The sequence below is a fragment of the Xenopus laevis genome, chromosome 8S (genome assembly GCF_017654675.1).
Source record: "Xenopus laevis strain J_2021 chromosome 8S, Xenopus_laevis_v10.1, whole genome shotgun sequence".
Lineage (NCBI taxonomy): Eukaryota > Metazoa > Chordata > Amphibia > Anura > Pipidae > Xenopus > Xenopus laevis.
Genome location: NC_054386.1, coordinates 84,533,034 through 84,605,122, shown reverse-complemented (window position 1 = coordinate 84,605,122; position 72,089 = coordinate 84,533,034). Strand labels below are relative to the sequence as shown.

Here is a 72,089-nt window from a genome sequence, read left to right as displayed (position 1 = left end):
CAATGTTTTTTTTCCAGACTAGTGTTATCGGCCGTCAGAATCACAGTTTGAATATTTTAGCTGGGCCAAACAGGTTATACGGCTAGAAACAAGTGAACACAACATATGCAGAGCTGAAAATTCAATAAAAGTGGCTAAAAATGCACCAAAATTGCAATATAATCACCGAAATAACATACAAAAGGTATTGCACAGTACGGTTAGCGAATACGCTATTCGTAATGGCAATAAAACATTTTTTTCAGCCAAAAAGACGATGCGATAAGAAAAAAAAAAAAAAAAAAAGCCACAATGCCATGTATGTGCGTGTGCACAAATGGTAAATTACATGTTATGTGCGCGTGTGTGCGTGTGCACGTGTGTGTAAGTGCAGTGAGTGTAAGTGCAGTGAGTGTAAGTGCAGTGAGTGTAAGTGCAGTGAGTGTAAGTGACCCCCCCAATCCCCAAAAATGTATGTGTAAGTGTGTATCTAAGTGTGTATTACTGTAATAAGTGTGTGTTGGTGTGTTTGTGTGTGTAATTGTTGCACTAACCTGAAAAAGTCGCTGGAGACTGTTGCAGACGATCAGGAAGAGCCCCTGGAAGAGATCTGCGACGTGGTTCCTGTCTCTGTGCTGTGGGGGCGGAGATCGACGGCGCAGTGTAGGCTGCAGCAGCAGGACGTGCCTGCTGCTGCTTTTGGGCCCCTGGGCGATCGCGCCCCAGGGGCCACTCGATCCCCTGCTCTGCTCGTTGCCTAGGGGCAGGGGATCGAGGAGGAACGGAGCGAGCGGCTCTAACAGCCGCTCCTCCGCTCGAGAACCAGGAAGTGCTGCAGAACGTAGAATCTACGTTCTGTGGCATTTCAAGTACCTTTGCCACAGAACGTAGATTCTACAATCTGTGGCATTTAAAAGGTTAAAGGAGAAGGAAAGCTACCAAAGTAGTTTATTGCCAATAGATAAGCCACAATAGTGCAAGCTATAACACCATTTATTCTGCAGAATGCTTTACCATACCTGAACAAACAGGTCTAGAAGCCCTGTCTCTTTAGGATAACAGCTGCCATATTAGCTTGGTGTGACATCACTTCCTGCCCGAGTCTCTCCCTGTTAACTCGTAGCTCTGGACTAAGATTAGAGCAAGGAGGGGAGACTGGATCAAATTACAGCAGGGAGGGGAGCAAACCGAACATGCTCAAGCCCTAGCCCTGAAGATTTAAGATGAAAGAAGGACGTCTGTTAAAGAAGCCCATGTGTACACAATAGAAGGAAAGAAATGTGGACTCAAACCAGAAAACACTCAAAGTAATGCTGCTCTATTTATCTAGATCTTTCTGATAAAGCTTACTTAATTTTAACATTTCCTTCTCCTTTAAGACCAACTAAGGTACTGCATGGAGACTGAAAAGGTATAAATAAAACACAGGGAATATATAACTTTATATGCTTTACAGCTAAGGGGTATCCCATTCTGAAATAACTAATGAGCACAGAGACAAAAGCCAAACATTGAATTTTATTTTAATTGTACTGTGTGTGAGAATCTATAGACTGCAACATACTGTTCACAGCAGCCAGGAGCTGTGTAAAATACACCATTATTCGCAATGGTTAGTGAAGTCATTCTCCACTTTTGTATATGTATGACCTTTTTTAGAAATTGATCATTTCATATGTATTAATATGAACAGTAACACCAGAAATTGTATTTTTTTATCAAAATCTCTCGTTTCAATGTGTTTTCAAGATCAGAACAGCATGAGCAAATTGGGCAATCTGGTGTAATCCAGTTTGTGGAGGTCTTGGTGAATGCGCTCGTTCTCGGTTGTGCACTTTGGTTCAAGCCAGACATCAGTTCATGCTCATTTTCAAGTACAGATCTTCAGCGTCTGCTTAACTAGCTGGTATTTAGTTTTGGTGGGTAGCAGAGCTTACTTCAGCAGTGTGAGCAGTGTCAGGTGATCTATACAGAGTGGAGCACTGGCTGAACATGGAGCATGCTACAATATATTGAGGTGTATGGCTGTATGTGCACAAATAGAATATTTTCTAATGCTTCAAGAGTAGGTATGTTAGGTTGGAGAAACCAAGGATTATAATTAGGGATGCGCCAAATCCACTATTTTGAATTCGGCCGAATACTGACCCGAATGCAGATGCAAATTAGGGAAGGGTAAAAATTTTTTTTTTATATTCTTGTTTTGTAACAAAGTCACTCAATTTTCCTTCCTGCCCCTAATTTGCTTCTGCAAATTAGGATTCGGTTTGGCCAGGCAGAAGGATTCGGTCTAATCCATATCCAGATGAAAAAGGCAGAATCCCGAAACGAATCCTAGAATCAGTGCATCGCTAATTATAATAGATCATAATATGGGATTGGATGGCACTCTGGTTTTATTGCAGCAGACTGCGAATAGGATTATAATATGGCTGACAAAATTAAGAGGCCATTCAGGAAAAAACAAATCTTCTGCGCACCTCCACAATAAAAAGCAGCATACAACAAATATGCAAGCACACAGGGTATGTTAACTTTACAGGCAGAGGGACTTGGAAGGGTGTTTTTGTTATACATTATGGGGCAGATTTACATAGGGTCGAATATCGAGGGTTAATTAACCCTCGATATTCGACCGCCGAATGTAAATCCTTCTACTTCGAATATTGAAAATACCGCAAATATGACGATCGAACGAAAAATCGTTCGAACGATTAAATTGTTCGATTCGAAGGTTTTTAATCCATCGATCTAACGATTTTTCTTCGACCTAAAAATTTATAGAAACCCTATGGGGACCTAACATGGCACCTCGGTAGGTTTTAGGTGGCGAAGTAGGGGGTCGAAGTTTTTTTTAAAGAGACAGTACTTCGACTATCGAATGGTCGAATAGTCTAGCAATTTTTAGTTCGAATCATTCGATTCCAAGTTGTAGTAGCCAAAAAAAAAATCATTCGAAATTCGAATTTTTTTTTTTTTTTTTATTCTATTCCTTCACTCGAGCTAAGTAAATGGGCCCCTATTAGTCTGCCACTAAGGTGCCAATATAAATCCACGCCCCTTAAGGCAAACAATTTTGCATAAATAGTGTCAGATATTCATGGCTTAAAGAAAACAAATACAGTAGAAAAAAAAAAACAAAACAACCCCACACTAACCATTGGCTTGTCATAGAAGGGAAACCCCTGCATAGACCTCAGAGCGTTGGTGGCACTGCTTGTTTCTTTAAATATAACAAAAGCCTGTCCTCTCATCTTCAGGTTGCGAGACACCAAGATATCTAGAATCTGACCAAACTGCGAGAATATGGCATAGAGGGACTTCTTTAGTTCTAAAGAAATGGAAACAAAAAAGAATGAATTTATTTTTCCAGGGCAAATGACTGCTCAATAACACGGAATTTCTCAGAAATGCACCAAGCCGAGAATGTATAGATACCGGTAAATGTGTACAGAGCTACAGTATGTGCACCAGTGATTGCTAGTCAGCCTTAACTCACCATCTTTTTTGATTTTCTCATTGAGGTTGTTGATGTAGATTGTGTTATTTGGCCTAACTTCTTGAATAGACATGTTTCCTTAAATCCTTTATCTGAAGAGAGAAAAAAAAAAAGTATAATAATAAGTCACTTGCAGCTTCAACAGAACATTGCCCTAGTACATTCACTATTAATTAAAAGGATACGGTCATGGGAATTTTTTTGTTTTTCAAAACGCATCAGTTAATAGTGCTGCTCCAGCAGAATTCTGTACTGAAATCCGTTTCTCAAAAGAGCAAACTGATTTTTTTTTTTTTTTAAATCTGACATGGGGCTAGACATATTTTCAGTTTCCCAGCTGCCCCCAGTCATGTGACTTGTGCTCTGATAAACTTCAGCCACTCTTTAGGGCAGAGGCACACGCTCAGATTCGGGGAGATAAGTTGAAGACAAATCTCTTCAAGTGACTAATCTCCCCAAACCGCCTTCCTGCTAGAATGTAAATTGCTGGCGGGGTGGCACTCTGAGCGCTTCGTTTTCCAAAGTTGCCTCACGAGGAAATATCAGGCGACTTCGGAAAGCGAATTCGCTCCAAGGGCCATCCTGCCGGCGATTTACATTATAGCCGGCAGTAAGGCAGTTCGGGGAGATTAGTCGCCAGGCGACTAAATCGCCCTGACTCTGAGCACATGTATCTGCCCTTACTGCAAATTGGAGTGATAGCACCTCTCCCCTTCCCCCCAGCAGCCTAACAACAGAACAATGGGAAGGTAAACAGATAGCAGCTCCCTAACACAAGATAACAGGTTCCTGGTAGATCTAAGAACAGCACTCAATAGTAAAATCCAGGTCCCACTGAGACACATTCAGTTACATTGAGTAGGAGAAACAACAGCCTGCCAGAAAGCAGTTCCATCCTAAAGTGCTGGCTCTTTCTTAAATCACATGACCAGGCAAAATGACCTGAGATGCACCTACACACCAATATTACAACTAAAAAATACACTTGTTGGTTCAGGAATGAAATGTTATATTGTAGAGTGAATTATTTGCAGTGTAATTTAGAAATAAAAACTACAAAATAAAAATCATAACAAAATTCCTTTAAAGGTGTAGGACTAGTCCATCACTAGAGCACAATCACTGTAACACCCATACACACAACATCAGAGTTATACAAAGAAAACACATTAAAAGTGAAATATTACAAGGCGGGTGAGCTTTGCATTCTCTGACCTACAGCAGGAGACAACAAAGGCCCCAAAGAGCAAAAGCCTAAAGAAACAAATAAGGAGAGATGCCACAGTCCCGCCAGGAACATACCAGTCCGGCAGTGTCCTCCACTTAACTCGGTCAGGCAGTCGAGCCGGGAACAGAATAGAAGATGCCCGTAGATGTAGCGGCGCCGTTAGAAAGCGGGAATATAACACAAGGAACAAGAAGATACTCACCCTTACACAGCAAATGATTCAATCCAAAGGACCGCCTAACAAAACGCCGGGCGTGCTTCAATATGGCGCTCGTGAAAGGAAATAACTTTACCGGATGTGACGCAATTTAACAAGAAGTACTTAAAAATCAATGCACAGCACCTACTATAACGCGATAAAGTGCAGCCCCGTTTCCCTAAGTTTCTTCTAGGCCTGAATTTCGCCTACTTCGAACCACGTTACTACAGCAACTTTCATCGCCTTACCGATTTATATTGTTAGCAACCCATCCACAGATTCATTCATTGGTCGCCAGCCAATCCCACCTTTCACCCCTGAAATGTATGATTGAAGGCTGTTTCATCCTATAGCGACAGCCCAAAGCAATTCACGTGGCCAATCCGAGATCGAGGCGTAGAACGCGGTGCAACTGCTAAATCATTCCTCCCGGAAGCCGGAAAGTTTTACTACTCCTGCAGCAAACGTGACGGTATTGTTTCACTATTGTTGTAGGTGGCCGTGTTCCTAAATATGAATTGCGTGGACTTTATTGCTCAGCTGATGTTTTGGAAAAGGCTATCGATGGCAGATTATTAAATACACTTGTACTGTTCTGCAAAGGGATATATAACTTATATTGCCCCAACTGTGAGTTCTGGCAAATGCCAAAGAGGCTCCTGTAAGATGCCTTAGTGGTATATTTATCAAAGAGTGAAGTTAGAGATCGCTCACAGTCCTCTAGAGTGAAATTCTGTTACTCTCAATTCATTTCTATGGGATTTTAAAAGAGTATTTATCAATGTGTAGGGTATCCACCTGGCTGGTATTTTAGTGGCCTAGCCAGTAGGGTTGCCACCTGGCCAGGCTGGTAACATACCTCCCAACTGTCCCTTTTTCGGAGGGACAGTCCCTCTTTTGACAGCTCAACTCGCAGTCCCTCATTTGTACTGGAAAGTCCCTCTTTTCTCAGAACAGCCAGAAAAAGAAACAAAGTTTCTCACTTAATTGGCTTTTAGCAGAGAGCCCAAAACAGCTGACAGGTGCAAATAAGATACTTTGTAACAATTTTGAGACTCAAAAACACAGTTTAGATAAGGAGAAATATTTTCAAACTTTCATAACCTGCCAAATTTTGTAAAACGAACATGGTCATTAGGGGGTGTGGCCATATAAAGGGGGGTGGTCAAAAAATTTGCTGCGCTACGTGCGGAAAAATTTTTTTTGTCCCTCTTTTTACTTCCAAAATGTTGGGAGGTATGTAAAAATGCTGCTTGGTGACAATGTTGTTAATAGGGAAAAACCACAAAAATATAGGATGGGCGGTATTTTTTTTCCAGAAAAGGTGGCAACCCTTCTAGCCGGTAAAACACCTGGCCGGGGCCGGTATTACAAATTTATTGCCAATGTAGTTGCCCTTTAAAAAAAGCCCTTGGTTCACCAACAGAAAAGGGACAAAAAGATTTGCCGCGCTCTGCACAGGGAATTTTTTTGACCGCCTATTTTTGTGGCCACACCATGTCCATTTTTTTTTTTTCCACACATGTTTTTATTTGTTTTTCCAGAATACAAATAAAACGAGTAATAACAAAATCGTAACCAATAAAGTAGATTAGATAACAATATTATTGTCAAGTGTAGAACAAAGTATTAGAAGGCAGAATTGATAATAAGCAATTTACGTTTTTGCCAAGTGACCATAAGAAAAAGGACCGGGTAGATACATCTCTAACCATATGTGTTAAGGACGACCCATCTTTTCACTATCTGTGGACAGTAGGGAGAACCAGTAAAAGTTTTATACTCACGTTAGGGAGCTCGTTAGTATTTGATTAAGGGAGTGGCTCCTGGGGGGTCCCGTTGAAATTGGTTGTTGTAGATTTCCCCCATTCACCATGTCTATTTTACAAAATTTGACAGGTTATGAAAGTTCAAACATATTTCTGTGGTTTTTATGTTTTATTACAGTTTTGCTAATGAAGGTGAATTGCTCTTTAAGATGCGAGTCATCGTTCTTATCATATCTAAAACGGTTACAAAAGTATCTTAAGTATCTATTCTGGGCTCTCTGCCAAGAGCCAGTTAAGTTAGAAACTTTGTATCTTTTTCTGGCTGTTCAGTGTAGCAGATCAGAGAGAAACTTGGGACATTTCAGTACAAATCCGGGACTGCGGGTTGAGCTGCCAAAAATGGGAATGTCCCGCTCAAAACGGGACAGTTGGGAGGTATGAGGCAACCCTAGCAATGGGTGAAAGTGAAAGTTCATCCTTTGATAAATACGCCTTTCAAAATTACATAGAAATGAATGGAGATTGGCAGAATTTCACTCTAGAGGGCTGTGGCGACCTCTAACTTCACTCTTTGATCAATATACCCCATAGAGTTTGATTCCCAGTCCAGATCTGCTTATATCTATACATTATAAAGAGGTGAAGACAAGTCAGACACTTTTTTTCCAACACTCTACTGCTATCAGCTTGTGCAGCATTCATTTAAATATAACCAGTCCATCCTAGTAACTTGAATAACTTGTGTCTCTGATTTTTGATCTGATAATAGCATATTCGTTAGGACTCCCCTGGGGTCTCTTTACCCCAGATTTTCCAGAGAAGTCAATTATAGACAATTGATAAAATAGACTTTTGAGGAAACTTTGGGTGATTTTGGAAAGCCAGAGCAACACATGTGTTACCTCTGTAACTTTATCGCAGATGGGAAAGCATTTGCAGAAGAATAGTTGCCCGCAGAAGAAGAGATTTGGTGAAAGGCCACTAAACTCCTTGTCTGCCATTGCCCTTAGCTATAGAAAGATGACACCTACAGTTGTGGGTATGATTTCAGAATTTAGGAAGCTTTTTAATGAAGTTAAAGACAAAGAAATGCTTGCTTGGTATCTAACTGCAGTTAAGTTTCAGGAGAGTCAAAGCATGCACAAAGGTTTTAGAAGAACAATTTGCAGGGACACACTTTGCCACGATAACTATGGCAGAACCACATAGATAGACATCCCCCAAATAGGAAAGCATGCACAATGCTTGCTGCGAATTGTATTGTATTTTAATCTTTTATGTGTGAAATGTTTCTGCAGGACCCATGCCAAATACCAATGAAGATTCCACTGCTGCAGAGGCAAAGGTCATTCTGGTTCCACCACCTCCATTGCCTCCACCTCCACAGCTTCCTCTGCTGCCGCCAACTGTGACGAGGCACAAGTTCTTTAAAAAAGTAGCTGAAAATAGTGACCCATCGGTTGGAGGCTGTGAAGAGTTAAAAAAGATGATCAAAAATAGACAGAGCCGGTAAGCAACTTAGTAAATCATGACAAGCTACACATCCTAATGCAACAAAGAGAGTTGTGACTAGGGTTGCCACCTGGCCGGTATTTTACTGGCCTGGCCGGTAAAAATTATGGTTGATGCCAATGTTATTAATAGGGAAAAAAGATAAATATATAGGAAGGCTGGTATTTTTTTCCAGAAAAGGTGGCAACCCTAGTTGTGACCAAAGTGTATTCCCAGCATTTGACTATGACTTGCCAGACACAGCAACCTATTAGATTATGGTAAAGTGGGTTAAAGGTTGCCATAAATCCTCCATATAAATTATAGTACAACGAATATTAAAGAGGATGTTCACTGAAATACAGTGAAAGGAAATCCTGTTCTAAGCAACATCCCAAACCAAATGAATTTAAAATTTACAATGGCTATTTGTAAATGTAGTTGCTGCTGAAAGCATTATGTGTCGTGCTGTTTATATTCTCTGCATGTATGCATCTGGCATTTAAAATAAAGTAGCGGAAACCTATTAGGATGGTGCCTAACATTTATCATTCACTCACAGTCACTTAAAGTGATACTGTCATGGGAATTCTGCACTGAAATCATTCTCCAAAGAGCAAACAGATTTTTTTATAATTAATTTTGAAATCTGACATGGGGCTAGACATATTGTCAGTTTCCCAGCTGCCCCTGTTCATGTGACTTGTGCTCTGATCAACTTCAGTCACTTTTTACTGCTGTACTGTAAATTGGAGTGATATCACCCCTCCCACCAGCAGCCTAACAACAGAACAATGGGAAGGTAACCAGATAGCAGCTCCCTAACACAAGATAACAGCTCCCTGGTAGATCTAATAACAGCACTCAATATTAAAATCCAAGTCCCACTGAGACACATTCAATTACAGTGAGTAGGAGAAACAACAGCCTGCCAGTAGGCAGTTCCATCCTAAAGTGCTGGCTATTTCTGAAAGCACATGACCAGGCAAAATGACCTGAGATGGCGTCTACACACCAATATTACAACAAAAAAATACACTTGCTGGTTCAGGAATGAAATTTTATATTGTAGAGTGAATTATTTGCAGTGTAAATAGTGTCATTTAGAAATTTAAATAACAATCTTGACAGAATCCCTTTAAGCTTTCCTGCTTCTTACTAATAACATTATGCCTTCCTAAAGTTATTTAGTTTTAAAGACCTGTTAATAGGTACCAGTAAGCAGCTGGTTGAAACAAAGCTGCAGTTAAAATTTACCAATTGTAATGACATGTTTCTGGGGTCAGCACATTTTGTGACAGTTAATATTGTGTGTTTCTCTCACAGATTCAGTGGGGAACTGAAATGGCTGCTTTATAACCAATATGTGCCATCCCTGATACAAGAAGGACCACAGTAAGTGGATACAGACAACACTGTGCTTTTGTGTTTTATTCCATGTATTGATATAACCGCTACATGCTGCCTTTTCTGTCCACAACAGGTGTGGCTTGGTGGCTCTGTGGATGGCAGGGAGACTACTAAACATGGCACATGAAGTACCACTGCATTCTATTGTAGAGGCAGCTGTTTCTAGAGGGTTCACAGTTCAGGGGGAGATGTTCTCGGGTGAGTGAGGTCAATGAAGAGTTGCTTGGTATTGAAGTTATTGATACGGCGCTGCAAATATGCTGGCACTATATAAATAAATGTTAAAGGGATACTGTCACTGGAAAAAATTTTTTTTTCAAAACGAATCAGTTAATAGTGCTGATCCAGCAGAATTCTGCACTGAAATCCATTTCTCAAAAGAGCAAACAGATTTTTTTATATTCAATTTTGAAATCCAACATGGGGCTAGACATATTGTCAATTTCCAGCTGCCCCAAGTCATGTGACTTGTGCTCTGATAAACTTCAATCACTCTTTACTGCTGTACTGCAAGTTGGAGTGATATCACCCCCTCCCTTTTCCCCCCAGCAGCCAAACAAAAGAACAATGTTAAGGTAACCAGATAGCAGCTCCCTAACACAAGATAACAGCTGCCTGGTAGATGTAAGAACAACACTCAATAGTAAAAACCCATGTCCCACTGAGACACATTCAGTTACATTGAGAAGGAAAATCAGCAGCCTGCCAGAAAGCATTTCTCTCCTAAAGTGCAGGCACAAGTCACATGACCAGGGGCAGCTGGGTAATTGACAAAATGTCTAGCCCCATGTCAGATTTCAAAATTGAAAAAAAAAAAATCTGTTTGCTCTTTTGAGAAATGGATTTCAGTGCAGAATTCTGCTGGAGTAGCACTATTAACTTATGCGTTTTGAAAAAAACATGTTTTCCGATGACAGGATCCCTTTAATAATAATAATGGCTCACTTACCAACATCCTCTGTGTTCTAAGGCTGCACCAAGATCCTACTTTTTGCAGTTGGTAATGTCATGGATTCACCTTCATATTAATGTAAATATCTGTAACTGTGTTTCCCATAGCTGCTAACATGGCTGTTCTAGCAAAGGAAGTGTTTGGCTGTCGGTCTGAGCTATGTACAGGTGGAATGGATGGAGAGAATAAAGGCAGACTATTGCAGCAGCTGACTTCAGGCCTGCCTGTGCTCATCCCGTATCCTTCAGCTGTAACAATAGATAGAGCTGTGCTGTGTCTGGCAGAATTATTGGCCTGTACCAGGCATAGTTTGTGTAAAATATGCTGTATGTGTCACCCACCACCACAAAGTACCCTTCAGATGTGGGGGGAAAACAAGGTGATTTGAATGTCTGTCCACACTATGCTGAAAATGTAGCAAAGCCCTAGAGCTAAGGTTACCAGATAATGTGAAAAATCAGGAGATGTATAGGAGACCCAGCCAGAAGATTAACAACTTGCATTTAGTAGGTGTCTCTGATCTTTGTGTTACAGAGTAATATTTCTTTAATAAACACCAGGTGGCATCATATCACTTACCATTTTTTATATGTTTATGTAACATTAACATATATAAGAGCTTGGCTGTAAAACTGACTTTTCTTCATTAAAAAAAGCTATCGCTTGCACAAACTTAACTGCCTGGACAGATATGATGAAGACTTTAACCATGAGCCGTGCCAGAGAGGGGGTCACCGGGCCCATTGGGCAGTTATCTCAGGTGATTAAGATAATGAACTCACTTCCTCTGTAATGCTTCAGCAGCATTGTATTTGCTAGCATTTAAAGGAAAACTATACCCCCCAAGCAATGTAGGTCTCTATAAAAAGATATTGCATAAAACAGCTCATGTGTAAAACCCTGCTTCATGTTAACCTTAAAAATAAGTGAATTTAAAATGAATGAGGGTGATATTCTGAGAACTTTTGCCATTTACATTTATTATTTATTTTGTTTTTATTCCAAGATATGAAGGGATACATGTACTGTTAATATGAATACGTTTTGTTACAACAGCGCCACCTGCTGGTCAGTTTACAACCAGTCTGATCACCAAGTAGTCAAGGAAGTTGTCAGGTGAAAGAAAGAGGCTGCTCTGATGTTCTTCTGCTTAGGAAAAAAAAATTAGAAACCTTTCTCGCATCTTTCCTAAGCAGAAAAACATGAGAGCAGCCTCTTTCTTTCACCTGACAACATCCTTGACTACTTGGTGGTCAGACTGGTGGGAAACTGACCAGCAGGTGGCGCTGTTGTAACAAAATTCATTCATATTAACAGTACATGTATCCCTTAATATCTTGGAATAAAAACAAAATAAATAATGTACATTGCAAATTTCTTAGAAAAGCACCCTCATAAATTTTAAATTCACTTATTTTAAAGGTTTACTTATCCTTTAATAAACCATTTTCATAATAATATACTTTTTTAGTAGTATGTGCCATTGGGTAATCATACATAGAAAACTGCCATTTTAAAAAATAAGGGCCGCCCCCTGGGATCCTAGGAGTCACGGTGCACACAAATAAACCAAACATGTTAGGTCACATGAGCCAATTAACAGACCGAGTTCTGTCTTTTGCTTCCACACTTCTTCCTGCTGCCCTAGGCCCGGGCCTTTGTGGCAGGGGCGCTCCACCAATGAGGCGAGTTGAGACGCTCGCCTCAGGCGGCAGCGCCCCCCTCGTTACCAGGGGCGGCAAAAATGCCGCTCCTGGTAACTAATAGCCGAATTTCCGGTTTTCAACCCGGAAATTCGGCTCTTCTAGTGCAGAGAGCGCAATTGCGCTCTCTGCACTAGCGTCGTGCAGCGCCCCGACCCCCTCCTGCGCAGAAAATGTGAGCGCCGTGAGGAGGGGTCGGGGCGGCAATGGAAGGCCGCCTCGGCGCTGCTTTGTGGTTTTGCCACAGATCCAGGCCTGAATAAATGCATTACTGATTACAGACCTCAGTCGGACAAATCACGCAGCCTTTCCTCCCCTGTTCGCAACACTATCTTGTAAGCGGAGCAATGCCGTTCTAAACTTCCGCTCCGATTCGAAGATAGTGTTGCGAACAGGGAAGGAGAGGCTGTGTGTTTTGTCTGACTGAAGTCTGTACTCATAAATGTAATCATTTGTGCTTAACCAACGATTTTGCAAGCATGGGGAAATCAGTTTTATGGGGAAGTGATGTAGAGACTTTAGAACATGGTGCCGGCTAAGTTAGTGAAGTGTAGGCAAGTTTGGAATGTGAGCAGCGCTTCTAAAAGACACAGAGAGAAAATCGAACCCAGCGTTTCAGGACAGGGGGTAATTGGCAACATATTGGGACTGTTTTGTAATCACGCCTTTCCTTCTCCTTTAAGGCTTTGGCTATAATATTGGATATATTTTTCCTTTCAGGTGTTTTATTTGGAATAAAGTGTGGTTCCTTTAATCCTGACCCCGATATTCCTGGTCTATATTATCCTTCTTCTGATTCTCCTTCCCTAGAGGACCTTAACATTCAGGAAACCTACCTTGTGGCCAAGCAGGGAAAGAGTCTGCGATACCAGCTGTGGGAGTATGACTGTATCAGCAGGAGTAATGGGCAGCTCCTACATATCGACCCCAAGAGATCAAGTGATGGAAATGTATACGTAGTTCCTTCAGGAGGTGTGAAAGCTGGGTTGTGCGGGCAGATTGTCCTACTTCAACCAATGGACATTTAACAACCTATGCAGTTAGCTAAACATTCTTATAGAGGATGTTTGAAAATGGTCCTTGTCCCCCCATCCTAAAGCCCCACTTTATCTGGTTTGCTTCCCTTTATCTCCACTGGCCTCACTAAAGCTGTCCATTTACATACCGATTTTATCATGCAAGATTATTGGTAGGTATGTGGCGCCCAGGGGCGTAACTACCGGGGGAGCAGGGGGTGCAAATGGGCCAGGGCCCGCACCCCCGCAGGGCCCCCCCCGGAAGATCGTGCGCGCTGCAGCCGGCTGGAGTCGGCTGCAGCGGCAGAGAAAAATCACGCAGATGAGGGTGGGGGCGGGCCCATCTGCACGGCCCGCACCAGGGCCCGCCCCCACCAAGTTACGTTACTGGTGGCGCCACACCAAGCCTGGCCAATATCCATATGCACTGGATATCAGTTAGTTCTGGAAATAGGTCAGTTCATTTTATCTGCCTGTGTACCGTGATGGTGAGCACATGGAGCCTTGGCAGATAAAGAAGCGAATAGTTGTCTCGATTCCTCTTCACTGATTCTGTTTCAATTGTTCCTATAGAATTATAGGAAGACAGCCATACCTTGTGTGGCCCCTTGTATGCCCTCTGTCAGTTTGCCCATTGGGTAAAGAAGAAACATGGTCGGCCCATGTATGGCCACCCTAAGGGGCAGATTTATCAAAGGTCGAAGGGGTAAATTCAAATTTCAAGTACTTCGACTAGGGAATAGAAATCCAAAAATTTGAATATTGAAATGTATCATGTACTGTCTCTTTAAAAAATCGACTTTGACCATTCAACATCTAATACCTGCCTAACTGCTGTTTTAGCCTATGGGGGATCTCCTAGAAACTATTTGGAGACAATTGGTGGACTTTGAAAGATCAAAGTTTTATTTTATTTTTTTTAAAAAAGTTAGATTCGAATTCGATCGAATACAGACTATTCACCTGGAAAAAAAAACGATAAATACATTTCGGTTATGGGAGTTCAAAAAAACTCGCATTATTTTGAAATTTGACCCTTGATGAATCTGCCCCTAAGTGTATAGCCTTAAAGGAGAACTAAAGCTTAACGAAAGAAGTAGCTAGAAATGTTGTACATTATGTTTTGGGCTTCTGTACCGGCCCAAGGCAACCACAGCCCTTTAGCAGTAAAGATCTGTGTCTCCAAAGATGCCCCAGTAGCTCCCCCTCTTCTTTTCTGCTGATTCACTGCACATGCTCTGTGCTGCTGTCACTTACTGAGCTTAGGGACCCACTCACAATATACAGTACACATAGAATAGAAATGTCACAATATAAAGGCTGATTAGTAATTAATACAGATAATTACTACATGGCAGCACAGAAACCAGTGCAATTAGCATCAGAATTTAATAATCAGCCCTGTAGCATCAGCTTATATTACAGACCGACCTCATTTTCTGCTGGATAATTAGTGACGACCCCTAAGCTTAGCTTCTCAACAGCTGCTCAGAGCCCACTGAGCATGTGAGTGTCACAGACACTTTCCAAGATGCTGCTATTGACAAACTGAAACTTTAGGCTGGTGCAATAAATTCAGTATATAAAATAAAATTTTTAGTCGTATTTATTTTTAGGCTTTAGCATACCTCCCAACTGTCCCTTTTTCGGAGGGACAGTCCCTCTTTTGACAGCTCAACCCGCAGTCCCTCATTTGTACTGGAAAGTCCCTCTTTTCTCTGCACTGAACAGCCAGAAAAAGAAACAAAGTTTCTCACTTAATTGGCTTTTAGCAGAGAGCCCAGAACAGCTAACAGGTGCAAATAAGATACTTTGTAACAATTTTGAGACACAAAAACACAGTTTAGATAAGGAGAAATATTTTCAAACTTTCATAACCTGCCAAATTTTGTAAAACAAACATGGTAATTAGGGGGTGTTGCCACAGAAAGGGGTGTGGTCAAAAAATTGCTGCGCTACGTGCGGAAATTTTTTTTTTGTCCCTCTTTTTACTTCCAAAATGTTGGGAGGTATGGCTTTAGTTCTCCTTTAACATCAGGCTCGGGAGCAGTTCTAGGATCAAACAGGCTGTAGATACTGTTTACATTTGTACACCATTCTACTGGATGCTTGCACTGTACTGATCTCGGCCTCATGTTAATGCAAGAAGTTTAGTGAAGCAGTTGCAGGAGAAAGAACAGGATTGTTGCAGCAGTAGATACTGGGGGGCTTGAGGGCAAACAAAGACTGTGTTACAGTAATACGGGGGATTTTAATAGTCAGGGGATGCGCAAAAAAAAATCTGATATGTCTGCACATGCAAAACACAGAAGTAAAGCAGTTTTATAATGAATGGTTGCAATTGCTGTCACATTTTGTGAATTATTGGCTCTGTTCTGACATGATTGATTTTCCAGCTAATAATCATTTTCTTGTTTACAAGTTGGTTTTTTTCTTAAAGGGATCCTGTCATCGGAAAATATGTTTTTTTCAAAACACATCAGTTAATAGTGCTACTCCAGCAGGATTCTGCACTGAAATCCATTTCTCAAAAGAGCAAACAGATTTTTTTATATTTAATTTTGAAATCTGACATGGGGCTAGACATATTGTCAATTTCCCAGCTGCCCCTGGTCATGTGACTTGTGCCTGCACTTTAGGAGAGAAATGCTTTCTGGCAGGCTGCTGTTTTTCCTTCTCAATGTAACTGAATGTGTCTCAGTGAGACATGGGTTTTTACTATTGAGTGTTGTTCTTAGATCTACCAGGCAGCTGTTATCTTGTGTTAGGAACTGTTATCTGGTTACCTTCCCTTTGTTCTTTTGTTTGGCTGCTGGGGGGAAAAGGGAGGGGGGTGATATCACTCCAACTTGCAGTACAGCAGTAAAGAGTGATTGAAGTTTATCAGAGCACAAGTCACATGACTTGGGGCAGCTGGGAAATTGACAATATGTCTTCCCATGACAGTACCCCTTTAAAGTGGGGATGCAGAGCTCTTAATATGTGGATTTCACTTTGTTTAATTACAGGCCCGGCTGTTGACCCTGCATATTTGAACTGAGGTGCTTTGATAGTACTATTACATCAAGGGGCAGATTTATCAAAGTGTGAAATTAGCGCTCACCACCGTTACGGTGCCCATATACAGGCAGATTTAGGGTGGTGGCAGAAGGAACGACTCGTTTTCCGAAGTCGTCCAAAGTTTCCATGTGACAGACATAATTCTGCCTTTTGCTTCCACACTTCTTGTTACAGTTGGGGGCATATTTATCAAGGGTCGAATTCTGAAGTGCAAAAAACTTCGAAATTCGACCATCGAATAGGTTACTTTGACATTCGAAGTATTTTTAACATTATGCGATCGTACTACGATCGTACCTTGAATCGAACAATTTGAACGACTTCGACTTCTAAAAACGTAGCCAAATGTTGGGTATATGTTCTAGGAGGTCCCCATAGGCTAACATAGCAATTCAGCAGGTTTAAGGTGGCGAAGTGTCGAAGTCGAAGTTTTTTTAAAGAGACAGTACTTAGATTATCGAATAGTCTAAGTATTTTCACTTTGAGTCGAAGTCGAATTTAGGCCTATTCGATGGTCGAAGTACCCAAAAAATAGCTTGAAATTCGAAGTTTTTAACTTTGAAAATTCACTTTGACCCCTTAGTAAATCTGCCCCTTAGAGTTGCAGTATTTCTGGTCAGGTGATCTCTGAGGCAGCACACAGACCATCACGAAATGGTGGTTCAAGGCAAGATATGTAAACGGGCAATATTTAAATATTTATACCATTTTGGTGAGATTCTTTAATATGCCACTTAATATGATGCAAACTATCTGTTGCTTAAGTATTCATTTTGGGGGTAAAGTTTTCCTTTAATAACAATTTCCAGGAAGGTAATGCACCACACGAGAACTGCTGTTTTATATATATACATATATATATATATATATATATATATATATATCTATATATATATATATAATAAACTGTTTTTGGGGATAAAGTTTTCCTTAAAACAACAAAGGGAGAGTCCAGCACTGTTCTGAATAACTCTGAATGTGTAAAGGTTACACCACTTCAGCCAGAAATAATAAAAAATCTCATGGCTCCTTACTGCGACGTCTGTCTGAGTTCCATGTTTAAGCTATAGCACAGACTGTATCCATTTACGTCTGCCTGGAACAGACTTTCACATACCTCCCAACATTTTGGAAATAAAAAGAGGGACAAAAAAGTTGACCATGCCCATTTTTGTGGCCACACCCACTAATTACCATGTTTGTTTTACAAAAATTGGCAGGTTATGAAAGTTTGAACATATTTCTGGTTTTTTTTTCCAGTTATTACAGTTTTGCTAATGAAGGTGAATTGCCCTTTAAGCTGTGAGTCGAACTTCTCCCAAGGGACCTGTTATCTTATATTGTTACACTCATTTGCTTATCTCAAAATTGTTACAAAAGTATCTTATCTGCAGCTGTGGCTGTTCTGGGTTCTCTGCCAAAAGCCAATTAAGTTAGAAACTTTATTTCTTTTTCTGCCTGTTCAGTGCAGAGAAATCTGGACTTCCAAGTACAAACGAGGGACTGCGGGTTGAGCTGTCAAAAGAGGGACTGTCCCTCTATAAACAGGACAGTTGGGAGGAATGCTTTTACAGCGTCACCATTTTATTTCCTCAAATCTATCACATCAGTTCAAATTTTATCCAAATTTTTAAAAATGATTTCCTTTTTGGCTGTAATAATAAAACAGTACCTGGTACTTGATCCCAACTAAGAAATAATCCTTAAAGGAGAATTCAACCCTAAAGTTAAAAAACCCTACCCCCTACCCTTCAACCTAGCTACTACCCCTAGCAAATGCCCCGAACTGTTAACCCCTCAGTGCAGATTCTGTCCAGCGGAGTTCACGGCAGCCATCTTTCAGCTTTTCGCTAATCTTTGGAATGGGAGGGGCACTTGTGCAATTTTCGTGACTTTCGACGCATGCGCAGTTGTCGCAAAACAGAAAATTGCTCCAAATGCGCATGCGCCAATATGGCACTTACTTCCCGAACATTACCGAAGAGTAAATTCACAAATAAGGTGGTATTTCAAAATGAATTGTATTTGCACAATGGTACAACAATATTATATCACATCGGTAAACCCATTAGGCAATTTATATCATACAATAAGCGAATTTCAAATGGTTTTTTTTGGCTACTTCGACCATCAAATGGGCTACTTCGACCTACGACTTTGAATCGAATGATTCAAACTAAAAATCATTCGACCATTCGATAGTCGAAGTACTGTCTCTTTAAAAAAAAACTTCGACCCCCTAGTTCGCCACCTAAAACCTACCGAAGTCAATGTTAGCCTATGGGGAAGGTCCCCATAGGATTTGCAATCTTTTTTTGGTCGAAAAATTGTTCGATCTATGGATTAAAATCCTTCGAATCGAACGATCCGAAGGATTTAATAATTTTTCGTACGAATTTCGGTAAATCCTTCGACTTCGAAGGATTTACATTCGCCAGTCAAATATCGAGGGTTAATTAACCCTCGATATTCGACCATAAATAAATCTGCCCCCTAAACTTAAAAAACATTTTTTTGAGTGAAATATTGAAGTGCCAGTCATATGACTGTCAAAAAAAAAAAAATATACACAGCAGGTCCAGTTGATTTGACTTATTACTATAGAGATATACCATGACGTGGATGAATGAGAACCTTCATAGACAACCTTGTCTGATAGCTGAAGTATTCAGACACAAGTGCTTTGTAAGCAGGACCGCCATCAGAAATTGCAGGGCCCCATAAAGCAAAATTTCCTGGGCCCCCTGGGCTGCACCCACCACAAGCCCCACCTACAGGTCCGCCTTCCCCACCACACAGTAGAAAAACAAAAAAAAATATAGGAGGCTAGGGTTCCCACATGTTAATAAAAAGATATTGGTGGTCAGGGCCCCCCATAAAAAACATTTGTGGCCAGGGCCCCCCCCATAAAAAATATTGGTGGCTAGGACCCCACATGAGAAAAAAAAATTGATGGCCAAAATTGGTGGCCAGCCCCCCCACATTATAAGAAAATTGTTGGCCAGGACCCCTTAAACGTCCATGCCCTCCCGAAGTCATTAGCTCTCAGAAAGATGGGGGCCCCGGCTAATCAAGTAAGTGTGGTGTGGTCAGGGCCCCCTGCAACTCTCCCCCCTGTCGGCTGCCCTGTTTGTAAGAGACCACTAGGGCCAATGTCACACACGTGTCTCCACCAGGATGAAAACCTCAATCCGTTGCCATCGGACTCATATTCCAGAATCTCAGTAAGGCACAGCATCTGCCTCTCCGCATCCAGGGGGAATGTCAGGCCAAGAATGCACAGTTGCACATTTTCAGATGTCAGTAGATTCATGTTATCATCATGTTTCTAAGAGTTGCAATTATTCATCACTTTGTTCTCTAGCATTTGCTTCCATGGATTTCTGAACTGAGGCTGACTTTATTCACACCACAATACAGCTAGGGTTGCCTCCTGGCCAGTATTTCAGTAGCCTAGCCAGTAAAATACCAGCCAAGGCCGCTGCAAGTATAACAAATTTGCCGTCAATGTATTAGCCAATAAATTTGTAATCCATATTGTTCTACCCCTGGCCCATCTAAAATCTGCCCCATGTCTGCCCCTCTCTGCTCCTCTACTCACCTAATCCAATCATTGCAGTCCCTTCCTGGCCAAACCAGTACCGAAATCTAGTGACTCCGAAACATCACAACTCCGCCTCTGAAACGTCACAACCCCACCCCTTTCTGGCCCGCCCCCTCCCGCTACATCATCAGCAGGTAGGGCCAGAACTAAAAGGGGGCAACCCTAAATACAGCACATGCTGATGCCCCCTTAGACCCCATCCCAAACATGATCCCCAGGATGAGAGACAAATATTTGTGATCCCCCCCCGCCATTAAACTTTAAAGACCATCTGTTCAGAGCGACCTACAAGTCAAGTATGTTCTTTTTACTATATATTGTATATACTGTATGCTCTTTTTACTATATATTATATATATATATATATACTCCTTTTCCTACAGTATATAATGTATATATTTGCTCCTTTTCCTACAGTATATATCGTATATATATATATATATATATATATATATTTGCTCCTTTTCCTATATATTGTATATTTGCCCCTTTTACTATATATTTTATATATGCTCCATTTCCTACAGTATATATTGTATATATTTGCTCCTTTTCCTATATATTGTATATATGCTCCTTTTCCTACAGTATATATTGTATATATATATATATATATATATATATATATATATATATATATATATATATATATATATATAAATATATGCTCCTTTTCCTATATAGTGTATATATACTGTATGCTCCTTTTCCTACAGTATATATTGTATATATGCTCCTTTTCGTACAATGCCAGGTACAGATCAGAAAGTAACCTGTACATAATCCCCATTTCAACCCAAGTGGAGGAGTCATTTAATGCCGAAAAGAAACACATGGTATAATGTAATTTGCAAACAAATTAAGGCACCAAGGCAGAGAGCAGACTGCTGTTTTTGTGGATTTTATTCAGTGAAATCAGTAAGTTCCATTTGTACTGCACAATAATCCATCTGGCACTATGTACTGGCATGGGAACCAGACAGCTGTGAGCAATACAGATATATTGAGATGTCTTTCCTGTTATTTCTAAGCTGGTTCTGAATTCCAACACCCTTGCATCTCCCCTGCATCTTGAGAGCCACCCCACACTAGCTATACAGGTATGGGACCGGTTATCCAGAATGATCAGGACCCGTGGTTTTCCGGATAACGGATCTTTCCGTAATTTGGATCTTTATGCCTTAAGTCTACTAGAAAATCATATAAACATTAAATAAACCCAAGAGGCTGGTTTTGCTTCCAATAAGGATTAATTATATCTTAGTTGGGATCAAGTACAAGCTACTGTTTTATTATTACAGAGAAAAAGGAAATCATTTGTAAAAAAAATCTGGATTATTTGGATAAAATGGAGTCTATGGGAGACAGCCTTTCCATAATTCGGAACTTTCTGGATAATGGGTTTCCGGTTAATGGGTCCCATACCTGTATATCTTTATGAATGAAAAAGGATTCTACCATTTCATTAAAGGGATTCTGTCATGATTTTTATGATGTGGTTTTTATTTCTTAAATTACACTGTTTACACTGCAAATAATTCACTCTACAATATAAAATGTCATTCCTGTGTATTTTTTAGTTGTAATATTGGTGTGTAGGCGACATCTCAGGTCATTTTGCCTGGTCATGTACTTTCAGAAAGATCCAGCACTTTAGGATGGAACTGCTTTCTGGCAGGCTGTTGTTTCTCCTTCTCAATGTAACTGAATGTGTCACAGTGGGACCTGGATTTTACTATTGAGTGCTGTTCTTAGATCTACCAGGCAGCTTTTTTCTTGTGTTAGGGAGCTGCTATCTGGTTACCTTCCCATTATTCCATGTTTAGGCTGCTGGGGGGAAAGGGAGGGGGTGATAACCCTCCAACTTGCAGTACAGCAGTAAAGTGTTACTGAAGTTTTATCAGAGCACAAGTCACATGACTGGAGGCAGCTGGGAAACTAACAATATGTCTAGCCCATGTCAGATTTTTAGATTAAATATAAAAAATCTGTTTGCTCTTTTGAGAAAACGGATTTCAGTGCAGAATTCTGCTGAAGCAGCACTATTAACTGATGCAGTTTGAAAAAAACATTTTTTCACATGACAGTATCCCTTTAAGGCTTGATCTCACACACACACACTATAGGGCAGATTTATCAAAGGTCGAGCTGAATTTTCGAATGAAAACAAATTCTAATTTCTAGTTATTTTTTGTGTACTTCGACTAGGGAATAGTACCAAATTTGATTTGAATTGAAACAAATTCAAAAATTCGAATATCAAAAATTACCATGTCATTCGCCATTCACCATCTAAAACCTGACAAATTGCTGTTTTAGCCTATAGGGGACCTCCTAGAACCTATTTGGAATCAATTGGTGGACTCTGAAAAAATGTAAGGTTTTTTTTTGGGAAAAATTTGAATCGAATTCGATCAAATGCACTATTCCTTCGATTCAAATTCGGCTGAATGCAGACCTATTCAATCGAAAACGTACCAATTAGACAAAAAAAAAACTGACTTAATTTTGGTTGGTCTTTTTCAATTCGAAATTTGACCCTTGATAAATATGCCCCTATCAGTCCACCATACGAGTTGTTTACATTATCCAACACGGCAGAGCGTTTACTGCTGTCCACCTGTAATTTGTATGGTCTCTTTGGTTAAGCATGAAAACAAATGTGATTTTTTTAAAAAAAAACAATAAAAACTCTGCTTCCACTGTACATTGTTAAATAAAAAATAAAAAACAAGTCCATGCCACCCTTCCTCCCAATTATAAAGTTGAACCATTAAAAACATAATAAAATACGGCATAAATCAGAGTTTCGTATTTGGTTTGCGGTAATAAAAAATATACACAAAAATTCTCGGAATCCTTGTTCCACAAATAGCTTTAAAGCTGTACTGTGGGTACAATCTATCCAGTGTTGTGTTCTCTTGAGAATATACAGGCATAAATAGAACGTTATAAAACACCTACAAATCCATTCCCCAAAAATCTTGTCCTTGCTTGAGATTCGGAAATCCACGTGACTTGCCTGCCAGCAGCCTCTCTAGAAGAATATTGGGAAGACTTCAGTCCGTATTCTGACAACAGTCGCAGGTTATGGTCCGTGGATCACTTCCAGTAGAAGAACGCAAGATTTAAACGTCTATTCCTCCACCATTTCAGTAAAAATGTTGATCAGGTTGTCTAACCCCCATAAGTATCCATCTTCACGATTCCCCTCCACCCAGGGGGTACGATGGTTTAACACCTGTGTACACGGGAGTCGAACAGTCTTCCCAAAGTCAATCATCCAGACCTTTGCTTGCTTGGAGGAATCGTGGACAAACAGAAGAGAGCTTCCGACAACCTGGGGAAAGGACATAATGAGCACAATCTCTGCTGTGATTAACAATAATAATTATGCAGAATTAAAGGGATTCTGTTGTGATTTTTAGGATGTAGTTTTTATTTCTAAATTACACTGTTTACACTGCAAATAATTCACTCTACACTATTAAATTTCATTCCTGAACCAGCAAGTGTATTTTTTAGTTGTAATATGTAATATTGGTGTGTAGGCGCCATCTCAGGTCATTTTGCCTCGTCATGTGCTTTCAGAAAGAGCCAGCACTTTAGGATGGAACTGCTTTCTGGCAGGCTGTTGTTTCTCCTACTCAATGTAACTGAATGTGTCACAATGGGACCTGGATTTTACTATTGAGTGCTGTTCTTAGATCTGCCAGGCAGCTGTTATCTTGTGTTAAGGTGGCCATACACTATAAGATCTGCAAGTTTGGCAAGGTCGCCAAACGAGCGGATCTTAACCTGATAAGCTCACAAACGTTTGGATGATATAGGATGAATCAGAACGTTTGGCCCTGGGGCCGATCGGATTACAATTCTACGAATTGCCTCAGACAGGTCACAGGGCCGCATTAACTAGCCGATGCAGTCCTGGATCGTACAAAAAAAACTTGACCGATCGATATCTGCCCAATTTTTGGACTGATATCGATCAGGAGGACCCGTTGGGAGCCCCCACACATGGGCAGATAAACTGTTGAATGAGTCTAAAGGACCGATATCGGCAGCTTTAATCTGCCCGTGTATGGCCACACTTAAGCCGGCCATAGATGTTGAGATTTTTAAAAGATCCGATCATCATCGTGAGACCACGATTATTTCGGAACGATCGTACAAATTATCCATCAACTAAAAAGACCAATTTGCCAGGAAAACAAAGGGGAGCTGCCTGCTTGGCCCTGCAAACATAGATACATTGCACTGGGACCGATAAAGATTTTTTAACCTGGCCGATCAATTTCCTGACAGATGTCGGCCAAAAAATCATAAGATGTTCGATCGTTTGAATCCCACTAACCGCTAAAAGGATTGGTCGGATTTCGCTAAAATCGGTCATTCGGCAAGAGAAATCTTTGCATCTATGGGGACCTTTAGGGAGCTGCTATCTGGTTACCTTCCCATTGTTCTTTTGTTAGTCTGCTGGGGGGAAAGGGGAGGAGGTGATATCACTCCAACTTGCAGTACAGCAGTAAAGAGTGATTGTAGTTTATCAGAGCACAAGTCACATGACTGGGGCAGCTGGGAAACTGACAATATGTCTAGCCCCATGTCAGATTTCAACATTAAATATGAAAAAAAATGCTTTCTCTTTTGAGAAATGGATTTCAGTGCAGAATTCTGCAGGAGCAGCACTATTAAATGATGCGTTTTGAAAAAAAAAAACACGTTTTCCCATGACAGTATCCAGGAATCAGAGCAGCATTACTTTGAGGGTTTACTGGCGTATTTATATAGACCTTTCTGATAAAGCTTACTTAATTCAAAGATAGGAAAAGCAGGAATTGCATCAGTACAAACCTCATGTGATTTAAAAAACTCAGATTTTTCCAGCGCCGTTCTAAGCTCTTTTAATCGCACCAGATATTTTCTCTGTGAATGAAAGAAATAAGCATCAAGTAAGGTGCTACAATGAGCTCTGTCACAGTGCAAAGAAATACTTTGAACACCTAAGGTGGCCATACATACAGAGATCTGCTGGTTTGGTGACCTCGGGCAATATCTGGCTGATCTGATCCTGGACCATAGGGCCCAATGAGCGCCGATTTACATCTGGCGATTTATGGCTAGATATCGATTGGGGAAGCCCATTGGAGGGTCCTATACACTGTCCAATAAGCTCTCTGTAGCTCATATTGGCCCGTGTATTGGGACCTTTAGAAGTGAAACTAATGATTTAAACAGATGGCATGAGCTTGCCTAAGCAGTAGCTTAGATATCTGGAAACACACCAGTCACACCACCACACACCAGTTCTTAATGCCTTGTGTTTAAACTTTGGGTCCCCAGATGTTACTTGACTACAACCACCAGCATCATCTAAAGGTGGCCACACACGGGCAGATTAAAGCTGCCGATACCGGTCCTTTAGACCAATTCAGCAGTTTATCTGCCAGTGTAAGGGGGCTTCCAACGGATCTCTGCCCGTTGGCGCCGGGTCTCTTCGTTGTAATCCGATCATACGACCCTAGGGCCAAACATTCGGCTTAACCTCTGTTGGTGGTGATATCGGGGAAAAATCCGCTCATTTGGCGACCTCTCCAAACGAGCAGATATTATAGTGTATGGCCCCCTTTAGTTGAACACATGCTGGGAGGTTAAAGGGATTCTGTCATGATCTTTATTTCTAATTTACACTATTTACACTGCAAATAATTCACTCTACAATATAAAATTTCATTCCTGAACCAGCAAGTGTATTTTTTTTAGTTGTAATATTGGTGTGTAGGAGCCATCTCAGGTCATTTTGCCTGGTCATGTGCTTTCAGAAAGAGCCAGCACGTTAGGATGGAACTGCTTTCTGGCAGGCTGTTGTTTCTCCTACTCAATGTAACTGAATGTGTCACAGTGGGACCTGGATTTTTCTATTGAGTGTTGTTCTTATATCTACCAGGCAGCTGTTATCTTGTGTTAGGGAGCTGCTATCTAGTTACCTTCCCATTGTTCTGTTGTTAGGCTGATGGGGGGGGGGGGATATCACTCTAACTTGCAGTACAGCAGTAAAGAGTGACTGAACACAGAACACAGAACACAAGTAACATGACTGGGGGCAGCTGGGAAACTGACAATATATCTTGTCCCCATGTCAGATTTAAAAATTAAATATAAAAAAATGTGTTAACTCTTTTGAAAACTGGATTTCAGTGCAGAATTCTGCTGAAGCAGCACTATTAACTGATGCATTTTGAAAAAAACATGGTTTCCCATGAGAAACAAGATCTTAATGTTTATATTATATATCTATATATCTATATATATATCTATCTATATATCTATATCTATCTATATATCTATATCTATATCTATATCTATATCTATATCTATATCTATATCTATATCTATATCTATATATATATATATATATATATATATATATATATATATATATATATATATATATAAAAAGAACAAAAAACCAGCACCAGGGGTCTTTGCAGTGAAGAAAACTTGTATTGTTACATTATTATATGATAAAGGTCCCAAGAGGGACCGAAACGTCGGTTATACATACTAATGTAACAATACAATTTTTCTTCACTGCAAAGACCCCTGGTGCTGGTTTTTTGTTCTTTTTGTATCTGCATTCTACTCTGGGCACAGGGGCAGCTACAAGGTAGCTTTAATTGAAGGTGGGAGCTGTCCTGTTCTACATGTATATATATATATATATATATAAAATTCTAAGTGACCCTACCTAAACAAGAGAACCATGTAAATGATTTACACGCATTATGTACTAACCATGTCAGGGTATTGCATATTTTGCTGAACTTTAATTTCAAGGATACTGGTAGCATAGGTGAGCAGTAGCCATGAGTTTCAGACCCAGAGAGAGCTATTTAATAAAATTGTTAGATGCCCCTTCAGCAACTAAAATGGGCCAATCCTCTGAAATCTGTGTGCTATGGAGCTATCCATGTGTAGGTAAAACCTTTGCAACACCTGGCAGCTTGATCCCATGTATTAAAAGAGGCAATGTGCTTTCAAACCAGCTTTTGCAGGTAGAAACCTAGTGACCATTTGTAGCCAACTTTTCAAAATACTTACTAAAATATTCTTGTTTCCATCCACAAAGTCTCTCATTGCACTGATCACTTGCTCTTTGCACCTTGTTTTCTTAAAGTTTGTGTCGCACGATCCATCTGCTCTCTGGTGGACAGAAAATGGAAAAATATTTTATTTACACTCAAAGGAACGTTCATATGTAATATGAAATACGTTGTAATATGATGTTGGGGGGTGTGGGGAAGGGCAGCACTTATTTGCTATGTTGGATAATCCCATATGTTCCTAGACCTCTAACCTTTTAATAAAAAAGACTGAACTGCCATTATAACACTAGAGTCGAAGATTAATGCTACTCCTTAATGTATAATTTATTACATCAAATAAAGATTTCTGCAGCCACCAGAAATAATAGCACATGTGATGCAACAAAATATTTTTATAAAAACATAAGTAGGTCTATGGCACACATTTGTATCACTTCTTAGGGCAGAGACACACGCTCAGATTCGGGGAGATTAGTTGCTCGCGATAAATCGCCTCTTCTTCGGGATGATTAATCTCCCCGAACTGCCTCCCGCCAGCTAGAATCGAAATCACTCAGATTCGGGGAGATTAGTCGCCCTGCGATAAATCGACTCTTCTTCGAGGCAACTAATCTCCCCAACTGCCTCCTGCCAGCTAGAATCTAAATTGTTTACATTTGGGGAGATTAGTCGCCCGGCGATAAATCGACTCTTCTTTGGCGCGACTAATCTCCCAAACTGCCTCCCACTGGCTAGAATATAAATCGACGGCGGGGTGGCACTCGGAGCGATTTGTTTTCCAAAGTCGCCCGAAGTTTTCTCGTGAAGCCAGGGGTGATGTTGGTAATTTTGCCGCCTGAGGCAACCTTCCTTTTGCTGCCCCACCCCTCTCCACGGCACTCACCTCTTCAGTGCCCGAGGGGGTCGGTCCACGTTGCACCGGAGGGGTCGGGGGTGGTCCACGTCGCTAGTGCAGAGAACACAATTGCGCTCTCTGGACTAGAAGAGCCGAATTTCCGGGTTGAAAAGGGGGGCCTGCCGCCTGAGGCGAGTGCCTCAACTCGCCTCATTGGTGGAGCGCCCCTGCGCGAAGCACACCGATTGGCATCCCGCCGGCGATTTACATTCTAGCCAGTAGGAGGCAGTTTGGGGAGATTAGTTGCCCCGAAGAAGAGATTTGTTGCTGGGTGATTAATCTCCCTGAATCTGAGTGTGTCTCTGCCCTTAAAGTGATAACCATTTTCCTCTAGACAAAATGGGGTGGGGGCTGGTATATATCATTGTGACAAACAAGACTAAGTTTCAAATATACAGCTTTAATATTTGGCCCCTTACTAACCTTGATGCCTTCTATTCGAAAGCCCATGGTAGCAGTAGAGCTAAGGGTCTCTCTCCACTGCATGTACCGTGGCTTTAAAATGGCCTTCTGTCTGTGTTCCTCTTCAGTGGGCGCGTTGGGATCAACAGCAATCATCTTCTCATACATGTCTTTTCTCAGTTTGGGCTTTTCCTGAGCCTTAACCAGCTCCTCTTCCAAATATGTCCTAAAGAATGAAGCATAAATCAAAGGCACCAAAGAAGACAGATAGGGAGATGAACAGTAAAAAGAGAAGTTAGGAAGAAAGAAATAAAGAACTGTATGATATCAAAACATCCTTCCAGATGAGGCCACCAGAGGAAAATATAACCATCATATAACAGATGCACCAGTTGACTTGCTACAAAGAAGATTCCCCTCTAGGATAGGGGTTAAAAGGCAAGATTCAGGTTGAGGTTTATCAACATGGTGACCATGGGAATTATCCTGCTGTGTCTTACCTGACACCCATTTTGCAGTCCATAATAGATGGGGAGTCAAACTCAGACAAAAGGTCTTCCATCTGGTTGTAGTTCTCGCCTTCTTTCTCCACCACCCCATAATAACCAGGAACAAACGGCCGCAGAATATCCCGGTTCAGTCCCACCAGACACTGTTGCTCGCTCTCACAGAATTTTTTCAATATTTTCCCATATTCACCGGCCTTAAAATTACCTGCAAGGCAACAACATCAGATGTAAACTTCCTAAATCTACAACTACCATAGCTCAATCACCCCAGTATTTGCCTACTATTTACCGACTGGTCTCACTAAAGCAAGAATAGTATGGCAGATTTGTGAAACATCAGAATGGAAATTCAGAAATATTTCTAGCAATTCTATATTCAGTGGGTTGTTGGAGCTCTACACAAACTCTGGGCTCGAACACCTACATAAACTGTTAATCGTTGATACAAATAGCATGGGGGGAGGGGGATTCACAATTGGGACAAATGTTTTTGGGGGTTTTTTTTTGAGATTTTTTTTTGCTTCCAGTTGAAGCTTTCTCGAGGATATCCATAAAATGTAATTAATGTATTGCAAGCTCCACAAGGTGCATGGACTACTGTGAATGCTAAACAACAATGGGGTTTTCTGGATCATAATTGGATCTTCATACCTTAAGTCTATTAGAAAATCATGTAAACATTAAATAATCCCAATAAGCTATTTATAATAATTATATTTTAGTTGGGATCAAGTACAAGCTACTGTTTTATTATTACACAGAAAAAGGAAATTCATTTTAAAAATTTGGATTGTTTTATGATAATGGAGTCTATGGAAGACTAGCTTTCTGGACAACGGATAACAGATCCCATAGCTGTACAAAGAACAATAGAATAATAATAATAATAACAACTCAATTGCACTGATCCTGTGCACTAAACCTGAACAGAAAGCATTCAACTGCACAACAGCATTTTCTCCAGCAAAAGGACAGACGAGGCGGAGCATTTTAGTGCAAAAAGGTTTTGCTTTAAGTAGGGATCCAAGATTTGGTTCGGTATTCGGCCTTTTTCAGCAGGATTCGGACGAATCCTTCTTCCTGACGAACTGAATCCGAATTTGCATATGCAAATTAGGGGCGGGAGGGAAATCGCGTAACTATTTGTCACAAAACAAGGACGTCTAAGATGTTTTTCGCTTCCAACCCCTAATTTGCATATGCAAATTAGGATTAGGATTCGGTTTGGGATTCGGCCAAATCTTTCAAGAAGGATTCCGGGGTTCGGCCTAATCCAAAATAGTGGATTTGGTGCATCCCTAGCTTTAAGTTAATATTGCAGGCCCATATAACTGTATAACAGTTTAAAGGAGAAGGAAAGTCTGTTTGCACTTGGGGGTGCCAAATGTTAGGCACCCCCAAGTGATTGTATTGACTTACCTGAAACCCCGTGCTCCTACCAGCAGAAAACTGCACCGGCCCGGAGTTATTCCAGTGAGCACCACGGAGCGATCTTCTTCAGGCTTCTTCTTTCTTCTTTTCCCCGTGGCAAACGCATGCGCAGTAGAACGAAATAGCCGACTTTTTAGTTGAAGTTCAGCTTTTTGTTCTACTGTGCATGCGCTGCTGCTCGAAGAAAGAGGAAGCAGGAAGAAGATCTCTCCGTGGTGCTCACTGGTATAACCCCAGGCCGGTGCAGTTTTCTGCTGATAGGAGCACCAGCCCGGGGTTTCAGGTAAGTCAATACAATCACTTGGGGGTGCCTAACATTTGGCACCCCCAAGTGCAAACAGACTTTCCTTCTCCTTTAATATATGTGTGCTGCATGCGATCTACATTGGCTACAGGAGGAGAGCTCTTGCTAAGAACTACAAGGAAGAATAAAATCCATATTACAGAATAGGGAAATAAAGAAGCTGCAGAATATTTATTTCCTGCACAACATTTACTGAACTTATTTACTCACCCGCATGTCCAGCCAGTTGGATCCATGGGTACTGCTTCTTGAAGGACACCACAAACGGTGACCAATAGACCATGTTCTTCAGTTTCTTCCAGGACTTGCTCTATAAATGAAGAATATTGAATTATAGTCTCAATGAAGCCAAGCCCTTTTAAAGCACAGTATAGGGCTTGCACATGTGAAAGCAAGGGGGTACCTGCCCTTGGTTGTCAGTTTTAGAGGTAACTGCTCAGTTTTTTACCCCCCTTTTTAAGCATCAGCTGAATAAATAGGGCTTGTGTCAAACAACTTTTTCTCTATTGGTTTTTGCTACTTTTTTTTAGCTAAACAGGAAAAACAGGAAGATTGAAGCTGTTCATGTTTTCCCCTGCAGGATTGACTCCTGCTAACAAAACAGTCACAACAAAGGGGAAAGGCAGTGGGGGTTGTACACTGGTCATCTAATTACCCACCTCGCAAGGGGCAAACAAGGAATAGCTTCAATTTCCCTGTTTGCCCTATTATTATTATTATTACTATTATTAATTATTATTAATACATATTTATAAAGCACCAACTTATTCTGTACAGCACTGTACAATAAATGGGGCTATTCATTTGACATACAGATTACATACAAAAACAGCCGATAACTGAGATTACAAACTAAAAATTAGCTCAAGAAATAACAAAACACATAGGGGGTTATGTAACAAAGGCACTAAGTTTGCCCAGGGGCAGTAACCCATAGCAACCAATCAGCAGGTTGCATTTACTGGTCACCTGTTTAAAAAGCATACATCTTATTGGTTGCCATGGGTTGCTGCTCATGGACAAACTTAGTGCCTTTTATTACATATGGGGGATAGAGTAAACAACAGGTAAAATGTATGTTCAGTACAAGTCATTGAAATCATGTTGACCCACGGCCCGTCCCTTTTCAGAATAAACTAAGCAAGAACACAGTGTTCAAAAACGACAAAATATATATATATATATATATTTTTAAATACTTTTAAGACATACAAAATGCAGGAAGTATGTTGCGCTCAGCACTTGCAATAGCCAAAGCCAGTCTACATGGCACATACTTTCTAATCCTATACATACTATCACACTGTTCAGCAAACCCCTGACATTACTATTAATGATATCTTATCATTGTAGAAAGCTTGGATTATTTTGAAAAAAAAAACTGCTAAACTGACTCATAAAGGAGAACTTAACCCCCACCTTTGTTTTTCACAAAGGCTCCTGCACGGGACCCTCTCTCCAAAGGCTTCGCTGTCACTAGATAAGAGCAATGGCACAATTTTATAACCTTTCGTCACCCAAGCAATTTCCAAGTTCTACATCAGCTAGCACTAAAAGGGTTAAATTATTTAGTTATTTTTTTATTTCTTCTGCAGGCATTCCATATCCTAAATGGGCAATAAGCGACTGACGAGCTTAACAATTGGTGCCCATGAGCTAGATGATGATACAATGCGGAATTTGGCATATTTAATTAATTTGAGACTTAGGTCTATATGTCCTTGGGTTGTTATTTTGCTGCATATTCTCGTAAATATATTAATGAACTGCTGAAACTGCTCCAAGGTGAAATGGAAACAGGTGATGTTTGGCTACACCCTGAGGGCTGCTGGAAAGAAATATTACTCGACTTGAAAACACGGGAACAATGGCTGACACATTTTTGCGGTTTCTACTGAAGGCATTCTTGTTTTGCAGACAGTGATCTGTTCATTCAGCCAGGGCATCCCTAAGGGCAGAGACACACTCAGATTCGGGGAGATTAGTTGCCAAGCAACAAATCTCCTCTTCTTCGGGAAGACTAATCTCCCCGAACTGCCTCCCGCCCGCTAGGATGTAAATCGGATGGTGCGCTTCGTTTTCCGGAGTCGCCCAAAGTTGCCTCACGAGGAAACTTCGGACGACTTCGAAAAACGAAGCGCTCAGAGTAACATCCTGCCGGTGATTTAGATTCTAGACGGCGGGAGGCAGTTCAGGGAGATTAGTCGCCCCGAAGTAGAGGCAACTTATCGCTGGGTGACTAAATCTCCCCGAATATTCGCGTCTGCCCTTAACCCAAGGAGATAGCACAAATAATCTCCTCTAAAACAAAACGTCAACAAACAAGAAAATGGCCTCTCTACTGTTTCCCATGTATTCATTTTGGGGACATAGTTTTCCTTTAAATATGCTAGGGGGATAGACAAAGTGTCACACAGACCTAAATGAGCCTTGCTCATTTCTACTACTGGCCTATGGGGACTGGACATCAAAGAGATGGATTTTTGCAGCCAATAACAACGATGATGCTTATTTCAAGTCAACAAGCTCAACAATACTCAGCTTCTGATGCTAAAGTCCCTGGAGGATCAGCTCAGTGTGAGGAAAACAAGTTGTATAGCTATTTCCCTGTGAGTTACCAGTCATTGCTCCAGAAAGCCTCAATGAAGTTTCTTGAAGGGCAAAGTCACACAGAACTGATTACTGAGTAGCTAAGGGCTGTGAGGAAATAAACCTGAGAAGTGTACTACTAGTGGTGATTAAAGGGGTGGTTCACCTTTAAGTTAACTTTTAGTATGTTATAGAATGGCCAAGTCTAAGCCACTTTTCAATTGGCCTTCCTTATTCATATGTTATAGTATTTTAATTATTTGCCTTTTTCTGTGGACTCTTTCCAGCTTTCAAATGGAGGTCACTGACCCCTTCTAAAAACAAATGCTCAGTAAGGCTGCACAATTATTGTTATTGCTACTTTTTATCACTTATGTTCTTATTCAGGCCTCTCCTATTCATATTCCAGTCTCTTAGTCAAATCAATGCATTGTTGCAAAGGGAATTTGGACCCTAGCAACCAGATTGCAGAAACTACAAACTGGGGCGCTGCTGAATAAAAAGCTAAATAACTCAAAAATTGCAAGTAATAAAAAATGAAGACCAATTGCAAATTGTCTCAGAATAACCCTCTCCATAACATACTAAACTTTAACACAGTGAACAACCCCTTTAACACTGCACTCTCACAGGCTACAACAGCAACGCACAGGCATTTCTGGGGCTCGTCCCAAAGGCACACACTCCAAAGCACATACAGCTGGATCAGCCTTCAGGTTCTCAGCAGACATTCTCTGGTGTGGTCACATGCTGCCCACAGCCATAAGGAACCCCTGGCAAACAATTCCAGCAACTTTTTCCACAGTGTTGCATATATCTCTAGAATGTTACTACTAATCATGTCCATATACATTCAATCCCCCCTCACAAGTAAGTTGGAAAAGAAACGTCCAGCATCCTTTAAACGGATACTGTCATGGGAAAAAAGTTTTTTTCAAAACGCATCAGTTAATAGTGCTGCTCCAGCATCTGCACTGAAATCCATTTCTGAAAAGAGCAAACAGATTTTTTTTATATTTAATTTTGAAATCTGACATTAGGCTAGACATATTGTCAGTTTCCCAGCTGCCCCAGGCATGTGACTTGTGCTCTGATAAACTTCAGTCACTCTTTACTGCCGTACTGCAAGTTGGAGTGATATCACCCCCTCCCTTTCCCCCCCAGCAGCCAAACAACAGAACAATGGGAAGGTAACCAGATAGCAGCTCCCTAATACAAGATAACAGCTGCCTGGTAGATCTAAGAACGACACTCAATAGTAAAATCCAGGTCCCACTGTGACACATTCAGTTACATTGAGTAGGAGAAACAACAGCCTGCCAGAAAGCAGTTCCATCCTAAAGTGCTGACTCTTTCTGAAAGCACATGATCAGGCAAAATTACCTGAGATGGCGCCCACACACCAATATTATAACTAAAAAAAACACACTTGCTGGTTCAGGAATTAAATTTTATATTGTAGAGTGATTTTTTTTTTGCAATGTAAACAGTGTAAATTAGAGATAAAAAAGACATCATAAAAATCATGACAGAATCCCTTTAAGTTCTAGTTCAGCAAAAGCTAAATAGTCAAGGGATTCCATAATAGGGTTACTGCATGTACAGACTAGGGTTGCCACCATTTCCTCCAGTGGAGACTGGGCAGGGGGCGGGGCCGTGACGTAGCGGGGCCAGTGCCATATAGGGGCGTGTCCATGCCACTGAGGGGAGATTGGCCGATCACTGTGTCAATCATAGGGAATCCTGCCCAGTTTTCCTTATTTGAAAAACCGGGCAGGAAGTTTTGACCCGGGAAGCCCTTCAAAATACAGTCTGTCCGGGTCAAAACCAGACAGGTGGCAACCCTAATACAGACACATGAGTCTATTATAATAAAGTATCCCTCCTGTATGTAGTGACATTTACAGACAATCAGTGTTTAGTGATACATAACTCCCAAGCTGTCTGAGCACATGGGGCTTATCTCACTGGGGTAAAAGGGGGATGAGGAGCATAGGGTAAGGAAGATAACACAAGCAAAGAGCACAAATAACTGCCATGATGAAACTGTATTCTGGGGGTAACTTTTTAAGCAGGGGGGGTTGGGTAGATGTCAGGCCAGTCAAATAATCAATAATCCCGGCACAAACACAGTTACAGAAGCCTACCTCATCCATGGGCTATTCCAGTCACATTACACAGAAAAGGAAGGATCCTTCTTGGTGTCAGCAGTGCCTAAAGAGTTCCAGAGTCGCCATTAGAAGGACACATCCAGAGTATGGCTACATGAAAGAAGTTTTACACCAATACCTGTTCAAAGCAGGAATTCTATGAGTGTAAAACACACTTTGTACAAAGGTTGGCCAAAGTCCTAAATCCACGTTCTTGTCCACGTGAAAGCAAGTGGGGGTGGGAGAGTTTCCAGGCAGTTAATTCCATAGAAAGGGATAATGCAGATTCGTTAGCTGCAATATCAAAACCCCCTCGTCCAGATACAATTTAAAGGAGAACTAAAGCTTAACTAAAGAAGTAGCTAGAAATTTTGTACATAATGTTTTGGGCTTCTGTACCAGCCCAAGTCAACCACAGCCCTTTAGCAGTAAAGATCTGTGTCTCCAAAGATGCCCCAGTAGCTCCCCATCTTCTTTTCTGCTGATTCACTGCACATGCTCTGTGCTGCTGTCACTTACTGAGTTTAGGGACCCACTCACAATATACAGTACACATAGAATAGAAATGTCACAATATAAGGCGGATTAGTAATTAATACAGATAATTACTACATGGCCACACAGAAACCAGTGCAATTAACATCAAAATTTAATAATCAGCCCTGTAGTATCATCTTATATTACAGGACAACCTCATTTTCTGCTGGATAATTTGCGACGACTCCTAAACTTAGCTTCTCAACAGCTGCTCAGAGCCCACTGAGCATGTGAGAGTCACAGACACTTTCCAAGATGGTGACCCCCTGTGACAAGTTTGAAGTCCTGGATCATTGTTGCTATTGAGAAGCTGAACCTTTAGGCTGGTGCAATAAGTTCAGTATATAAAATATGGCATTTTTAGCCATACAAATTTTTAGGGTTTAGTTCTTCTTTAACACACAGGGGAACCCTCAGCTCATTCAATTGCGTTGGATTACTACAACTGTCACACAATAACTATGACTTTTTCGTATTGTCGCACAAAGCCGGCACCAAAAACACCCGAAAACCTCAAATCATAGAAAGATTTTCCAGTGACTTTTACAGGTTTTTGACAGCTGTAGTATTTTCTTATTCAGAATTGTAGCAGTTTTGGCACATAAAAATCCCCAAAAAGTTGCAACATTTTTGGATTTTTGACATCAAAAAGCCTGATCCGAAAAAGTTTAATAAATCGGGCCCTATGTTCTGGGTATCATGCAAAGTAAGCTGTATAAAAACAGTCCACTTTGACGTTAAAACAGCATTTGCAACCCTTGTAAATTTCTGGTAACTTTTAGTTACCGGAAGAGCAAAATCGCAATTACTGGTAGTGGTTGACTGTTCCCACTGATGTCAAGGGAAGGAAGGTTTTAGGTGCTTCTCTACCAGATGTATAATTCCAATGGAGAAAACTATGCATGTCCCGTCAGCCATAGGGCTCTTACACACGGCCGTTCCGACCTGCGCTCCCCTGCGTTCCGTTTTTTGGCGTTCAGCCGCAGGGGAGCGCAGGAATAGACGCAAGTAATGATTTGAAATGGGGCTGTACTCACGAAGGCGCGTGTAGGCGCCGAACGCAGGTTCAGACGCAACATGCTGCTTACATAAGGCATTTTATATATTAAAAGGAAGTTGCTACTTTGAAAGCTCAGCCAATGATAAACAAAAATCCAAAGAATTAACAGGGGTTCCCAAACTTTTTCATATGACTGTATATATAAATAATTGTCTGTTGTATTTCTATAGGGGATAACAAAAAATAAATACTCAGCTTAAATATCCAGCTTATATATTGCAATATATGGACAAACAATCCCTGCTTTGTTTAAAGGGTAAGGCATTTTTAGTATCTTAAAATGTTTCAATGTCCTTAATATAGTGATATTGATACTGGGTTGAGTGCAGAGTACCGCTTGTATTTGTCTATATATATATATATATATATATATATAATTGTGTGTTGTTTTTCTATAGGGGATAACAAAGAATAAATATTCTATACAATATGAAAAAAATAAATACACAAAGTAAATAAAGGACATGGCCAATGATTGCAAGAATAGTTGGCCAACAAAAACATGATCACAATGAAAGTTGGTGCTCATGAACGTCCCATTAACATACCTGGAGATAATTGTCCATTGAGAAAGGCTAACATAATCTAGTCCAGTCCATTTCCAGTCTCAGCAATGAGTTGCTATCAGAATGTTGAGTGAGTGTGACCAGCAGCGATACTACAAAGTTTACACACAAAATCCCAGAGTCTACAAAACGTAAGCACCCAGTCAGTGTGTTTGTTCTTTATTAAGCAGTGACAAGGTACTTGACCCAACAAGGAGAAGCCATTGTTTGAAAGTCCGCACCTTTTATGAGGGTCAAAGCAGACACTTAATCATAAGGAGTTCTAATAGAGCTGCAGCAGTCATTTCTCTTATGTGTTGCCAACATAACATACTGTATGCTGGGATTCATACTAATCCACATCATTATAAGGAAAAAATGATTATCTTTGCTTATGATTATTGATCCAGAGGGAGGAAAAACGTTATTTAAAGCTATCTGAGGAAAATATGAAGATAAATCCTAACTGGAAATTCATCCGAAGGCCTACACTGCATCAATGATATATATATATATATATATATATATATATATATATATATATATATATATATATATATATATATATATATATATATATATATATATATATACAGCAGAGATAGCAGACCCAGTGTCTGCTGGACGAACTAGGAGCACAGAGCCCCGACTGATCCACAGCTTAAATGTAGATGAGGGATGAGAGGTGCCATTGTGCTTCCCAACAACAGGAAAGGATTGGCAACAAATCCCTCAGCTTTGTTGCTGTCATGAATTCCCCACAATAAAATTCCACTACCCATTTGCCTAAAGCATTGACTGTTATGAAAAATTACTACAGGTATGGGATCCGTTATCTGGAAACCCGTTATCCAGAAAGATCCGAACTATGGAAAGGCCATATCCCATAGACCAGGGGTCCTCAACCGACAGGCCGCGGACAGTCCTGAACTGGGGCACCGAGCAATTAAAGTGGCGTGCCCAAATTGGATGCAATTTCCCTCCCGCCCCTAATTTCCATATGCAAATTAGAATTTGGTTCAGCCTGGCAGAAGGATTCGAGCGAAACCGAATCCTGCTGAAAAAGGCCGAATCCTGCCCAAATCCCGAACCAAATCCTGGATTCGTTGCATCCCTAGTAATAATAAAACAGTAGCTTGTACCTGATCCAAACCAAGATATAATTAATCCTTATTGGAAGCAAAACCAGCCTATTGGGTTTATTTAATGTTTACATGATTTTCTAGTAGACTTAAGGTATGAAGATCCAAATTTCACAAAGATCCGTTATCCGGAAAACCCCAGGTCTCAAGCATTCTGGATAACAGGTCACATATGTGTACTGCATTTCAGATTATATAGCAGCTTAATTTGATGGAATGCAGCATGTTTCCGTTCAACGCCCGATGAAGGCTTGCTTTGGATCAAACATGGGCCTAACTCAATAAATACTTGCGAGTAGTATGCTAATGACCAAATTCTTAATATCTCACCTATTACTGCATGAACTCACAGGGTGCCATCTGATACACTGGCTTTTATTGTAGATGACTGCAATATCCACTCGTAGGGCAAAGTGCAACTTTGGGCGTTATCTTTGCCTTATGTCGGAAAACCGGTACACAAAAGAAAAAAGTAATAAAAAAAAATGAAGCCTTACTATTAATCAAGTAAATGAATGCTTAGATCATGTAGTGCCTTTCCCACTTCACTTGCATTGAATAAATCAGCCGTAGGTGCTCACAGCTACAGGTATGGGATCCGTTATCCAGAAACCCGTTATCCAGAAAGTTCCGAATTACGGAAAGGCCGTCTCCTACAGACTCCATTATAATAAAAGAATTCAAATATATAAAATGAACTTCTTTTTCTCTATAGAAATAAAACAGTAGCTGATCCCAACTAAGTTATAATTAATCCTTATTGGAAGCCAAACCCGCCTATTGGGTTTATTTAATGTTTACATGATTTTCTAGTAGTCTTAAAGTGTGAAGATCCAAATTACGGAAAGACCCATTATCCAGAAAGCCCCAAGTCCCGAGCATTCTGAATGCACCGAAGAAAGTCTCCGGTGCTATTGTTCAAGCAGACAGGGTTATTTATACTTGTTCTTAGAATTATTAGCCTACCTCCCATTAAGTGATCCAGCGCAGATAATAACTTTTTTCCACTGTGGCTGCTTGCGGTTTGGATGTTATAGAAGTAGCTATTCTGGGCTCTAAGGAAGATATCTCTATGCAAACACTTGTATATCGCATGCATGTATGCAGCTGACCTGGGGTTATGTGTATTGCATAATAAACTGGACAAACACAATAAATATGGGTGTGCGTTTGCTATGTAATTGTGTTGTAGGACTGTCAGCAAAATGGGACAATATCAGGTGTGTTGCAAAATGAAAATAATATTTTGTAACAGTAACATCAGTTTAGGAGGAAATTCGTTCCTTCTAAAGCAACTCTGGGAGGGGGGGTCGTCGACCCCGTAAACTGTTCTAAATCAATACATTTAGTTGATACATTTCTTATCTTTGTCCCTGCTGAGCAGAATCCCTGAGTTTCATTACAGGCAGCTGTTAGAATTGATACAATAGTTGCTAATACTCCAGAGATGCTGCTGAGAAATGGATCAACTAAATGTTGCAAAATTATAACAGTTTAAAATCTGTGCCTGGATCACTGAGCTGCCAGACTCAAACACTAGAGACAGGGACATTCAACTTTAAACTTGGATTTTGGAAAAACAGTAAAAAATAAATGATGGAAAGTAATTGAAAAAAAGTCTTTATTTCTGGGAAACAATCTGAAAACAACTGAACTGAAAAAAAGTGTTTGGAAGGTGAACAACCCCTTTAAAGGGATTTGGTCGCGATTTGTATGGTGTCATTTTCATTTCTAAATTACACTCTTTACACTGCAAATAATTCACTACCTACTGAAGTTTATCAGAGCACAAGTCACATGACTAGGGGCAGCTGGGAAACTGACAATATGTCTAGCCCCATGTCAGATTTTAAAATTAAATATATAAAAAAAAAATCAGTTTGCTCTGCTGTGTCTCCAAAGATGCCCCAGTAGCTCCCCATCTTCTTTTCTGCTGATTCACTGCACATGCTCTGTGCTGCTGTCACTTACTGAGCTTAGGGACCCACTCACAATATACAGTACACATAGAATAGAAATGTCACAATATAAGACTGATTAGTAATTAATACAGATAATTACACGGCAGCACAGAAACCAGTGCAATTAGCATCAGAATTTAATAATCAGCCCTGTAGCATCAGCTTATATTACAGACCAACCTCATTTTCTGCTGGATAATTAGTGACGAGCCCTAAGCTTAGCTTCTCAACAGCTGCTCAGAGCCCACTGAGCATGTGAGTGTCACAGACACTTTCCAAGATGGTGACCCCCTGTGACAAGTTTAAAGTCCTGGATCATTGCTGCTATTGACAAGCTGAAACTTTAGGCTGGTGCAATAAGTACAGTATATAAAATATGGCATTTTAACCATATTTTAGGGGTTAGTTCTCCTTTAAGCACCCTCACAGAGCTAGAGAAATAAAGAAATATATAGTTAGCATGTAAAGGAAAAAAGGTTTGCTAGAATTTAGACCCCCAAAGCTTCAACCAATAAACCGGAACCATGATAGAAATAGATAATACAAATTGCAAATGCATCTGCTGCAACTTTTTTCATTTTGAATTATAGGTAGGTGTAATGTGGCATAACTATGGGGATGAAATCACGGGTCACCCACAACATAACTAAAAAAAATTGTGACCTCCAAGCCCCCTAAAGCCACAGAGTCTGCCTCCTCTGTAGTGGCAACACTGTAGGTATATGACCTCCTAAAACAGTGGTTCCCAAACTTTTGAGGGGGGGGGGGGTCACCCTAAGTCAGCATGGAGAAAAACAGCCTGAAGGACAGGTTGGGGAAGATTTACAGAAAATACTCTCCAATAAAAACCAGGGCTTGGATTAACCCAATATCACCCTACTGTTGGTGAGCATATTGGGGAAAGACCTGCTCATTTGGTGACCTCACCAGACGCTCCCCACGGGTCCAACCAACATTTATCTTCGGTGTTAGTAAACATGCTCACTAGTGGTGCTTTATATGCCAGAGCCTATTTTCAGTTCCAGTCCAGTTCATGTCCAGGGGGGAACAAGAAATAAACACAAACACAAGTAGCTGGGTAGGAGAAGTGAGGAGTTGACAGGAGTGGGAGGGGGTAGAGCAGTAATGCTGACGTTGAAAAGTTGCTCAGTAACTTCTAACCCAGGAGGATTTTTCCATGACACAGGAGTAAAATTTGTTTCAGTGTGTGTTTGTGTATGTATGAGTGTGACGGGTTAACCCCTGACCTTCTCATTATGAAGGACCAGCTGACAGCGCTGAACATTTTGCTTATGTGAGAATAAAGTGGAGGTCAGGATGTTAAAGGGATACTGTCATGGGGAAAAAAATTTTTTTCAAAACGCATCAGTTAATAGTGCTACTCCAGCAGAATTCTGCACTGAAATCCATTTCTCAAAAGAGCAAACAGATTTTTTTATATTCAATTTTGAAATCTGACATGGGGCTAGACATATTGTCAATTTCCCAGCTGCCCCAAGTCATGTGACTTGTGCTCTGATAAACTCTTTACTGCTGTACTGCAAATTGGAATGATATCACCCCCTCCCTCCCCCCCCCCCCAGCAGCCAAACAAAAGAACAATGGGAAGGTAACCAGATAACAGCATCCTAATACACGATAACAGCTGCCTGGTAGATCTAAGAACAACACTCAATAGTAAAAACCCATGTCCCACTGAGACACATTCAGTTACATTGAGAAGGAAAAACAGCAGCCTGCCAGAAAGCATTTCTCTCCTAAAGTGCAGGCACAAGTCACATGACCAGGGGCAGCTGGGAAATTGACAAAATGTCTAGCCCCATGTCAGATTTCAAAACTGAATATAAAAAAATCAGTTTGCTCTTTTGAGAAATGGATTTCAGTGCAGAATTCTGCTGGTGTAGCACTATTAACTGAGGTGTTTTGAAAAAAACATGTTTTCCGATGACAGGATCCCTTTAAAGGTGAATATTTTACATTACACACAAGTCGAAAATTAAATGTAGTTAAGCTAGTGGCACACTGGTTATTGCGTCTTCTAAGCAGGCCAATGTGCTCCCATCCGCTCCTTCTTACAAGCCTGTGTGCGGACACATGGAGCACATGGACACATTTTGGCTTGAAAATGCTCATGACGCGTCAGTCAGTGCACCTGTAAATAGGAGCAGTTGGAAGGCCTTGGCATTTCCCTGTGTAAGTAATGGAGGTGGAGAAAACCCCAGTGTGCCACTAGCACAGGGAAGTCACACAAAGCTGCTAGTAGCAGCTACAAAATGCTAAAAAAAAAACCACAGACAATACAGAGAATTGCCTCAGCTAAAATACATAGGGGCATATTCACTGAAGGCTGAAGTGGCCGGCGCTAGCGTCAATTCATCAGAAAACCCATCCGCATGGACATGGGCAATTCACTAACAGGCGTAGAGGAAAATTCGCTAGCGAATGAGACTGTTGCTAGCATTCGTTCCCACTCTATTGCCTTTTCTGCTCTGATGAACGGTAGTTACTCAGCAAATTCAGTAAAGTGCGTTACCTCTTTCGCCAGAGTTTACTTCGCCACCTCAGACCGGGTGAACAGATAAAACGAAGCTTCATCTTTCTTAATCTTATGTCAGTGACATCATATCCTGTATGCCGGAAATGCATTAAGGGTAAGGCCACGCTGGGCGTTTGGGGAGATTTGGTCGCCTCGTTTTTGCGGCGACCAATCTCCCCAAACGCCTTCCCTCACTCTGCCCCGGCTAAAATGCAAAAAACGCCGGCGCTTATCACACGCGGCAGTTCATTTTTCGAAGTCGCCTGAAGTTGCCTCACGAGGCGACTTCGGAAAACTAATCGCCGCGTGTGATTAGCGCCTGCGTTTTTTCATTTTAGCCGGCACAGAGTGAGGGAAGGCGTTTTTTTTGGTCGAATAGGTCAGTTTTCGATCGAATAGTTTCGTATTCCTCCGAATTAGAATTGTTCGAATCGAAGGAATAGCGCACTTGTTTGAATTCGATTCAAAGATTTTCCCACCAATTGACTCCAAATAGGGTCTAGGAAGTCCCCCTTAGGCTAAAACAACAATTCGGCAGGTTTTAGATGGCGAATTTGATTCGAATTTACAGCTCGATCCTATTCATCCTAATTTGTTTTTTTTTAAATAAATTTCAATTGGTCTTTTTTTTCCCGAATTTCGAGTTTATGGGAGTTTTTAGAAACTATAGAACAAGAAAAGATCGTCACACAGGCATTCAAATAGCAGGGTATACCTGCTCATTTATTGTGCGGAATGCAACTCCAGAAACACTCCTGAAATTCCCATTTACATGGAATGCCCTAGAATTTAAAGCTCACCTGCTGGGTCCGTTTTCCCCTCTTTGACAAAATGCTCTTCTTGTGTATATACAAATCCCATTAGCCTTATGATCCCCTGTAGGCATGTCCAGTGCATGAGAAATAACTATGAATAAGCAGCTTCAGCATTCCTGCTGTTTCAGGACTAAAGGACCAATGCGGAGAGACAATGTTCTTCGACAGTGGAAAAGGCTTATATTTGCCATAAAACAATAGATAATAAGGTCTAAAACTGTGTTGTTTTAAGGGAGAAAATGGTTTCTTTACATGTGAATAATGTAGTTTAAATTTTTATGTAAGCACTGAAGAAACAATTTTGTGGTATTCAAGTGATTATCCGATTTCCGAAAAAGAAAAAAAAAATCCTGTGTTGATTAATATCAGGAATCCTATACATGTTCTTAGGATCACAAGAAGAAGCAGGAACAATTATCTATAGTTTATACAGATGGCTGCTTGGAGATACTTGTGGATACTGTGAAGGACATAATAATAATTGAACGCAGCAAAGTAAAAAGAAACAATGATGTTGATTACATAAGTGGCAATTATATAACATCGGAATTAACTGACCATACTCTGTGAGATCTGTTTGTTTAGCAAGGTCACCAGCCTAGCAGATCTCTACCCAATTTATCGACCCACATGCTGCGGACCTCTGAAGACCCTAGAACAAGAACTGCATCAACATGTTCAAAACCCAAGAGATATGTGGACAATTTTTGACCAGATATTGGTCAGGAAAGCCCTCCATAGGGTTCAATGTCTGCGCAAATAAGCTTCCAACTTGGTTTGTTCAGCAGCTTTTATTAGGGCTCTTACTGACGAGCGTTTGAAGCTGCGCTCCCCAGCGTTCCGTTTTTCTGCGTTCAGCCACAGAGGACGCAAAAATAGACGCAATTAGCTTTTTTCAATGGGGCTGTATGAACGCAGGAAAAATGCAGCATGTTGCGTCTCAACCTGCGTTCGGCGCCTACACGCGCCTGTGTGAGTACAGCCCCGTTGAAAAAAGCTAAATGCGTCTATTCCTGCGCTCTCCTGCGGCTGAACCCAGAAAAATGGAACGCAGGGGAGCGTAGCTTCAAACGCTCGTCAGTAAGAGCCCTTAGTCTGTTACCATCTTTACCTTGGATAAAAGTGGCATATATATTCTGATAAGTGGCAATAATAATTTTTGAATTACAGATATGTAACCTGTTATCCAGAATGCTCGGGGCCTGAGGTTTACTGGATAAGGGGTCTTTCCCTAATTTAGATCTCCAGCCTAGCAAAAATATTATTTAAGCTTTAAATATAAACCCAACAGAATTGTTTTGCCTCCAATAAGGATTAATTGTATCTCAATTTGGATCAAGTACAAGGTACTATTTTATTATTACAGAGAAAAAGTAAATGCATTTTTTTAAAAAATTAAGACTTATTTGATTAAAATGGAGTACTGTATATGGAAAATGGCCTTTCTGCAATTCAAAGCTTTCTGGATAACAGATCCCATACCTGTACTCGCTATTGGGCAATGGTTCATGCAGAATATTTCAATGTTAAGCACTCGTGGCTACCTCCTGCAACACCTATAGACTCAAATATAACATATGTTAAAGCAAAGGTGTGTGGGTTTTTCCTGACTTAAAATTACCCACATCATTCAGTGTGCTTCTCATTCAGTTGTAATTGTTTGGCTAAAAAGTGCTGCGTGTGCCCTGGCCGAGAGTTTTCCCATCCAGTTACACATTAAAAATGCAAATAATCTGGACAAAACATTTGACTGGAATGATAAATAAATGTTTACCAGGCAAACACTGACACCAAATTTAAATTAAACATAATACTTTATGTATACAAAAAGAAAGACAAAACAAATACAAGTATGTAAAATACGCGGATCTTCGTGTGTTTTTTAAGCAAAATATGCAGGCCTGTGCCTCCCAGGGATGGTATAATCACTTCAACAGTAATATAAAAACATCTCAGCTCTTCAGCAATCTGCCCACAAAAAAGCCCCAAGCGTAGCTCGTAGCTCATATTGTGGACACTGGAAAAAACATTGTATTTGCACAGTGACAGCTACAACTTTTAAGACCTTGAGAAGAATTCCTGTTCTGTAGGGAACAAAATACAGTAAATGTAAATGTGCATCTGAGTTTTGCAGTACCCGCTCTCCCCCCATTCACATTCCTATGTTTCACCAATGCAGCACTCCCACACCATTCCAGCCACCTTTTTAAAGATCAGTCTCTATCCATACACACATGCAAGGCATTTCATTGCATTTGTACGTGTCCAACACATGTACACAGCATGCATCATTCACATGTATCTGACACAGGTATACAATTCTGCCTGAATCTATGGTCCTGTGGTTGGCATGTATTCATGGTGTGCTCAAAATACATATGCATTGGGCACATAAACAAATGCATGAAAACACATACCCTCCATTTGCCATTATACTTCTAGGAACCCACATTCAGTATGTGTTCTTGGTGCACTTCAAGGTGCTACTGCAGCTACTGATGCCTAATGTATGACAGTGTTACTATAGACCAGTCATCCCCAACCAGTGGCTTGTGACTGCTCACCAACCTCTTAGAGTTTGCTCCCAGTGGCCTCTATTTTAAAAATCAAGGTTTGGAGGCAAGTTTTGGTTGCCTACAAACAGAGTCCTGCCAAACAGAGTAATCACAGTTGAATGGAAGAGAGCAGCACAACACCAATTTGTTGCAGGTGGGGAGCTTCCCCATTTATTTTTCACCACCAAAAAATCATTCATTTTTTGGTGGTGAAAAATAAATGGGGAAGCTCCCCACCTGCAACAAATTGGTGTTGTGCTGCTCTCTTCCATTCAACTGTGATTACTATGATTGACGTGTGCCGACCGTCTAGAGAGTTTTTTGCACCATCTAGCAGGAATTGTCATAGGAAAGGCGAGGGAAGTGCGGAAATTTACACATTTGGATTCCTGCCAAACAGAGCCTCCTGTAGGCTGCCAGTGCACATAGGGGCTATCAAATAGCCAAAAAGTCCTTATTTCAGCCGAATCCTTGTGCCTGGCCGAACCGAATCCTAAATTGCATATGTAAATTAGGGGCGGGTATGGAAATCACGTGACTTTTTGTCACAAAAGAAGATTTTTTTTCCACTTTTTCCTTTCACTGAGGCTGCTTTGCATGTGTAAGGTAATAATAAGCAGTAATACATGAATGCACTACAGGGATTAAAAGCATAAATAGAAGTTCTAGTGGATTACTTTATAAGCAGAGTATCCAAGTAAGCAGCTTCTTCCGGCCCATACTATCAAAACTTTGGGCGACTACGGAAACACATCGCCGCATGTGCTTTAGCGCAGGCGACTTTTCATTATAGCCTATGGGAAAACACGCTGAGGCAGTTCGGGGAGATTGTCGCTCAGAAGACGAGGCGATTAGTCACCAGGCGACAAAATCTCCCCGAATCTTCTCGTGTGAACTAACCCTAAGAGAATTACCCCGCAAAGCTTGTTTGTCTGAAGCTGTAAAACATGGGCCATCTCAAAGCATAATAAACATGATTCAAAACTCTGAGTGATCTGGCAGGAAATGACAGTCAGTCTTCAAACAACAACAATAAAAGTGACTCACATCTCGCCCTTGTGCTCTGAGACATTGACTTTGCTCAAAATTTAAAACACAGACTTCCAACTAGAAACCCAAAAAAGAAAAAAAATTCCTCCTCAGGACTGGAGCCCTAACAAATCTCTTCAAATTTTTCCAACTAACACTGCTCTTAAAGAGGTGGTTCACCTTTCAGTTAACATTTAGTATGTTATAGAATGCCTAATTCTAAGCAACTTGCTTCATTATTTCTTTTTTATAGTTCGTGAATTATTTCCCTTTTTCTTCTGACTCTTTCCAGCTTTCAAATTGGGGTCACTGAACCCATCTAAAAACAAATGCTCTGTAGGGCCACTAATCATTCTTTTCTGGCCTCTCCTATTTATATTCCAGTCTCTTATTCAAATCAAAGCATGGTTGCTAGGGGAATTTGGAACCTAGCAAGCAGATTGACAAAACTGCAAACTGGAGAGCTGCTGAATATAAAGCCAAATAACTCAAAAACCACAAATAATAAAAAATGACAACCAATTGCTAATTGTCTCAGAATGTCACTCTACATCATACTAACAGTTAATTTAAAGGTGAACAATCCCTTTAATGCAGAGGTATAGGGGGGACAAGATGGTGAGCAATCCCTTTAATGCAGAGGTATAGGGGGGACAAGATGGCATTTTATATTTGGGTGGCAGGTACCTAGAAAGTCGGCTGCAATACAAGCAGATGGGGGGCAAGGATCTGTGTTTTTGGTGGCGGAAAAAGAATATCAAAGTTCTCAAGTATAGAGGGAGGTGGAGATCAGCAACATAATCTCCACCACTCTGAGCGCTTCGTTTTCCGAAGTCGCCCGAAGTTGCCTCACGAGGAAACTTCAGGCAACTTTGGAAAACGAATCACTCAGAGTGCCATCCCGGCGGCGATTTACATTCTAGCTGGCGAGAAGGCAGTTCTGGGAGATTAGTTGCCCCGAAGAAGAGGAGATTTCTCGCCGGGCGACTAATCTCCCCGAATCTGACCGTGTGTCTCTGCCCTGAGAGTGTGTTGGCGATTTCACAAGGAGTGAAAATAAGCCCATTTAACTTTGAAACAGAGAAGGGCAAGTGAGTGTGGGATTTCCAGAGGGTTAGCCACTCCTAATAATGACAAAGTTTTTCTCACTTCCTCGTCCTTACTGTTTAGAACAGGTTTTCCAGGTAATACTCAAAATACAGAGGGAGAAGTAAGGTACAGGCGATATATTTAGCAGCTTGGAAACAATTTCACAACTATACCAACACCTACTACCCACAGATACACTAGAGTCCGTCCAATGATTTCTGCATATAAAGAAATTAATAAAAACACTGTTTGTAACATAACTTTAGTATATCTTCTTGACCCACATACTAGAACACGGTTTTACAGGCTCATTTTACCAACAGGGGCATTTCAGAGCCTGAAATGCAGGAAAGATATTTAAAGGAGAACTAAAGCTTAACTAAAGAAGTAGCTAGAAATATTGTACATTATGTTTTGGGCTTCTGTACCAGCCCAAGGCAACCACAGCCCTTTAGCAGTAAAGATCTGTGTCTCCAAAGATGCCCCAGTAGCTCCCCATCTTCTTTTCTGCTGATTCACTGCACATGCTCTGTGCTGCTGTCACTTACTGAGCCTAGGGACCCATTCACAATATACAGTACACATAGAATAGAAATGTCACAATATAAAGTTGGCCACAGACGCAAAGATTCGATCTTACGAATCAATGTATGATCAGACTTCCCTATCTCCCGACCTGCCACTAATCATTCAGATGTTCTGCCCCTGACAGCAATCGTACGATAGACAAAGCTAGTGAAAGTCTCCCACTGAAAATCGTATTTTGGCAATACACGCAGCGATATTATCGGCAGCCGACAGAAATTTTCTAACCTGTCCGATCGACCAAACGAGCAATCTCCGTCGGACGAAAAATGTCGGGACTCTCCACACACATTCCGAAAATCGTACAAATCCTCGATTCGTACGATGAGATCTTTGCGTCTATGGCCAGCTTAAGGCTGATTGGTAATAAATACAGATAATTACTACATGGCAGCACAGAAACCAGTGCAATAAGCATCAGAATTAAATAATCAGCCCTGTAGCATCAGCTTATATTACAGACATATCTGCTGGATAATTAGTGACGACCCCTAAATTTAGCTTCTCAACAGCTGCTCAGTGAGTGTCACAGACACTTTCCAAGATGGTGACTCCCTGTGACAAGTTTGAAGTCCTGGATCATTGCTGCTATTGACAAGCTGAAACTTTAGGCTGGTGCAATAAGTTCAGTATATAAAATATGGCATTTTTAGCCATATTCATTTTTAGGGTTTAGTTCTCCTTTAAGGCAGAGAAAACATCAACATGATAGGCGTTAGAATCCTTTTGATAACTGCGTTGAAGAAACAAGTGAAAGTGGTAAACAATACACGGGATGATAATGTCACAACTATGTGTGATGTCAAACATGGCTGAATTGATAAACAGGATGTGACAGCATCAAACCCCTCTGAAAACACTGAGAAAAACACGGATGTCTAGTGCCTCACACCATACATTGAGAAAATGAAGAACACAAATTCCACACAGAGAACATTTCTATTTGCATTAATACAAATGATTTACCTCCACTGTACCACTTGCATCCAGTGATGAATTTGCCATATATTTCTAGTGAACAGAATTGCATTCTTCATGTTGCTTCATTTAATTCTAAGGTGAATAGCTACACTGAGCTGAGCACCATGGCATCTCCCACACCTATGTAAAATGTTTAAATGAAGGTGGAATGTTCTCTACAGATGACAGATTCTACAATTCAACGTTCAACAGTGATTTAGCGTAAAGTAAATAACATATAACCTATCAAATGCCCCCTTTTAAAGAAACAGTAACAAGAAAATAATTAAAGTGTTTTAAAGTAAAGAAAATATAATGTATTGTTGCCCTGTGCTGGTAAAATTGGTGTGTTTGCTTGAGAAACAGATTTATAGTTAATAGAAACAAGCTGCTGTGTAGCCATAGGGGCAGCCATTCAAGCTGAAAAAGGAGACACAAGACACAAAGCAGATAACAGATAAGATCTGTATTATACAATAGGGTTTTTCTGAACTTATCTGTTATCGATTGTGTATCCTGTGCTTGAATGGCTGCCCCCGTGGCTATACAGCACCTTGTTTATATAAACTGTAAATATGTTTCTGAAGCAAACACACGTTTTACTAGTGCAGAGAGCAGTATATTATACTGTCATTCCTTTAAAACCCCTATTTTTTTGGTTTCACTGTTCCTTTAAAGGACCAGTAACATCAAAAAAAAAATTTGTTAGTATACCACGGAAAAAAAAACCACCAAGACTAATTAAACTTTAAAATCGCAAAACATTTATTAAGAAATAACTTACCGAAACTCTGCTTGCGTTCCTCTTCAGAAAAGGCGATCTGGCGATCCATCTTGTGGCGCTCGATTTCTCTTCACTGTCTTATAAAAGATAGTCAGGGAGGAGAAATCGAGCACCGCACGATGGATCGACTTTTCTAAAGAGAAGCGCAAACTGAGTTTTAGTAAGATATTTCTTAAAAAAGGCTATGCTATTTGAAAGTTTAATTAGTCTTGGTGGCTTTTTTTCGTGGTATACCAACTAATTTTTTTTTTTTTCTAAAAATTGATGTTACTGGTCCTTTAAGCTACAAATCAAACTGCCACCTCTGTACATTATCTCCAGTACACAAATGTTGAAAATATTTTGTCACAAAGCCCATGCTGTCACCCAAAAATGCAATCCTTGTGATACTGACACTAAAAATATTATTTTCAAAATATTTATTTACATTAAGGAGGTTATTTAAAAAACTCCGAATGCAAAAATCAGGAAAAATGTGTGATTTTTATTTATAAAATCAGATTTTTAAAAAAATAACAAGTTTTTCAGAATCTATTAAACCCCTGAGGATGGAAAAGTCCGAATCTGAATATCCGGCATCTCAGACCCGTCGAGGTTGCATATAAGTCAATGGGAGAAGTCCCAATGATTTTTTGATGTGCACTGGGTTTCGTGCAATACCCTGAAGTTTTCGCAGTTTTTGGGTGAAAATTCCGAAAAAATTGGATGAAAAAATCACGAAATTTGGATTTTTTTCCCCACGAAACTAATTTTTTAGAAAAAATAATAATAAATAACCGTAAAAAACCCCATTTGAACAGAGTTAGTACCAGAAAATAACGGACTTTGATAAATAACCCCCTAAAAGTTGCTTATGGGTCATGTTGATCATTTTTTTCCTGATAGTTCTGATTTTGTAAGTAATTGCTACTTGAAGTTCCTAAACTTTTTTGCCAACCTGACTGTCTCTTGTCAGCCCATCAGTTAGAGTTTCTAATGCTAACGGGCTATTGCTGCACAAATACGGCAGCCCCCTCCTAGAGGAACACGGGGGGGGGGGAATAAGAAAGGTAATGTAGAAGCATCACACAAAGGGGTATATTTATCAAAGTGTGAAGTTAATAGTGAAGTTCCGCCACTAGAGTGAAATTCCGCCACTTTCCATTCATTTCTATGGGGTTTTTAAAGGCGTATTTATCAAAGGGTGAACTTTCACTTTCACCCATTGATAAATACGCCTTTCAAAATCCCATAGAAATGAATTGTGAGCTGCGGATTTTCTCTGTAGTGGCGGAACTTCACTCTTTGATAAATTTACCCCAAATACTTTGATGGCAAAATTATAAATATCATTCAAAAACAATGTTATGACAAAGACAAAAAAAAAGGTTATTTTCTGGTGTCAGCGTCTCTTTAATGACATTAAAAACAACTTTATGGTTTATACAGTAGAACCCCAATTTTACATCCCGATTTTACGGTTTTTTTTCTCATTTTACATTATTGTTTTGTGGTCCCACCTATATATATTATGCATGATGCATTTCCCTGATTTGACATTTTCCTGGATTTTAGATCTTTTTTTTTCTGGTCCCCTGAAAAACGTAAAATGGGGGTTCTACGGTATGTTAATACTGTTTACACTCACTGGAACTCCCTGGTCTTCTGGACTACAAAGGAGGTAATGCAGTCCATTGGGTTCCATGTCACTGCCAGCAAAGTCATCTTCGGACTCTTCAAAGGATGAAGCAGATGAAAGGCCAGAAGAGCTGGAGAGCTTACGTATAAAAAGAGAGGGTACTGGGGATCCACCACTATCAGAACATGGAGATTCTGCTTCCCTAGAGGGGGGTATGTCCAGAACATTGGTGGTCTCGGGCAGTGGAGGAGAAGTGAAGGAGAGGCAGCTGTTGGAGCTAGAATCCTGCGTTATTATAAGTCTTGGGATTGGATAATTAGGAGAATCGGAGGTCTCTGCGTAGTACATTTCTTTCTGGAGAGAGGAACAAAGTGGGTCACTTTTGCTGTGAAGAGACTGATCATTGGTGGAAAAGGCTCTCAGCTCTGAATCAGGTATAGTGTCTTGAGTTGGAGGAGTACCAGTCAGTTTAAGCTCCTGTATCCCCAGTCCATTGCTGTTTAATGGGTAGATGAAGGTTCTGAGAGCTTTGTCTTGTTTGATGGACATTTTCTGACCAAGGAGTCTCAGAGGTGTCATCCCTGTGTGCCACTGTTCCCAAGCAATCTGATCCAGCACTCCTTCCCTTGAATTGTGTCATCCTCATCTCATACAATTATATGTCCCCGTCCTTTAATTACATAGCGCCCCAGTCATAAAAAAAAAAAAATCTTGTTTTACCTGTAAATAATGTAATCACATCTGTACAGCTGAGAGCTCCTCTCTGCTCCGTGTCTAAGGGCTGGGCATGTCCTTTCATTCTTCCACAGGAAGTGGTCATCAGTGTGAGTGACAGGCAGAACTGTGCAATAGCAACCCAAGCCCCGCCCCAAGGCTCTCTGCTTCAAACCATAAGAGAGTTTTCTGTGGCGTCCCTTTGTCATCTGTTAGATGTTATTCTCACTAGTCTTCCTGCTGTCAAATAATCACAGCTCCCTTGAATGTTAAAATGAACAAACTTTCATACACAGAACAACTGCCTTTAGCTTGGGAAAGAAACAGATTTAGTGCTGGAGGAACATACTTGTCATTATTTTACAGCACATCTAAGAATTAAGCGCTCCAGCTGTTCTTGAACAACAACTACCCTTAGTCAAAGGTTCAGATAGTTCTTGTTCCATATGAGATGGAGGACTCACTACCTGATATTTACTATATTTAATGATGTTCTTCCATGTGGGCAGTTGGCCCTCCAGCTGTCACAGAACTACAGCTGCTCCTGTACAAAGCCAAAGTTAGTTGTTCTGTCAGAGCACAGTCAGTGTACATATTCAGATCACTTACCCCTTATTGGATTGGATTTACATGCCAGTGTTCAGTGACAGGCTGTGGGGTACAAATAAATCAGGTTTTTTTTCTATATATAGCCACCCTCTGAAGTTGGCAGACTAGCTGCGAGCTCTCATGACTCAATATACAAAATATGGCCCTGGTGCAGTGTCGGACCGGCCCACCGGGATACCAGGAAAAGTCCCGGTGGGCCCAGGGGCAAAAACGGAACTACAGGGGGCGGGCCCTGGCGCAGGACGCGCAGCCGGGCCCCCGCCCCCCTCCGTAAACCCGGAAGTGGCCGCCGAACATACGGCGGGCGGACTGCCGGGGGCCCCTGCTCCCCCGGTAGTTCCGCCCCTGCCCAGGGGACTGTTACCTCGGGGGCCCCCACACATTGTCGGACTGGGACACCAGGGGCCCACCCAAAAACCTTAGACCAGGGGCCCACTCTCAGTACTATTATTCTTCCTCATATTACAATATATTAATCCATCTATTTATCCTCTTTGTTCTCATAGAAATTGATAATGACCATGAAATAGGCCAAATGTTTAGAAGCAGTAGGGACCACTGACACCTTGGCCCGGCAGTTTTCCTGGTATCCCGGTGGGCCATTCCGACACTGCCCGAGCAGAACATGAGTACAAGACACACACCAATAAATAGCCATAATGCCAACTTCTTTCATTCAGTCACAATTTAATTAAATGCTTTGGTGAAATGAAGGTGCAGTGAAACATTGCAGTGTCTGGGTCCTAAATATCATTTTAACCAATGCATTACCTGAATAGCTCTTTTATGTTCCGCTTGTGTTTATGTAGGTTCCCCCATGTCCAGTTTTGTTTTTATAGAGTAGAGAGGGTACTTGCTCAGTGACTCCAGCCTTAATGGTTTAGTGGTAAAACTGTGGATACAAGTATAAAGGTCATATTATTTTATGTAAAAAGTTATTGCAAAGAATCTGATTAAATATGCAATGGATGCCAAACATGCATCAATCCTAGCAATGCTAGGTGTCCCTTATACTTCAATGCTGGCCCTACGAAAAACAAACGGTCAGAGTTTCTACTGACTCCTGTGACATTAACTGTGGTGTGTTTGTATGCATGTAGAACTGATTAATAAAGAATAAATACAGAATTGGGTACTGATAAGAAATGTATCAACTAATGTAGCAAATTGTAACATAATAGTAAAATAATAGTAGAATAGTAAAATGACTGCTCAACAGAAGCTTGCTTCTTCCCCGAGTTTATTGATGCTCATTTTGAAAGAAGGTTATAGCAGACCCCAACTGTACCATTTTTTGCAGGACAGTCCTGATTTTGACAGCTCCCGGGTTTGTTACTGAAATGTCCCGACTTTCTCTTTGATCTCCTGCACTGAACAGCCAGATACAAAGTTTCTAACTTAATTGGATTTTGGCAGAGAGCCCAGAATAGATACTTTTGTTACAGTTTAAGATAAGGTGGTCTCTTGGGAGAACTTAGACTCACAGCTTAAAGGGCAATTCCCCTTCATTTGCAAAGCTGTAATAACACAGAAAAAAACACAGAAATGTGTTCAAACTTTCATAACCTGCGCTATTTTGTAAAATGGACATGGTAAGTAGGGGGTGTGGCCACAAAAATGGGCGTGATCAAAAAAATCACTGTGCTGCGCACGGCAAATCTTTTTGTCCCTGTTTCTGTTTTCAAAATGTTGGGAGGTATGTTATAGGTTCCCCTTTATTGTTAATTACACCAATGCCAGTGGCTTACAGTAGCTAAGAGTGTCTTACAAAGCACTGTTTAAATAGTAATAATTCAAAAAAAAATATGATCCTTTTTTAAAGGAAAACTATACCCCCAAAATGAATACTTAAGCAACAGATAGTTTATATCAAATTGAATGACATATTAAAGAATCTTACCAAACTGGAATATATATTTACATAAATATTGCCCTTTTACATCTCTTGCCTTGAACCACCATTTCGTGACTCTATCTGTGCTGCCTCAGAGATCACCTGACCAGAAATACTACAACACTAACTGTAACAGGAAGAAGTGAGGAAGCAAAAGGCAGAACTCTGTCTGTTAATTGGCTCATGTGACCTTACATGTGGTTTGTATGTATGCAAAGTGAATCTTACGATCTCAGGGGGCGGCCCTTATTTTTAAAATGGCAATTTTCTATTTATGATTACCCAATGGCACATACTACTAATAAAGTATATTATTATGATAATGGTTTATTTAGATGAAGCAGGGTTTTACACATGAGCTGTTTTACTCAGTGTCTTTTAATAGAGACCTACATTGTTTGGGGGGTATAGTTTTCCTTTAAATGTAGGTTTACAGTCTTCATGTAAACATATAAAAAACAGTAATTATACAGAACAATAAAGTACAGGTTATTTTGTAAAGATAACATTTACTGTGGTTTTACAATTTTGGTATCAGGTGGAGATTTGGGCCTTACTGCTCAACTCTTTGCCAAAGATTTTAGGCAGAAAGCCAACATTGTAAGCATGTCTCTGTATGAGTAAGAGGTTAACCATACTGTAGAAGAATCTGTTTGAAATAATCTGATTTCTCTTTTAAAAAAATGTTAAATTCACACCAGAATCATTACCTACTGGCTTTCTGATATACGCAGATGCATCACAATAATGTGCTGCAATGGAGAACTGCATGATGTCATGGCATCTGATTTTTGACAATATGTCTAGCCCCATGTCAGATTTCAAAATTAAATATAAAAAATCTGTTTGCTCTTTTGAGAAATGGATTTCAGTGCAGAATTCTGCTGGAGCAGCACTATTAACTGATTTATTTTGAAAAAAATTTTTTCCCATGACAGTATCCCTTTAAGGACCACACAGGTAAGAAACGCGTCAGGCAGTGATGCTTCTACTTGTCTATATGTTTTTTTATAGACATTCATAAAAATGGATTTGGAGTATCAGGCTATTTTTGTCTTATTGAAACACTTTACCCCACTTTGCGTCTGCTATAAGAAGAGTTTTCCATGCATTTTGCTATTTTATGCTTAATACTGGTGTATTAGTTCTGTCATGCCGCATATTACTAGCATCAGTACATCAATTCATGCCATAATAACCATGTGTTCTTCATCAGTATTTTTTTCAATCAAGATCAACTTATGTACTTTGCATAAGTATACAGTCAACAGTGTTTTTATATTGCATGCCATGTTTATATTTGGCACATACTCAGCATGACAAAAGTAGGCTTTTTTTTTTTGATTGCAAAAGGAAATGGCTTAAGCACTGAAAATCCTTGAATAAACACAAGTGTTTGCCAGAGAATTGCCTTTGTTTAATACTTGTGCTGGGCATGCTCTGATTTATTTTTAGTTGGAAATAATAGTGATAGCCAGCTGTTTGCAGCCTGTCTTATGATGACCTGATAAAATCCACAGTGACATGGTATTGCCTTCACATAGCTGGAGGATAATGACAAACTGTGTGTCATTTGGAAAATCGTGTAAGTCATTCCATTAAACAGCCTTCCTAGCAGTCACAGACCTGAGTGACTCATGAAGCATCTGCTTATTAGCAGGGGATTCATTTGTCAATTCCATACTACTAGCACTTCTGGAACCGCTATTTCGAAATACCCTAATGCGACCATATGATTTTCTGTTACAAAGGCAGCTTAAGACTTCACCACGTGAATATTACTTGTCTTTAGTTTTTGGAAAACATGATCAGCAAGAAATTGGAGATGGGCAGATACCCAGTCACATCTCAATCTATCATGATCATTTGCTTTATTATGCCTGCTTGATACTGTGGATAGAAAAGATTGCCTTAGACCACTATTTCTTCACCTTCTTTTTATTGGATTTTAGTCAAGATTCTTATAATCATCATCTATGGCAGTAATACACTTCATTGTATGAGAGGGCATTTTGAAGACACATGCCAAACCAATACAAAAGCATTTCAATTCGGAAGCCATTCCAGGGATACTGTGCTTTTAGAGGTTCATACTAACTGTGCCTATTTTAGGGGCAAAATCCGTCTTGTGTGCTCACTGACAAGTAGATATCATTGGCATTTCAGAGTGCATTGGTGTTTATTTTAGCCAGGGCCGATCCTGCGCATTTCTCCGCCTGAGGCGGGCTTAGTTTTGCCGCCCCCCTCCACGTCACTAATGCAGAGTGCGCAGTTGTGCGTTCTGCACTAGAAGACCTGAATTTCCGGGTTGAAAACCTGGCAAACAGGGGGGCGCTGCCACCTGAGGCGAGTGCCTCAACTTGCCTCATTGGTGGAGCGCCCCTGATTTTAGCAGCATTTTTTCCACCAGCAGAGAAAACTCCACATGTGACATTAGCCTAAGCCTTTTACTGATAATGCAGGTACAAAAGTGTCGGACTGGCCCACCGGGATACTCCCGGTGGGCCCAGGTATCAGTGGGCCCTTTTCCTTCTAACTATGAGGCCAATTTCATGGTCATTACTTATTTCTTTATGGGAAAAAATGCTTAATAATGGAATAACAGACTAAGTAAATATAAAAGTCTGGGGAAATAAAGAGGTTGAGTGAGGAAAGGAGGAATAATAGTTTGGAAAGTGGGCCCACGGTCTAATGTTTTCTGGTGAGCCCCTGGCATCCCAGTCCGACACTGTGATCGGGTCTGTAGGTGCTTCAGTGAGACAGATGTAAATATTTTTAGCACTCTTAGAAAAGCTCAGACGTTGTTTTTTTTAATTAGTCAGAATGGATGCCAGGATATTTGCTCCTATGGTTTCATTTTTCTTTAAAAAAGAAAGCAGTGATTCAAAATGTTATTATATAATTCTGTAAAAACAACCTTTTACATTTAGGGGCAGATTTATCAAAGGTCGAAGTAATTTTTGGGTACTTCGACTAGGGCATAGTCCAACTTCGATTAGAATTTGAAAAAACTAATTTTTTTTAAGGGGCCGATTCACTAACTTCGAGTGAAAGATTCGAATTAAAAAAACTTCGAATTTCGAAGTGTTTTTGGGGCTACTTCGACCATCAAATGGGCTACTACGACCTTCGACTACGACTTCGAATCGAACTATTCGAACTAAAAATCGTTCGACTATTCGACCATTCGATAGTCGAAGTACTGTCTCTTTAAGAAAAAACTTCGACCCCCTAGTTCGCCATCTAAAAGCTAACAAACTTAATGTTAGCCTATGGGGAAGGTCCTCATAGGCTTTCCTAAGTTTTTTGATCGAAGGATATTCCTTCGATCATTGGATTAAAATCCTTCGAATCGTTCGATTCGAAGGATTTTATCGTTCGATCGAAGGAATAATCCTTCGATCGTTCGATCGCACAATTTGATATTCGAAGTCGAAGGATTTTAATTCCCAGTCGAATATCGAGGGTTTAATTAACCCTCGATATTCGACCCTTTATGAATAGGCCCCTAAATACTGTCTCTTTAAAACTTCGACCATTCGCCACCTAAAAGCTGCCGAAGTGCTGTTTTAACAATGAATGAAAAGCCGGTACCTTTACAACAAATGTGCTGTTTTAGCCTATGGGGCACCTCCTAGAACTGGTATGGAGGCAATTGGGAGAGTCTGGGAGATCGAAGGTTGAAGTTAAAAAAAACTTTGAATCTAAGTACGATCAAAGTATGTTTGTATGATTCGAAGTTGGTTCGAATTTGGCCCACTTAGACCCCAAAGAACTTCGACCTCCATTCGGTTGGTCTTTTTGAATTCTAAGTTTTTTTAACTTCGAACTTCGACCTTTGATAAATAGTGATGGCCGAATTTGCAAATTTTTTATGACGCCAGTGTCAGTTTTTGCTGCCAGTGCCTGTTTTTTGGATGCCGGCGTCTGTTTTTTCGCCAGTGAATTTTCGCTGCCATTTTACGAATTTCTTTGCCAGCGGCTAATCACGCAAATACACCACGAACTCGCACCTGGCGAATAAATTCGCCCATCACTATTGATAAATATGTCCCATAGTATAATAGTATCAAACAAGACCTATAATAAACAGTATTGCTTCATATGTGCAATGTAATATCCCGCACTTCCTTGGAACACTAAATTCCCGTACACTACATTCCCGTAGTCTCATGCAATTTCACAATCACAGATTTCAGATTATGTGTGTGTACATCTGTGAAAATACAGAATGAACATGAAAGCAGGCAGCTGTTGCAGCAAATGTAGGGTTTAAAACATCCACTGTTGCCTGTAGTCAATAACTTGAAAATATTATATTGTGAAATATATAATGGTCTTTATAATATGTTACATAACATGCATAAAATAAATTTCTAGTAGCGAAACTCCACAGGGTTTGCTTCCTCTGTGGTCATCCTAAATTTTTTCTGGGGGGGGGGAGTATTGGTGGATGACCTGCACTTAGATTGAGGGTCACCTGAGATTTTGTATAGGGGTCACCCCCAATTTTGCCCTTATTTAGGGTCACCTGCAATTTTGTGAAGATGGAGCTTAGAAATCTTTTTCACAGGGGGGCCCCCTGAAGTGACACCCCAGAAATTTTGTGTGGTTAAGGCATGACCTCTGCAAGGGACCTGTTGTCTGGAGTGCATGGGACACAGGATTTTTTGGATGAGGGATCTTTATGTAATTTGAAGCACCATACCTTAAATCTGATTAAAAAAATTTAAACATTAGGGGGCATATTTATCAAGGGTCGAATTTCGAATTGGAAGAACTTCGAAATTCGAATTCAAAAAGACCAACCAAATTTAGTCTAAGTTTTTTTCTGGTTGAATAGGTCTGTTTTCGATCGAATAGGTCGCATTAGATCAAATTCGATTCAAAGGTTTTCAAAAAGAAAACTTTGAGTTTTCAAAGTCCACCAATTGACTCCAAATAGGTTCTAGGAGGTCCCCGATAGGCTAACATTCTGCAGGTTTTAGATGGCGAATGGTTGACGTCGAATTTTTAAAGAGACAGTAAATAATAAATTTCGATATTCAAAACGAATTTGGACTATTCCCTAGTCGAAGTACACAAAAAATAGCTCAAAATTTAAAATTTTTTTAATTTGAAAATTCACCTCAACCTTTGATAAATCTGCCCCTAAATAAACCAAATATGATTTTTTTCTACTCCAATAAGGATTAAATCCATCTTATTTCATCCTAAATACAAGATCCTGTTCGATGTTCACAGCAAAAAAGGAAATTATTTTAAAAAATCTATATTATTTGGTTAAAATGAAATCTGTGGGAGATGGCCTTCCAGTAATTTGGAGCTTTCTTTATAATGGATCCCATACAAGTACAACACTTTCCTTGACCTTGAGAATTTTACTCCTTTATGTGGAACAACATAAAATCAGCTATAGGACTTTAAAAGCTTAATAAACCCACGTTCAATAGCAGTAGATATATAAAAGATCTTTATCGAGGAGATATATTCACAAATCCACAGCTTGACCACAGACCACACATTTATCTAGCTATCTTACTCCACAGAGAGAAACATGGTTAAATAGAATATACTGCATAACCCCCATGCTTTAATCTGCATTTCCAAAACTGCTATGGAATACTTTATGGTGAATGAATAGTTATGAATCCTTTGGGGGGAAGGACTAATCCCCAGGATATTAGAGACTTGTATGTAACAGGCATGACATTTATACACTTTATATAGTCAGGCCCTTTTGCGTTACCGCTTCTCTCGTTACATCATTGCCTTGTCCACTTTATGTCACTGATCTACCTCCTCACAATCCTACCTCTGCTCATCTCAATGCGGCCAGAATTTTTTAGTAAAGAAAGGTGAGCAGTATGTGCTGCCACAAATCACTTTCTGCTGTGGGGTCAATAGGCAAATGATTCCATTAAGATAAAGGGAGACAATATATATGTCTTTGTATATAGCCAGCTTATGGCACATTAAATACTGCAAATTTCCTTATGGCCGCCTGATTTTTTACAAGGGAAACAGCTGACCACATGGACTGATGCTTTCCAGCTAGAAAAAAGCTCACTTGAGAGCTTTCAACATTAAAATAAGCTTTAATAAACAAAGTCATCAGGATTAAGACCTTTTGAAATTAGTGGGTTTTCAAATATTTTTTCTCTGGCCTTGTCTGGAGTTTCAACTGCTATCTACATTAATTAAACAAGGAGTTCTACTAGGAGAGGCACTACAGAGGGCCATGGTATCCGATTCATGGATGAATCAATGCTGTCCTAAACTGAACCCAACAGCTGGTTATCTGAGTACTCCCTCTCTTTCTCCTTCTCTAACAACACAGTTAGGGCTCTTACAGACGAGTGTTTGAAGCTGCGCTCCCCTGCATTCCGTTTTTATGCATTCAGCCGCAAGGGACCGCAGGAGTAGACGAATTCAGTTTTTTTCAATGGGGCTGTACTCACACAGGCGCATCTAGGCGCCAAACGCAGGAAAAATGCAGCATGTTGCATCTCAACCTGCATTCCGCGCCTACATGCCCCTGTGTGAGTACAGCCCCATTGAAAAAAACTGAATGCGTCTAATCCTGCGCTCCCCTGCGGCTGAACGAATAAAAACGGAACGCAGGGGAGCACAGCTTCAAATGCTCGTCTGTAAGAGCACTTACACTGTTGCTTCCTTCCTACACAATATTGCCAAAATCCATCCCTTTCTTTTACACCCAACACACATCCATGATTTCATCCTATCCCATCGAGACTACTGTAACTTGCTAATAACAGACCCATCTCTCTCCAATCTCTTGCTGCTACTGTCTCTTATATGGTAGCATGCCATCCCCTAAAATCTTGCCACCTTAGGCCTGGGCCTTGGTGGCCTTTCCACAAATCCAGGCCTGATTATTGTATTGACCTCTGTTTTACTAATGTATTGTATAGTGCAATATAAACACAAATATAAATACATACATACAACATAAAGTAAATAACATTAAAGTTAAGTAAATGCTTTGGAGGGATAAGTGAACACAGGAATAAAAAAAAAGCCCAGTATCCAGTTTAACCCCTTCAAATGAACTCCAGTGCACATGTATGCACACATTCATACTGACCTATCTATACACTCACATACACTATATAAACTAATATATATATTGTTATAGATTACTGCCTGTTATTTAAGTCCACAATAGCTTATTGTAACACCTATACTTCACATTAATAGGAGAATGACTAGAAGGCAGTGAGACTGAAGAATGAACTTTGTCTATGGCAGCAAAAGAGTGAATTGTTTTTAAACAATAATGTCATTGTTTTCTGATGCCTTTTAAACGCCTTTCAATTTTCCATCCAAGCCCCCACACACCCACAGAGAAATCAAAATCTCTTCCTCTTCTGTGGGGGAAGGGAAGGCAGGGGATACAAGAACCTTTAAGTTTAACACACAAACCCAAAGTATGACTTGTGTACTTATTCTTTGCTTCCGATAAATGTGGGCAAGTCACAAAAGCAAAGCCTTGTATTGAGCTTTCACTTTCTCTCGTCAGTCAGCAAGTCACACAAGGGAATTTACTGTGACATAAGCCTGGAAAAATGTGTAAAGAAAACAGTACTGTGGTTTCGTTACAAACAGGACAATACTAGATTTGTGTTACATGTTACACGTTTATATAATTATAGTACCACATTATTGTATATTTATATTGACGCAAGAGGAAAAAAACTTCCAGGTGAATGTCATATCCATGTGAGAGCAAAAAAGTTTTAAAAATGTCAGAACCCGCACTTGCACAGGCACTATTAAATGTACAGGCACTATTAAATGCACAGGCACTATTAAATGCACAGGCACTATTAAATGCACAGGCTGCTACATGCACAGATAAATAGAGCTGTGCAATGTTGTTGTTCACAGTATACCAGTCCCACTGACTGTCAGGCAGCACACAAATGGATTCTGTAGTGTGAATCACACCAAGGGGCAGATTTATCAAATGTCGAATTTCGAAGTGAAAAAAACGGCGAAATTCGACCATCAAATAGGGTAGCCCGACATTCGAAGTCTAAGGATTTTTAAGATAGTACGATCGTACGATTTTACAAAAAAATCCTTCGACTTCTCAAAACTTCAAGTTTTTGAAGTCGAAAATTTTACTAGTAAATGGGCCCCCAAGTGTAGCTTGGAAGCAACTTGCAGCCGTACTTTAGCACAGTCATGCTGGGAACATGTTGTGTATGACATATTAGTGCAAAGAGGTTACACATTTTATAATTATATGAGTTTTCTTACTGGCCAGAAAGGCCTAATTAATGGATGGAAGTAGTGATGTGGATGTGTATAATTTATGGTATGTCATATAGCGCTCTGACTTATATACAGTGCTGTTATCTAGCAAGACAGCAAGTCCCTGTTCCTTTTAGATCATAATATCATTTCGTGCCTTGAAAATAAAGGGAAACTTAAAGGGGACCTGTCACCGAAACAATTATTCCAAATCCTATTTTATCACATTTGTCAATGTGTGTTTTTTTTTATTATATTAAACCCCTGGCCACCAATGTATTATTTTAATACTCTATAGGTCCCTGCCACCAATGTTTTTAAAAACATATTCTCTGGAGCCCAAATGTTTCTTTTTTTATTTTGTAAGGGGCGGCCCTGGCGCCAATGTTTTTTAAACTTTTATGGGGGGCCTTGGCACCAATGTTTTTTTTTAACTTATAGGGGGGTCCTGGTCACCAACTATTTTTTTTTAACTTGTAGGGGGGCCCTGACCACCAACGAAAAAAAAAACTTATGGGGGCCCTGGTGTCACAGTATTCTTTTAAACTTATAAGGGTGCCCTGACCATCAATGGCTTTTTATAACGTGTGTATGTGTGTGTGTGTGGGGGGGGGGGTTACTGTTGCTAAAGAGCTAATAATATAAGGCTGATTAGTAATTAATACAGATAATGATTACATGGCAGCACAGAAACCAGTGCAACTAGCATCAGAATTTCATAGTTATCTGTATTAATTACTAATCAGCCTTATATTAGGACATTTCTATTCTATGCGTACTGTATATTGTGAGTGGGTCCCTAAGCTCAGTAAGTGACAGCAGCACAGAGCATGTGCAGTGAATCGGCAGAAAAGAAGATGGGGAGCTACTGGGGCATCTTTGGAGACACAGATCTTTACTGCTAAAGGGCTGTAGTTGCATTGGGCTGGAAAAGAACCCCAAAACATAATGTACAGGTATAGGGCCTGTTATCCAGAATGCTTGGGACCTGGGACTTTATGGATAATTATAATGATTAATTATATCTTAGGAAATCAAAAAAAAAATTGGATTATATGAATAAAATGGAGTCTGTGGATGACGGCATAATTTGGAGCTTTCTGGATAATGGATCCCATACCTGTACAATATTTCTAGACTACTTCTTTAGTTAAGCTTTAGACTAGTTCTAATTTAAATCCATTCTCTTCGATTGTGGCTCACCCAAAATGAGAGAGGTTCTCTTAAAACTGAACTCCCACCACATAGTCCCAGTATGAGCTGTGTAATGCCATATGGCTCAAAGAGAAACTAGAATGTATCCTTGAATTTTATGATTTTTTTAAATTATTGATTGTTTTGTTATGATTTATATTTTTGTATGAACGGTGAATTACAGACTGAAAGAAAAATCTTTGTAGCATATTAATTTATTTTTGTTGGTGTATTCTCAACTCATTGCTATTATCTATTTATGTAGAATTTGTATTGAATTATTTTCTGTTCATATAGCACACACAAATTTACACAGCACTTTACAGAGAGCTTACATTATACCCTGCCCCAGTGGATTTACAATCTTAGGCCGCTATCACATTTAACACACCATGGGCAATTATATTAGCAGTCAATATACCTACCTGTATGTTTTTGGAGTGTTGAAGGAAACCCATGCTGACAAGTTTAGAACATACTAACAAGGCACATAGGAACATACAAGGCACAACAAAAAGCAGTGTGAATGACCAAAGTAAATGTAAGAAAGAGGGCCTCGTTTTTATGCTTTATTTTGATAAGCGGCTATGACATTTGTTGAAGACGGAAAATTAACAAAAGTGCAGGCTAGATTCCACAATTTATTACATAAAAGACATTCTAATTGGGCTTCTTCTGACACTATAGAGACATCTAGTGGACAATTAAGAAAATGACTGCTATAATGAAACAGCAATTTCATGATTGGATGAAAACAAATGGCTGCTTTTTTCACCTAGTGAGGTATTTAAATTAAATTATTAGGTGATTTTGTATCTTTAAGATGCATCTGAAGAAAGAGAGAGAACGTTTGATACAATAAGTGTACTTCACTACTAGGAAGTGTAATTCTTCTCTACAGGGCAAATTTATCAAAAGGTAAAATAGAAGGACCAATGTGATTTTTTATACAAAGGTACAGGAAGAAGCAGCAATGGTTTTAGCTCTTGTGTAGATGGTTCTGGTTCATCTTCCCAGTACAGACATGTTTAATCAAGAGCAAAACTTATTGCACTGGTTACGTACGCGTTCCAGGGACTCTGGGGCCTGTCTAATATAGGGTTCTTAAACAGCAACCAAACTACAAGTATTTATTATACACTTAAGGGTTTATGGTCCTTGATAGTATTACCCAGACTTATGAATATAGTCCTATTCATCCTCAGGAAAACACCAGGTCCCGAGCATTCTGGATAACAGGTCCCATACCTGTATCTATAATCTGCTGTGATATAAAGTCAAGGAAGCTTCTGCCATGAGGCTAGTTTGGAACCTTGTCTTAGTTGGCAGTGTGTGTGATGATTAGCAGGGTGGCAAAAAGCTTATGCCACAGGTATCCAATTTTTGTCTTAAAATGCAAAGTGCAGTTGAACTCTCAGAACTAATGATGTGGCCACCTAGAGGCACTCCAGGGCGAAATGGCAGTGCTGTGTGGGCAAGGGGGTGTATTATGTCTTAAAGGAGAAATAAACTCTAAAAATGAATATGGCTAAAAATACCATATTTTATATGCTGAACTTATTGCACCAGTCTAAACTTTCATCTTTTTAATAGAAGCAATGATCCACGACTTGGCAAGGTGGATCACCATCTTGGAAAGTGTCTGCAACACGCACATGCTCAGTGGGCTCTGAGCAGCTGTTGAGAAGCTAAGCTTAGGGGTCGTCACTAATTATCCAGCAGAAAATGAGGTTTCTCTGTAATATAAGCTGATGCTACAGGGCTGATTATTAAATTCTGATGCTAATTGCACTGGTTTCTGTGCTGCCATGTAGTAATTTTTTGTATTAATTACTAATCGGCCTGATATTGTGACATTTCTATTCTATGTGTACTGTATATTGTGAGTGGGTCCCTAAGCTCAGTAAGTGACAGCAGCACAGAGCATGTGCAGTGAATCAGCAGAAAAGAAGATGGGGAGCTTTGGAGACACAGATCTTTATTGCTAAAGAGTTGTGGTTGCCTAAAGCTGGCCATAGACGCAAAGATCCGATCGTACGAATCAACGTACGATCGTACTTTCCCATCTCCCGACCCTCCACTAACCATTCAGATCAAAGTCTTTACCATTCCGATCAAATAACAGATCACCCAATGTTCTTCCCCTGACAGCAATCGTACGATACTTATGTCTGACAACACTAGTGACAGTCTCCCTCTGAAAATCGTACGATCGGCAATACACGCAGAGATATTATCGGCAGGCGACAGAAATTTTCTAACCTGTCCGATCGACCAAACGACCGATCTCCGACGGACGAAAAATGTCGGGACTCTCCACACACGGTCCGAAAATCGTACGAATCCATGATTCGTACGATCGGATCTTTGCGTCTATGGCCAGCTTTAGGCTGATACAGAAGCCCAAAACATAATGTACAACATTTCTAGCTACTATTTTAGTTAAGCTTTACTGTACAGATATATCGATTACCATCTTCATTAATGTATGTATATATATTTCCTAATGTATTTTATAGGTGATCAAGGCAGCAGCAGATGGTGACAGAACAAAAGTGTGTCAGAAATCACTGGTCCTTACATTTTTAGCAGGTTTTGAAACAAAGGTAAAGGATTTTATTTGTAAAGTATATATTTTGAGTCTTTTTTTTTTTTTAATTATGACCCATGCTATACAATAAGGACTGGGTGGAGTTGTCCAGAAAACTGGAAATGCCAAGTATACCATAATGGAGCCTTGGTCTGCCGAACATAAGAAACGTGCACAGACATGGATGTTTTTCTAAATGAAGACCTAGCATTCTTCAGGAAAGTCATTCATTACATTTGAAAACACAATTCAAATGACAAAAAACAATGTCTCATTGTGATCAGTACAAGGTTATTATCTTGCTGAACCAAGGTCCTTTTTTCCCACAAAAGAGTCTGGTACGCCATAAACTAATACATTTATTTGTTATACTTCTATTTGTTTAATCCATGCACGGAATATGCAGTGAAATGCAAATTTTCCCTAACTTAAAGTACAAGTTCATTTTCTTTTAAACGACAAAAAAAATATATATTCAGCTTATTCGGCCATAATATTGGGTATCATTTTACCCCTATTACCTAAGCCCTTTTTTTTTTTTTAAAAAAAAAGTAAAAATTATTTGGACGCTCATGGACAAAATAGTTGCGAGTATAAAATTTGTCGCTCGCGTCAAAAATTGTTGCACGTCAAAATTATTTTGACACCCATTGACTTCAATGTATTTTGAGAATTTTCACAGTTTCGCAAATTATTTGGCGAAGCACAACGGAACAGATTCGCCCATCACTATCCACATCAATGTGCTTGCAGGGTAGTTTGGGATGGGAAAATGTAAACCAAGGATCTTCAATTGTGATCCTGTCATTTTAGTCCTCACGTTGTAATTCATTTTCTTTTGGCCTTAATTATCTGTGGTGTCTTAAGTATCTGTGGTGTGTAAAAAGAGAATTAACCTGTTTGCATGTAGCTACAGTACTCTCAAATGCATGATCTTGGCCTTGCACAAAAAACCCGCCCTCCCTAGAAGTATTTAAGTCCTCAAACAAAGCCCTGCAGGGTAGTGGAAAAGTTCACTTGGCAAGGGTCACTGACCAAAGCACAATGGCTTTACTGTAAGGCAATTCCCACAAGCTGGCTTTTAATTCAAGGAAAGAGTTTGATCAATTTAACTGTAAGCACAGAAAAGGAGTGGGTGTTAAGATTGACACACTAAAGAGAACCCAACTTTATTCAATGTCCACACTTGACTGCCTTTGGAAATGTGTTTCCATTTGCTGATTTTCTAAGTATAGAAGTGTCCTGCCTGAAACATGTTTTCTTTTTCTTATGTAATAAAAGCACGGGCAGCTGTGGGTGCACCCATACATATCTATGTGTTACCACTATACATCACTACTCACACTTATCTTTAATTTCACCACTGACTGCACATAGAATTGTGCAAAGGGTGATTATGATCTCTGTAGTACCCAAGGCATAGACTGCTAAACTGAATTTCTTACAAGAAGCTGAACTGGGTCTGGGTGGGAATCAAACTTAAAGGCTGTGTGTCGACTGCTTTGGGAGATGCCTATGAGTTATTCTCTTCCTGGAGGAGGTACATCTTTTGTTTATAGTGGAAATACTCTTATCTAAAATTTATTGATAATGTGTTTTTTATTGGTTTGATCACAGATATCTTCTAAACTTCATACAGCCATGTTGGTATCCTGCCACATTAAAAAAGACACTGCTTCCAATGAGCCCTTATACTGCACTATTCACAACTCGTACCGGTTTTTCTTTGTCATAGTCCCCCAGCTTTCCAGTACAGTAGTTAAGAATTATATAAACTATGCGAATATGCGAGAATGTGTATAAAGATGATTAACAGCTATAAAAATGCAACTCTAGTTTTGTTAAACAAAGACTACATTACCCAACATGCACTGGGAGACGTAGGCTTGGCATATTAGGGCAAGAAAAAACTTTGGCTGGTTTCCAAAGTACAAACCAGCCAAAGGCCCAAATCTGTATTTTGGCTAGTTTGTACTTTCAAAACCAGCATGGGCTTTAAATTAGTAGCCCAATTTGGCTGGAAAACCACCAACCCTGTAGAATTGTACAAAATGCGGTACAAAATGCGGTACAAAATTTTTTCCCATCGCTTACCTGTATTCCATTTGGTTACTGTTTCAATTCCATCTTCTGATTGGTCGCTTCAAAAAAGAGTGTGGCTTTTAAAAAAAAGGTGCGGTCCTCGTTGTGCGCTGGCGGTCAAAGGGAGAGGATCGACTTCGGAAAACCCATACACCCACTCAATTGTAAATTATAAATAAAAAAATTTAATATTGTCACAGCTACCAATTGATAATAGGTTACAGGTTAATTGTAGGTATGCCCCTAGTTAGGTGTTAAAACAGGCGGGCTTAATGCTTCTTAATCCATTAAAGGGCAACTAAAGTGTAAAGCTGTTTGAGTTCTGGGAAGTAAGGTGGGGGGCTCCCACCTGTTGTTTGAAAGTATGAACATTTCCCTGCAGAGCAGTTAGGGACCGTCTGACTGTAGCTGTCAGAGCAAGGAAAAAGAAGGGGGAATTTCACTGCATACAGTCAGGTTTCTTATAAAAACGGTACACATTTTTAATTAAAGTATATTGGAGATAGATTTCTTTTTCATTAAAAAAAGTAAAAATGGGATTTTATTTTTTTGCCTTTACATTCCCTTTAAGGCGGCCCGCTGCGGAGATCTGATGCAGGGGCTAGCTGGAAAGGTATGTATTGAGCAGTTATTAGCAGTTATCAGCAGCTGATACTGATCTGATTAATATGACAGATAATTAATAAAACAGCAGCTGTGGCTATTCTCCACCATGTATGTGTCTGGTGTCTATGGATCATGGGTAAGTTAAATAAAAAATACTGGCTACAACTCCCATAAAATATTACATGGGAAGACTGTTGGGCTTTCCCCACGATTGGTACTGGCATGTCACAGAAAGAGTTTTGCCAAGAATATTGCAATCTTTCTTATATCTAAGGCTGACTTTCCTTCAAACCAAAGAATGTTTTGCCGGGTTTACAGTTATACAGGTTAAACTCATCACTCCTATCCACATGAATATCTGTATGGGTCTGAGGGTGCTGTTTTGCAGGATGGTTAGATAGAGGTGGATATCATAAATGTAGTTGTTTGATGTGTGCCTACTATAACACGGAAGAGCATGTATTATGAATATAACGCTTTCTCTCTGATGCTTTCCTTTGAACTATACATCAAGCTTTCTCTCTTATTTAACATGCAGGTGGCACTGTTTCTGCACATACACTTTGTTTCAGGACATAATCCACATTCACTTTTCTTCACCCCCTCCGATTCTCCCAGCATATACAGTATTTTCTAAACAGACTTCTTTTCCTGCCATTTGAGCCTGAGGAAGTGTACCACGATGAGATTCCAAGCATTCTGGTGTGGATCAGGTACAAAAGAGGCCCTTCTTTGCAGTTAGTCTTTCTAGGAGTCTGTGCTGTCAGCTTTTTTTTTGCAGACTCCAAAGAGGTGAATCATAGTAACACACCCATCCATGAGTATGGCATGTCCTTAGTGTGCTCTCTGGCATTCATTCTCTGCAGACTGGAATGTCTTTTAAAGGGGAACTATGGCGAAAATGAAAATTCAATATCAGTTTCAGCATACTAAAATAAGAAACTTTCTAAATACAATCAATTAAAAATGCTGTACTGTTTCTGAAATAATCAAATTTATCTTCACTATTCCTCCCTCAGCATCTGTTTCTCTTCATTCTACATGCAGGATTTGTGCAAAGGGCAGTTATTTTGTTAGATTTTTTTTGTACTGGAATCAGTTATTTGAGTGAGCTCTAATTCATCTGCTAGGAAAGGAAGCCCCTCATATATATATATATATATATATATATATATATATATATATATATATATATATATATATATATGAATATATATATAGATAGACAAAATGCAGGGATTGACACCAATCCGAGGAAATACATCCAATATTTTCCTGTGAGTGTTAGCCTCTCTTGAGCCATTATATATATATATATATATATATATATATATATATATATATATATATGTATATATATATATATATATATAGATAGACAAAATGCAGGGATTGACACCAATCCGAGGAAATACATCAAGTCAATAGTTCAAATGAAAGTGGAGATTTATTGGTGATCTAACGTTTCGTCTCCGCACAGGAGCTGAAACACTTTATTTTCCTGTGAGTGTTAGCCTCTCTTGAGCCATTATAAATATATATATATATATATATATATATATATATATATATATATATATATATATATATATATATATATATATATAT

General features: G+C 40.0%; 3 protein-coding genes across 4 annotated transcripts in view; 1 reads left to right on the top strand and 2 right to left on the bottom strand.

Moving 5' to 3' along the window:
- snrpa.S (small nuclear ribonucleoprotein polypeptide A S homeolog) overlaps nt 1-4,926 on the bottom strand; it is a gene marked incomplete at its 5' end in the record, with an annotated part of 8,930 nt that extends 4,004 nt beyond the window's left edge. Inside the window, 3 exon segments of the mRNA NM_001086620.1 lie at nt 3,138-3,310; nt 3,479-3,570; nt 4,909-4,926. Of these exon segments, the coding sequence (NP_001080089.1) occupies nt 3,138-3,310; nt 3,479-3,551 (246 nt within the window).
- Nucleotides 4,927-5,244: 318 nt separating this feature from the next.
- On the top strand, nt 5,245-14,027 carry c19orf54.S (chromosome 19 open reading frame 54 S homeolog). Of its 2 annotated transcripts, none has more exons than XM_018233317.2 (7): nt 5,245-5,377; nt 7,973-8,183; nt 9,492-9,560; nt 9,649-9,773; nt 10,635-10,764; nt 11,217-11,287; nt 12,951-14,027. In XM_018233317.2, the coding sequence occupies exons 2-7, from the start codon at nt 7,978-7,980 to the stop codon at nt 13,256-13,258; spliced, it is 909 nt and encodes a 302-aa protein (XP_018088806.1). In that variant the 5' UTR covers nt 5,245-5,377; nt 7,973-7,977; the 3' UTR covers nt 13,259-14,027. The 2 variants fall into 2 exon arrangements, with proteins under 2 accessions (XP_018088806.1, XP_018088807.1); XM_018233318.2 differs by having other exon boundaries at nt 5,271-5,396.
- An 8,430-nt stretch (nt 14,028-22,457) lies between these two features.
- itpkc.S (inositol-trisphosphate 3-kinase C S homeolog) lies at nt 22,458-53,333 on the bottom strand. Its single transcript, XM_018233316.2, is given in 8 exon segments — nt 22,458-23,250; nt 24,765-24,836; nt 27,012-27,113; nt 28,335-28,539; nt 28,814-29,027; nt 30,768-30,867; nt 52,522-52,990; nt 52,992-53,333. Coding segments are annotated over 8 exon segments (1,533 nt in total). The 5' UTR covers nt 53,159-53,333; the 3' UTR covers nt 22,458-23,046.
- Between the last annotated feature and the right edge of the window lie 18,756 nt (nt 53,334-72,089).

Coding starts and splice junctions, on each gene's coding strand:
- c19orf54.S (XM_018233317.2), top strand. CDS start 7,978: ATGCCAAATACCAATGAAGATTCCACTGCTGCAGAGGCAAAGGTCATT. Junction 9,774..10,634: donor TCAGGGGGAGATGTTCTCGG/GTGAGTGAGGTC, acceptor TGTTTCCCATAG/CTGCTAACATGGCTGTTCTA. Junction 11,288..12,950: donor CCATTGGGCAGTTATCTCAG/GTGATTAAGATA, acceptor TTTTCCTTTCAG/GTGTTTTATTTGGAATAAAG.